Source organism: Euphorbia lathyris, chromosome 9 (genome assembly GCF_963576675.1).
Source record: "Euphorbia lathyris chromosome 9, ddEupLath1.1, whole genome shotgun sequence".
Classification (NCBI taxonomy): Eukaryota; Viridiplantae; Streptophyta; class Magnoliopsida; order Malpighiales; family Euphorbiaceae; genus Euphorbia; species Euphorbia lathyris.
In genome coordinates this window covers 65,534,298-65,606,386 of record NC_088918.1, presented here as the reverse complement: position 1 = coordinate 65,606,386, position 72,089 = coordinate 65,534,298, and the positions used below count along the sequence as shown (strand labels likewise).

Here is a 72,089-nt window from a genome sequence, read left to right as displayed (position 1 = left end):
GTCCGGAGGAAGAAAGTGAGCATGGAATGAAGCCGTCGAGCTTGAGAGAAGATGAGGAGACGAAGAGTAAAGACGAGCTGATACAAAGACCGGCGATCATAAGGAATGGAGACATCAAATAGGAAGCAAGGATGGAGACTAACATGCAAAAATGTAAGAACTGAGGCAAGTATATTGCCCAGAAACTCCTCTTCAATAACGTTTTCGCATCGCATGTCTATTTCCGTTTTCTTGCTATGCTTTGAAGACTATTTTTAGAAACAACATTGCCCAGTTTCCATTTCCATTCAACATACGATGGCAACATAGAAGATAAAGGAAAATAATATAAAAGAATAAGCAACATCATCTTTCGCACTCCCTGCTTTCATTTGCTCAACATAGCTAATGGCTGCTCTGTACAAAACTTGATAGCAAGCTCAACTCCTTGCTAGATGATTAAACAGCCAAATTCATCGATCCGGTCATCGTTCAATGATACTTTCTGCAATGTTACATCCATTTACATTTAAAATTCCACTTGTTTAGTCTAGAAAAATCAACAGATTCCTGATCATAAAATCTATCAATGTTCAGCAAGACAAGGCAACTTATGTATGACGACTCCGGCAAAATTGAAATACCACCAGGTGTAAGCAGCACATAGTAATTTCCACCAAAGTGAGAATGCCTTTCTGATTATGAAAATTTAATTTCTGAATGATGAACTTACAAGCTTCCATGTCTCTATTTTCTCTAGAGACCAGCATTATAACATGGATACCGAATAAGCTTAAAACTGATGGCATTGGTTATGATCTACCATCTTGAAATTGCATAGCCGCTAATTTATAGGTCTGCTGCGCAGCCTCTCGTTTGAATAAAATGGATTTAATCATCATGAAAGCATTCTCTAGCTTCCATATAGTTCTTTTTTTTTCTGTGGGTAAAAGCGGCACCCTGACTATCTGGCACAATGCTGGTAAAGGAAAATCCACAAAAAAAAAGGAAAAGAATTATCTTCAAACATTAATAGATAGACCTTTTGACTCCAAATGTACGAAAGCAAAGAACTCGAAACATTTTAAGCAATCAAACAGCATGCTCTATTAGGCATGTCTAGTTTTAACAGCCACGGTTCATAGGTCAGCGCATTTATGGTGCCTCGTTTTGAAGTATATGCTATGAGTACCAAAAAACTATCATGCTACATGGTATGCATGCAAGTATGAGAAATATTCAGCAAGGAAGTTGAAAATCACATCAAACTTATTAACGTACCACTCAACAACAGACGCGATATATTCACATCATTCTGTCTCTGGTGTCTCTGCAACAATTTCATTGAGATCTAGATCTACCAAAGTCTCTTTTCCAAAGAGTGAAAACAGCACAGTTGCCTGCAATAAGAGAAGTCAATCCTGTATTATATTGTTTTACTAGGATGGGCTTTTGTTTAGAGAAAACAGAGGGAGAGCTGAGTCAGTAGTAATTAGGACATCATACTGAGAGAAACTGAGGTCCTTTCAAACAACAGATAATTTTATTGATGTGATAAAGCTATACCTTTCCTGTCTTGCGACTTATTTTCTTAACCGTCCCCACAAATTCTGCAAAGTTTCCAGACAAAACCCTAACAGTTGAACCTGCAATCAGCCGCTTGCTAGTTCTTTTTTTAGGTGTACCCTTTGCTAGGGGGTCTGTAATTTTTTTGGATCGTCCAACTGGCTTTGTAATATCTTTGGCAGCTGACTTTGAAGAGTTGAGGACTCCCTCGTCTTGCTGCTCTTCATCGGAAGCTTGGTCAAATTTTTCTTGCTCCTCCTTTGCTTCTTGGAAGATCTTTTCCATGTCCTCAACTGATACTGGCCTTGGCCTGTTGATTTGTCTTTTCCTGTGCAAGCAAATTATCTTCGCTGTTAAACAATTTGTTTTAAATGAAAAAGTGAGCGCATCAAAATGCCATAGATGCCCACAAACAAAGCTGCACATTTTGGTCCATGTAAAAAGAGTTTCCATCACACTTCAGAGCAAATAAGAAATGCAATGCATCAAACCCCCCAACCTACCCCCAACCCAAAGAAAATGAACTAAAAGATAGCAACAGGAAAAGTCTGCGCAGTTTCTTAAGCTATCCTGTGAAAAGGCTCAAGTGTTTCTGTTGCACATATGCTGAATGCATTTGGTATTTCACCAATTAAAATTGCAATAGAGTTGTCCTTTCTCTGTTTTGCAGTGTATTACGAGGCATTTAATAATCAGCTTACACTTTAACTAGGACACGGTTCCAAATTCTATTGCAACCTTACCAGGAGCAGTTGAGTTATGGTGCAATGTTGATTTCTTGCTATTAGCACATTCTTATTATGGGCATATGACTGCTTAACGATTGGAACAAATATTCCAGACTCCAGAACAGATTTTCAATCTCCTAGAGGCGAAGGATGGAAATGCCTATTGCATGGCAAATATATTATTAAATACCCTGGCTCTGATGCATTGTTATTTCTTGCAACTGGGAGAAAACAAAATACATTCTCAAGGAATCTAAAATGCTCAGCAACAATGCCTACTCATCATACAACCCTCAACGGAAGTATATATATCGACATAAGAGAAAAATGTATTGACATAACAGGTCTTCTCACAAGAAAATCTTTGATTTTCCTTGCTTTTCCTGTTATTCGAGTCACATATCCTTGAAGCTCAATAGTGATTTGTAAGAGATCATCCAAACTCCCTTAATTCTCATTGACTAAAAATTCATAAGTAACTAGACAAGAATCCTACATACATAAGAATGTTTATTTAGAAAAACTCCTAAATAATAAGGCTCCTAAATAATCAAACTCTCTAAATAATAAAACTCCTGAATAATGAAAATCCTTAAATAAAAATAACTCCTAAACATTAGAATATTAAATAATAAAACTTTCTAAACAAAATACAAACCCTAGTATCTATACATTACTCCCCTCTTAGACTAGAGCTTATCCGCAAGCTCAAACTGAGGAAGGGGTTCATCTTCATCATCCTCTAGGATCCTCTTGTTCTAGCCTATAATATCATAAATGTTCTCTTCTTCCATATGGCATGCAGTTAATTTTACCTTGTCCTTCTCTGTTGTCCATTGGTTGATGAAAAATTGTTCACGTACACGAAACCATTTCAAAGAATCCCTAAATCCATTATAGGAAGGAAATTCCGACATGTTGCATTTAGGATGATTGCAGCTCCATGTACAGCAACTTCAACTTGATAAGTTCCGAATGATTCAGCCTGGACTGGTTGGTGGTTGTCTTGTCTGTGATTACACTCTCTTCAGGTCTCATTTCCAAGTTGTTGTATTTAGGAACAGTTTCTCCTCCATGCGCCTTCACTACATGTTCATCAAATAATTCCAATTGCACTAGTTTGTGATTGATGTTAGTTGCAACCCCTATGATCCTTTTTTTCTGTAATAGCAGAGTGTGACTCTAACCACTGCTCTTGAATATTGTCACCAGCTCTTTGACTCTAAATCATGAATCTTAGCCATCAATTGATTAACATCACCCATGACGCCCGGCTCTGATACCGATTTTTTATTATGGACCACAAAATAGGATCTCGTCAGGGTTCTTTTCACAAGAAAATCCTTGATTCCCTTAATTTTTTCCGTCTTCAAGTCAATCCTTGAAGCTCAATGGTGATTTGCAAGAGATTATCCAAACTCCCTTAGTTCTAATTGATTAAAATTCATGAATTGATTTTACTGAATATGACCTTCCCCTATAAATAGACAAGGATCCTAAAAAAATATTTATAAGAATCCTTATTTTAAAAAATCCTAAAAATAAGACTCGCTATATAATAAAACTGGTAAATAATGAAAATCTCTAAATAATAGAACCTCTAAAAGTATTAAAAAGATTAAAAGAACCAAACTTTCTACTACCTAATATAATTGACCTGAGATTTTCAAGTTGTGGAACAACTTTGACATTTCCATAAAACCATATATGCCAATGAAATCATAAAACCAGGGAACAGCCATTGGACATAGATTTGTGAAGAATGTCTAACAAGTAACAACTCTTTACCATAGTATATCATATAATTCTCGAGCAATGCTAAAATACTCACATGATTTTTGGGAATAAAACAACGGTTACATAAAACATTGGGATAAAAAATATGCCGAAATTTTCTAGTAAATGCAGCAACAGAGTCAAAGGAAGCACTCACGTATTTCCAACTCTTGAACCAACAAAACCACCAACTCCATTGCACTCTCTTATGAAGTCATGTATCTCTCTGTTTAATACGCACCATAGAAAAACACATCCTGGAAATATAGGCTTTGATTTAATTGAGAAAGTACCGTTTTTCAATTTGTTCCTAAACTTGACAGATGGAGCATAGACCTGCAAACAAACACTTCGGTATCAGGAAAGACAAAATAAATTTCGAATTGCAAATTTCATCTTTCACGCCAAACAATCAGAATTTAGGAATCATAGAACAAATAGAAAAATCCACCTTAAATTCCAGGTCAGGATAGTCCCTGGCCAGCAAGCGAGCAATTAGATCGGCGGTGAGATCGCTATTTACTCTAGCGACCTTAACAGCATACCATTGAGGACCCAAATCCGCCAGATTATCAAGGTTGAGCGCTTCACCAGCAGTAACTACAACTTTCTTGGGCTTTTTGATAAGCCTTTCCTCTACTTCTTCTCTCCAATTGTAACCGGCATTGCTTTCTCTTCTCTCGTTCCTTAGTTGCCTTCTCTCTTTAGCAGTTAGCTCCTGTTGCTGGGCATTAGTTGAGGAAATAGCTGCTGCTGTAATTGATGAAAGGGCGTGTTTGGTTATAGGAATTGGGAAGGAAATGAAGGGGATTACAGGGAGAGGGAGAGAACGGAAGCAAGGACTCCATTGAAGAAGAAGCCCTTGCTCCATCTTTGCTTTGATTTGGAGTATGTAGTGATTTTGGTGACGAAGATATCTGAACTTTGCCGGGTAGGATAATGTTTTCTTAGGATAAAGGTCCTATAGTTTTATTTTGTTATTATTCTTGGCTTAATATAATACATCCTAGCCCTTAAAAATGTTTTTTTTTTTTAAGTTTTATAGAACTTTTAAAATGTTTTATTTTAGGTGACGAATTAACTTTCTAAAATAAAAAGATTTAAAAAGTTAAAATGTGTATAAATTAGAAGTTTATTTTAATGAGTGGATTAGTGGCTTTAAACAAATTTAGATAATACAATAACAATAAAGCTTTAGTCTCGAAATGATTTGGGGTTGGCTAACATGAACCATCATATAAAACTGTGAAATCAAGTCGTATCGGCGATATAAATTCTCTCCATCCACTCCCTCCTATCCATTACCATATTTTCCTCAATCCCCACTAAACTCATATCATTTTCTATCACCCCTTTCCAAGTTTGCTTAGGTCTTCCTCTACCCCTCACTATTACATCCCTTTGCCACTCTTAACCGGCGCATCAAGCGCTCTTCGTCTCACATGGCCAAACCACCTTAGTCAGTTTTCCCTCATTTTATTCTCAATAGATGTAACCCCTACTTTTTTTCATAATTATTTCATTACTCACCTCGATCCTTTCTCGTATGACCACACATTCATCTCAACATACGCATCTCCACCACCGACATCTTATGAATGTGACAGGGTTTCACCGCCCAACACTCTGTACCATATAAAAATGCTAGTCTAATTATCGCACGGTAGAATTTTTCCTTCAATCTATCAGGCATGTTGGGGTCACAAAGGAAACCCGTAGCACTCTTCCACTTCGTCCAACCAGATTTAATCCTATGAGCAACATCTCCATCTACTTCTCCATCCGTTTGGATAATAGATCCTAAATACCGGAAGCAATCCGAGACCTAGACAACTCTTTCATCCAGGGTGATTGTCCCCGCCTCCATAGTCCTATCACCGCTAAATTTACACTCCAAATATTATGTCTTACTCCGGCTCAACTTAAAGCCTCTAGATTCCAAAGTTTGTCTCCATAGTTCCAACTTCCTCTCCACGCCTGCTTTCGTCTCACCAACCAACACAATATCATCTGCAAACAACATGCACCATGGTATACAATCTTGAAGTGAACTCGTTAGTTCATCCATAACGGTGATAAAAAGAAATGGGTTAAGTGCGGAACCTTGATACACTCCAATCGTAATAGAGAACTCTTCAGTCTTTCCAACACTTGTACGTACACTCGTGCACGCTCCCTCATACGTGTCCTTTATGATGTCAATATATTTCCGCGAAATGTCTTTTCTTATTAAGGCCCACAAAAGTACTTCCCTTGGTGCCTTATCATATGCCATCTCCAAGTCAATAAAAACCATATGCAAGCCTTTCTTCTTATTTCGATAGTGCTCCATTAATTGTCTCATTAGATGAATGGCTTCCATAGTTGATTTTCCTAACATAAAGTCAAACTGGTTTTCCGAGATCTTCACCGTCCTCCTTAGCCTTTGTTCGATCACTCGCTCCCAAAGTTTTATAGCATTAATTTGATTCCTCGATAGTTGGCACAATCTTGGACATCACCTTTGTTCTTATACAAAGGGATTGGGATGCTTTTCCTCCATTCTGATGACATCTTATTGTTTCTCCAAATTTTGTTAAAGAACGTCGCCAACCATTCGATTCATCTCTCTCCCAAACATCTCCAAATCTCAATAGGGATGTCATCATGTCCTACTGCTTTCTTCAATCTCATCTTATTTAGAGGGTGTTTGTTTTACCTTTTCGGATGAGCGTTTAGCGTTTCACTCCAAACCGCAGAAAATACAACGTTTGGTTAGGTTTATATAACCGCAGCGTTTAGCATTTTCTCTAGAAACTGCATCATTTTTTAGCGTTTCACGAAACGCTCATATTTGGAGCTTTTCCTAAATAGTTGTTTGTAGTTATTTGTTATTGATAAAATTATTATTCTTATTTCCAAAAAATATGTTTATTCTTTAACATTATTTATATTTCTACAACATAATTACCGAAAGAACAAGGTTTTGTTGCATTCAATAAATTTTTTATTTTTTATATAGATTATTTTTATGAATTTGTGTAACACATTTTTATTTTATAATAGGATAAGGTGCAAAAATATCCATAACATTTATAACTATGAGTAATTTTACTTTTAACGTCTAGAATGATGCAGTTATGCTCTTAATGCTGGCAGCCAATATCAATTTTACCCCTAACATTGACAAGTTGTGTCAATTTGAGAAATAATTTATCAAACTACCTTCTTGGTCATGAATATTGTCATCTATACTTCACATGTGTACTATTTTATCATCATTAGGAACAGATCGCAAACATATGATTAGACATGAATTTTTTTAAAGAAAATAAAAAAATATACTGTCTTTTGTACGAGTTTGATAAAAACAATTCAAATATTTCACCAAATTTATAGATATTAATTTTCAATTTTATTATTAAATCACAAAAAAAAATATGAAATCTACTAGTGATGTGTGCAGTTGGTGTAGAATAAGAAATAAAATATCTATATTTTCTAATATTTAAGTAGCATGGCAACCACATTATTTTAAATAAGTTTATGGAAAATAAATTATTTTAAGAAAGTGAATATATCATTTTCAATGAGTAAATTATTTAAAAAAAAAAAAAGCTCAATGAGTAAATAAAATGTTTCTAATCTACAATTAATTTTTTTTGATAAGTAGATATATGTGATGTACTATGAGACGACGTGGTGGCTCTGTTAGGGTTTGATTTGTCGACACCCTTATCTTCTGCACCTCCGCTCTTCATGTCTCGTCGTCGCTCCGATCGGCCCTGTCATCGCTCTCCTGTTCTTGCTGTGGGTGGCGAGGTTCATGGTTTGATCGCTGAGGTTCTCCTTCGCAGATCTGCGACTGCCGCTCGTCTCTGACTGGCGTCTTCCCTTCGTCCGCCGCGGATCTACGACAACTCCACTCGTCTCTGACTGGCGTCGTCTTTTCGTCCGCCGCCGACCCTTGCTTTTCTTCCGCCGTTGTTCCCTGTTTATTCTCTTGCGATCTGCGGCTGTTGCAATGCGTTATTAATTAAAGCTTTTTAAATTTAATAAAATCAATTAATAATAAATCAGGTTATATGAAGTGATTTCCCCTGCGCCCTTACCCTGTGACTAGGGTTTTTGGATGATTTTACCCTAAGTTAGGGTTGAAGCTTTGTATTTTCCATCAATTCCCCTGTAATTCCGATTCAATTCTCTCTGCACCCTTGCTCTTGACAAATTCTGATTACCTTCGTTTGTCATTAATTAACAAATTTGCAGAGTTCTTGGTTGATTAAGCGAACTCGATGGAGGATTTATCGAGAAATTGCCTTCAATTATCCCTCGAAGAGGAGGAAACAGCACCGATTGTCATTCCTGAGTGGGAGACGGCCCTAGTTTATGATTTGTGTTGGAGTTGCGTCAGCAGGTTTGGTACTGAGAAACCAATAAACGTAGAGGGGATGAAGGTAACACTGTCAAAAGTTTGGAAGCCGATGGGAGGCATGGCGATTGTTGAGTTAGAAAGTAACAGATTTCTTTTTCAATTCAATCATATCTTCGATGTGAATGTTGTCTTGAATGGAGGCCCGTGGACCTTTGAAAATAAGCTATTGGTTCTAAGAAGAATGGAGAGGCAGGAAGAGCTTTTCAACATACAGCTCAATGAAACCGCTTTTTGGATATAATTGCACGACCTACCTGGAGGTTTCCGATCAGAAAAGATAGCAGTTGCATGTGGAAAACATTTGGGAGTGGTACTGAAGACAGACCTGCGTGACTATGTGGAAGCCTATGTTGGCTATCTTAGGGTACAGGTGGTTTTGGATGTTCGTAAGGCACTTAAACGCAGAATGAAACTTGGCACCTCTAACTCCAGTTGGGTATGGGTGAACTTTAAATATGAACGGTTACCCCATTTTTGTTTCTATTGTGGACTCTTGGGACATAGTGAACGAGATTGTGCGGCTTACAGGGCTCTCCAAGACCCGGACCATCCTACATTATATGGGGCTTATTTACGAGCTCCTCCCTGACGATTCCAATGAAACACATCTCCTTGGTTACATGATGCACCTATCTTGGTAAATAATGATGGACCGGATAAATCCAGTGAGAATTTGGAAGTACTGAGACTTCAGGCCAAGGATCGCAGTGCAGAAATAGTAAGAATGGAGGAGGAAGGTCAAGTTTTTATAGATCCAAAATGCAAAAGACAAGACAACGAATCAATTCAACATATAGAGATGGAAGGCATTCAGATTGAAACAGAGATATCGGCAGGCTCCATTGAAGGGGCCAGCCGGAAGCCATGATTTGCCTCAGCTGGAACTGTCGGGGAGTGGGCAACCTCGACACAGTTCGAGAGCTCAAGGAGCTCATCCAGGTCCACAAACCTACCATTATTTTCCTAATGGAAACCATGGTGGGGTCGAATGCAATTTTACAGTTACAGAATTCAATTGGTTTTGATAGACATTTTGCAATTAGTAGTGTTAGAGGGGGAGGTGTGTTGAAACACCTTTCCACATAATTTTTATTTGACAAAATTGTTTAAGTATAATTTAAAATACATATTCTAAACACACTAAGTTTGAATGCTTTGATTTATTCTACTAATGTGTTTGTTCAATGTTGAGTTAAAACTGTTATAAGACATAAGAATCAAAAGGCCCAAGCCCAATACGGAAGCCAAGGCCCAAGTCAAACAACTCAGTACAACTCGGCCCGCGTGTGTCAAGACGTTGCCGTTTCGAACAAAACGCAACTCAGCATAAGGAAGGATCTAGAAGACCTTCGGGAACAACTTCAAGATGAAGCTGCGGAGTAGTCTCGACAAAGCGTACAAGACATCAGCTGGCAAAGGAAAACTTCCAGACAAAGTATTTCCCCTTTGGGTAAAGTTCAGACGACACAGTATGCTGTCCAGTTGACTTTACCATAAAAGGAGAGACAGTCTGCTGAGCTGACCGAGGACATAAGATACACAATTCTGATTGGCCGAGAGCTCTGAGCAAGTCAGGATGACAACGACAGGTAGCCGTTTCCCTCCAACGGTTATTTCGAAATTTGAAATCACCGATGCCCAGACGTCTCTATAAATAGTGCCATCAGAAGCTTCACTCTACACAGAACTTGATCAAGCCATTACGCTGACCAAATTTCTACAAGTTCTGCAAGCAAAGAAGCAAAGCAAAATCTTACACTACAATTCTTATATCTGTGTAAAAGTCTAGAGTGATTGTTTCAATCGTCTAAAGTGTCTTAGCAAATCTTTGTATAGGACAAAACACTTATCATTTCTAGAGATAGAAAGGAGAGGCTGAGTACTCGGTTTTAGTACTCAGCGAGAGATTAGGATTGAGTAGAGGTATAAAGGAAGGTACTCTTGTCATACTCAGTTGCTGATATTGTAAAAGGTTTGAGGCTCTACCTTTAAAGAGCTCAGTAGAGGATTCGAAATCTCGGAACGTGTTCCGGGGACAGGACGTAGGCTTAGAAGAAGCCGAACCTGGATAAATTTGCTGAGTGAAGTATTTCTTACTTTTAACTCCTTGTTTATATTGCTTGCTTAAAATAACCAAAAAAACTGACCAAGTAAAGAGGTCAAGTTGAGTTGTGCGCGTTGAACGTCTGAGTTCAGGAATAGACTCTAAGTGCTATCTCCTGACTCAAGCTAAGAAACTGACCTAGTCACTAGTTGACTAAGCCAGTATCTTGCTGTTTACTCAGCGCCGCTGTTAAAACCTTTTTCCTTAGAAAAAGAAGTCTGCCCTAATTGCAAAAAAGTTTAAATAGTTCCTAACCCCCCCCCCTTGGAACTATACTTGCAACCTTACAAGGGACCAACAAGTGGTATCAGAGCTCTAAAAGCTCATTTTAAAAGGTCTAACGACCTTGAGCTGATCCCTACCATGGGCGAAAACAGCACTCGGTTTCTCCCTGGAAACCAAATAACTCAAATACTGCCTGAGGGGCTGTCCATTACTAGGCCTCCCCTATTCTTCGGGTCAAACTATACCTTCTGGAAGAATAGGATGAAAAACTTCATTCAGACTACAAACATGAGTGCCTGGCTATCTATAGTCCAAAGCCCATTTATACCTGTCGAGGTTGTGGCTGGCCAAACAGTTGTAAAAGCTGAGGCCAAATGGACAGAGGATGATCTTAAGAAGCTCCAAAACCATGCTTCGGCTATCAATATGCTTCACTGTGCGCTCGATGTTGCAGAATATAATAAAATCTCAGGTTGTGAGTCGGCACAAGAGATCTGGAGAAAGCTGGAAGTCACCTACGAGGGAACAAATAAAGTAAAGGAGTCCAAGGTCAATCAGCAGATGAGACTGTACGAGCTGTTCGAGATGAACAATGATGAGGGCATTTCAGACATGAATGCAAGGTTTACCAACATCATTAATGAGCTCAAGAGACTTGGGAAAATCTTCACTGAGGAAGAACAAGTCAAAAAGATACTCAGGAGTCTTCCTAAAGATTGGCAAGCAAATAAGACAGCAGTTGAGGAAGCTCAGGATTTAACCACCTACAAATATGACGAACTCATCGGTTCATTGCTGACCCATGAGATATCCATGAAAAACTTTGAGGTGAAGGAAAAATCTGAAGACAAGAAGCAGAAATCCCTTGCCATGAAAGCTGACTCCACTGACGGGAGTTCAACTGACGATGAGGAGATGGCTATGTTCACAAGGAAGCTGAAAAGGCTATTCAGGAAGAGTGACAAATACTCTAAAAAGCCTTACAGAAAGTTTGATAAGTATAAGGCTGACTCAAGTGACAGCAAATACAAAAAGGATAGCTCAAAGCCCATTACATGCTTTGAGTGCCATCAAACTGGCCATATTAAGTCAAACTGCCCCACGCTGAGGAAAGACAAGAAAAGTGGGAAGAAGGCAATGGTGGCTACTTGGAGCGACAGCGATGAGTCTTCATCTACAGAAACTGAGGCCACCGAGTCAGCGAAGATATGCTTCATGGCTGATGAACTTGCTGAGCCATGCGTCTCTGAGCATGCTGACCTATCAGATGATGAGGAGCAATCAAATGAGGTAATTTCTCTTCCCCAGCTCAGAAACAATATGGTTAATGCCCTGAGTGATCTCTATACACTTGTCAAGAAGTGTAATAAGAAAGTTAGAGCACTCAGCAGGCGATGTGACGAAGTGGAAGAGGTCAAACTGAGTGACCTCAGATTCCTTCTTCAGGACAATTCAACTCTGCATGATAACATGAAGATCATGCATGAGTATGTCTCTGAAGTCCAGTCAGTTTCAAAGAAACTGAGAAAGGACGTCACAACTATCCAGAACCAACTGAAGGTTCCAAATAAAAGAAACAGTCCTCTGAGAACTCAGTACCAAGGTACTCATCAGAGATGGAATCCCCAGCGAAAAGTCCAGTGTGACTTTTGTGGGAAGTTAGGACACACCACTAAGGTGTGCTGGCACACTCAGCACTGGGGTGCTGACAAGTCAGTGAAACATCCTAAACAGAAGGTCAGTTGTGACTTCTGTGGAAAGAATGGCCATACTGTCCATGTATGTCGCCATAAAATAAAATATGATGCTATACCTGTTGCACCTAACAAGTCAGGACACGAAAAGAATTGGGTACCTAAAAGTAACTAGTTACAATGCAGGTAAGCCTGAGATGTGCCGAGAAGTCAAAGATGTGGTATATTGACAGCGCATGCTCAAGGCATATGACGGGTGATGAAACTCAGTTCATCACGTTTGAGCGTAAACGAGGAGGGAGCGTAAGTTTTGGAGACAACAAGAAGGGTAAGATAGTAGGGTCAGGAACCATCGGAGGTAATCCTACTATTGAATCTGTCTCCCTAGTCAGCGGACTCACATATAACTTACTCAGCGTAGCTCAGCTATGTGACAATGGGAGAAAAGTTATATTTGATGCTACTGGATGTAAAATATACGAGGGTAAAACAAATGAGTTAATTTTAACTGCCCCTCGGATAGATAATGTCTTTATGCTAGATTTAGAGAAAAAGTTTTCAAAAACTGTGTGCTTAGTATCAAAGGAAGAAAATTCCTGGCTATGGCACAGGAGACTTGGTCATGTAAGCATGGACCTCCTGGCCAAACTAGCAAGAAAGCAATTGGTTGAGGGACTGCCTGAACTTAAATTTCAAAAAGATCAATTATGCCACGCTTGCCAAGCTGGAAAACAAACCAAACAATCTTTTCATAGCAAAAATATCGTCTCAACTAAACGTCCGTTAGAGTTACTACACTTGGATCTCTTCGGTCCAGTCCAACCGCTGAGTCTAGGTGGAAGAAGATTTTCCTTGGTCATTGTAGATGACTTCTCTCGGTATACGTGGGTCATCTTGCTGACCAGCAAGGATGAAACCTTTGAGACATTTTCAAATTTGGTTAGAAAAATTGAAAATGAAAAAGACCTAAAATTAGCTCACATCCGTAGTGATAACGGTGGAGAATTCAAAAACCAAAAGTTTGTTGAATTCTGTGAAGCCAGCGGCATTGACCACAATTTTTCTGCTCCTAGAACACCTTAGCAAAATGGGGTTGTAGAAAGGAAGAACAGAACTCTGGTTGAAATAGCCAGGACAATGCTGGATGAGCATAGGCTTCCAAAGTATTTAACATAGCATGCTATATTCTTAATAGGGCTCTAGTTAGACCTATATTAAAGAAAACCCCCTATGAACTTTGGAAAGGACGAAAGCCCAATATTGGATACTTTCGTGCCTTTAGCTGTAGATGTTTTATTTTAAATACCAAAGATAGCTTAGCAAAGTTTGATTCAAAAGCTGATGAGGCTATCTTTTTGGGCTACTCAACAAACAGCAAAGCATACAGAGTTTTTAATAAGCGAACTCAAGTTTTAGAAGAGTCAGTACATGTAGAGTTCGACGAAACTGACCCTGCAGGTAGATACCAGCCGCTGATCGAAGATGATCCACACTCAGTAACCATCGCTGACCAAGAACCAGCTACTGAGTCATTCACCAAAAGGCTGACCAAGAGTAAGAGTGAACCTAAGATTACTCTTACTGACCCATCTACTTCTGCAGAGATTGTTGAAACAGAAACAGCACAAGACATAAATCTACCCAAAGAAATAAGGATTCCAAGAGGGCACTCAGAAAGTGCAATCCTTGATTCTGCTGGGAATACCCTGATGACGAGGAATCAACTCAGGAAGTACCTCAGCAATGTTGCTTTCGTCTCAGTACAAGAACCAAAGAATTTCGCTGAAGCTGAGTACGATGAATTCTGGATGATCGCAATGCAAGAGGAGCTCGATCAATTTAGAAGAAACGATGTATGGGAGTTAGTACCTCATCCAAAGAGTCAAAATACCATCGGAACAAGATGGGTCTTCAGGAACAAGATGGATGAACAAGGAAACGTAATCAGGAACAAAGCAAGGCTTGTAGCTCAGGGCTACAGTCAGCAAGAAGGTATTGACTACGGTGAGACCTTTGCCTCGGTGGCAAGGCTAGAGGCAATTAGAATTCTATGTGCATATGCATCTTACATGAACTTTAAATTATTCCAAATGGTTGTCAAAAGTGCATTTCTTAATGGAGTTATAAACGAGGAGGTTTATGTAAATCAACCTCCAGGTTTTGAGGACCCTAAGTTCCCAAACCATGTTTACAAACTCAAAAAGGCTCTGTACGGCCTCAAGCAAGCACCACGTGCTTGGTATGAGAGGCTGACCAGTTTCCTGCTGACTAGAAATTACGTCAGGGGCAAAGCTGATACAACCTTATTCATTAAGAGAAAGGGTAAAGATACCCTGCTGGCCCAAATTTATGTTGATGATATAATATTTGGTGCAACTAACGAATCAATGTGCAAGGAGTTTAGCAAACAAATGCAGACTGAGTTTGAAATGTCCATGATGGGAGAACTCAACTTCTTCCTCGGTCTTCAAATTAAACAAGGAAAGAATGGCATCTTCATCAGTCAAGCCAAATATGCTAAGGAGATATTAAAGAAATATGACTTGGAGAATTGCAAGCCAATATCCACTCCTATGGGCACTGACACTGTCCTCTGCACTGACGAGAATGGTAAGTCAGTAGACAGCAAATTATATCGAGGTATGATAGGCTCTCTACTTTACTTAACAGCCAGTAGACCGGACATTCAGTTTTCAGTATGCTACTGTGCTAGATATCAATCTAACCCTAAGGAATCTCATTACATTGCTATAAAAAGAATCCTTAGATATTTGCAAAGCTCAGTGAACGCAGGTCTATGGTATCCAAATACTCATGATTTTACACTCATCAGATACACTGACGCTGACTATGGACGGGATAAGCTAGAACGTAAAAGCACCTCTGGAGGATGTCACTTCTTAGGAAGCTGTCTTGTATCCTGGTTCAGCAAAAAGCAGGCGTCAGTAGCCTTGTCTACCACTGAACCTGAGTACATTGCTGCTGGTCATTGTGTTGCTCAAGTCCTATGGATTAAGCAACAGCTTGAAGACTATGGTGTTCAAACGAAGACAATTGAAGTCAAATGTGACAACAAAAGTGCAATTGATCTTTCAAAGAACCCAATTCAACACAGCAGAATGAAGCATGTCAGCATCAGACATCACTTCATTAGAGACCATGTACTCAAGGGTGAGATCAAGCTGACCTTTGTCCCAATGGATGAACAGTTTGCGGATATCTTCACGAAGCCACTGGCCCATGAGTAGTTCAGCATACTGAGAGAAGCAATTGGTATGTTTAATCCTCTTCAGTAAATTCCTGTGCTAAATGAATATGAATGCTGAGTGAATTACTATGCTGAATGATTGATTGTTTGCTGAGTAACTCATCGAAACTGACTGAACATCAAATACTGAGTAAACTTGCGCACTGAGTAAATTAGTTTAAACTTAAACTTAAAAATCATCCGTAAATGCAATGCTGACCACTCAGAATATCAAACGCTTAGTATTCTACACGCTGAGTGTTAGATCCGTTAGAATGAATGCAATAGCATGCGTATAGCCCTAGGATGACGTATTCGTCGTATGTGTCATAAATGCCAGGATCTTTGTCGGTACATAATCCCGAGGCAAAACTGACACATGGATTTGATTAAATCCGCATCGCTCATTCCATCTATAAATAATGGGCAATTCCCCATTTTTTATTCTTTACGCTTAATCAAATTCTAAGGCAAAGAAACTCCTTCTCTCTCAAAATCCTTCTAAACCTTCCCCATCCTCAAAAATGACTAAGGTATCCTACAACGTCTCCGGTGTCGGCCACCAAAAGACTAGCTCCGATGAACCTACTGGAAATCCTCCTACGCCGAGCAAAGGAAAAGCTGGCCAAACCTATGGTCAGGGAAAACCCGTAAAGGTCAGGACCTACTCCAAAGTTTTTGAGAACGTACGAGAATGGAAAGTTGAGCCCTCAAGATGGGTTTCAGAAAACTTCGTACAGAACGAACAACCTTTCTGCGAATGGATTTCACAAAACGGCTGGACGGAGCTGTTTTTGGTTAGGGATGAAACCTATCCTGACCTGGTGAGGGAGTTTTACCACAACCTCAAATTTGCAAATGACAACACTGACTACTTGTGCACTGAGGTGAAAAACAAAACCATCTTCATCAACCCTCTCTACATAGGAAATCTTCTCAAGCTAAAAACTGAGGGAGCAAGGCTGAGAAGATCGGGAGATCAGGATAAAACTGACTATAAACAAAACTTCTGCAAACCTGAGGGTCACTCAGGAGAAGTCTCAGCTTCATCAATGGGTCAGCACCAGAAGATGGCTCATTATTTGCTGACCTACTTCATCTATCCGAAGATCAACTGCACTACATCAGCAACAAATTTCGAGCAGTGCTTTATATGGCACATGCTGACATACACCCCCATCAACATGCCAGTCTTTCTTGTTGATGGTTTCCTCCGAAGCACTGGCACGATGCGGCTTGGATCACTCATCACCAGAATCCTCATTGACCATAAGATTGATCTTGAAGGTGAGGAGAAAACTCGAGGAACTGAGATCACAGCAGCCTCGCTAAGAGCTTTGAAGTTTGGACATCCTTTGAAGAAAGGTAAAGCTGCTGCTGCTGGCCAAACTGAGGGAACTACTGAGCCTAAGAAAGGGCGAAGGACTAAGGCCCCAGCTTCCCGTAAGAGGAAAACTGCTGAGACTCCTTCCAAAAATGTTGAGTCTCCAGCAAAAAGGCAGAAGTCAGCTGGTAAGTCAGCTGAGAAAAGAAGTAGGCAAGGTGAGCCTGGAACTGAGGAAGCTATAGAGCAACCTCAGAAGAAGCAGAAGTCTTCAACACTGACCCCACTGAACGCCATACCTATAGACTTCGTTGTACCGGGTGACTCTCACTTCACCCAGTGTCAAAGTACAGAAGCTGAGCATGATGAACATGAGGTACAACTAGATGATCACTTCATCTCTCAAGTTGAGGAAGAACTTGACGGTGACAGTACCGAAGAAGAAGAGGAAGAAGCCAGCGGTCAGGATGACGCTGAGGACTCTGAGGAAACAGCTAGTGAGATTAAGGTTGAGCATGCCGATACTGAGTTGGCTGCTGGAGTTGAGCAAGTACTCGACCAACACACTGTTGATCCAGCTGAAGAGCAAGCTGGCCAGCCTCATACTGAGCAACAAGAATCTTCCCCTTCTCACTCAGGAGAACCTGATCATACTGTCACTTTACCTCGTAGAAGGCGAAAGTTGGTCAAGGCCAGTGAGAAGCTAGTCACTGAACCTCCTGTGCAACTACCAACTCTTCCTAATTTGTCGTCTCAAAGACAACTAAGGACCCTTCTGCCGTCAAACTCAAGTTTTTCAAACGCCAATCCACTTCCACTACATCGGCGGCATTAGAAAAACAAGCCTCTGTTTCTTCTCAACAGGAACATGCCGACCCCAATGCTTCTGCAACATCAACCAGTCAGGTTGAGCCGTCTACTGTTCATGCTATTTCCTCTAGCATGGTGCTGACTCCACACACTTCTGCCGTCAGCACAAACAATATTCGCATTACAACTTCTCCTACTCAACTCTCTGCCGATCAATCAACTATCCCCCAAACACAAGTGCAGATTAGTTCATCACTTCCAGTCACTGACCTGGTAACTCCTTTCACTCCTCTTCCTTCCGGTCATACTGATGTCCCTGAAGGTTCACAAAGCCATCTGAATGCCACTGAGTTCGGCAAAAAGATCATTGACTCAGTGCAAGCATTAATCAGAGACCTTCAACATTCCACTTCTCCTGCTGCTGGATCTTCAATTCTTAAGACCACCCAGCTCTCTCAGGTCACTCAGCTTCTCAACAAAGTTAAGGGACTAAAGGATCTGCTGAACGTCATCTTATCCTTCCAAGCACAGCAAGCTAAGCAGGATTCAATTGCCAAGCTGGCTGAGATCCAGCTGACAACCGTGCAACACTTGAACTCTCTCCACCAACAAGTTCAGAAATTGTCAGCTGTGAACACTGACTATGCCACTTCATCTGAAATCAAGATGCTCTTTGCTCAGCTTCATACTGAGCAACTTAAGACCAACGAGCAAATGGTGTCGCACAGTCAGTACTCAGTAGAGCAAATTAGTGAGGCTATAAGGTTGCTTAATCTGAATAAGCAAGAGATGGATACTGACGCAATGAAGCAGAACGAGATGATGACTCTCGCACAACAAACTTTCAACCACATTCGTCATAACAACATTCAAAGTCAGTATTACGACACAGCTCTCTTAAAAACCTTCCACCAAATCTTTGCTGGCCTTACTGAAGCTCTTATCTGGCAAGGCAAAGCTCAAGCATTTAGTGTAAATATGCTCAGTGCTGCTGATCTCAAAGTACCCGATGAGGTATCAGTTGATGGAGTTGCCATTTTTGATGGCGTAAATGAAAGCGCTGAGAAGCTTAAGGAGCTATCCCAATAACTGACTCGTGTTGTATTAACTGATGCTTTCAGACTCCCTGAAGTTGACAAAATGGGGGAGAAAGAACATGCAGCAAGAGCTCAGCATGAGCGAAGTCAGTCATCGCAACACAAGAAAAAGAAATAGATAGGCTAGCCCAGTTTTAGACTGAGTCACTTGTAATCTAATTCTATTTGCCTTATCTATAAAAATTTTGCTGTGTAATTACTGACTTCTATCTATATATCATATTTGCATCTCTTATTCAAATCCTGAGTTATGATATATGTTATTAAGTACTGAGTCATTATGTATCTTCAATTAAATCAGCTATGTTTAATACTTGTAACATTTATTGACTAAATCAAATGCTGATAACATGTTTGACATTGACCTATGTGTTTATAAAACATTCTGATAAGAACTCATTGAACAACAAATTACTCAGCGCGCTCTATATGACTAAACCTTCCGCTTAATACTGAGTAAATAGAATATGTTGATATAGCTGACCTATATCTGAAAACTGACCTTAGACTTACTCATTTAAACCTTTAAATGTTTTGAGTAAAACTAAGTCAGTAGCTCAACCCTTACGGGGGAGTTTGCTAAATTATACTAGGTCAACTATCATGGGGGAGCTCATACTGAGTTCCTCGCTGAATAGTTTTGCCAACATCAAAATGGAGGAGTTTGTTGAAACACCTTTCCACATAATTTTGATTTGACAAAATTGTTTAAGTATAATTTAAAATACATATTCTAAACACACTAAGTTTAAATGCTTTGATTTATTCTACTAATGTGTTTGTTCAATGTTGAGTTAAAACTGTTATAAGACATAAGAATCAAAAGGCCCAAGCCCAATACGGAAGCCAAGGCCCAAGTCAAACAACTCAGTACAACTCGGCCCGCGTGTGTCAAGACGTTGCCGTTTCGAACAAAACGCAACTCAGCATAAGGAAGGATCTAGAAGACCTTCGGGAACAACTTCAAGATGAAGCTGCGGAGTAGTCTCGACAAAGCGTACAAGACATCAGCTGGCAAAGGAAAACTTCCAGACAAAGTATTTCCCCTTTGGGTAAAGTTCAGACGACACAGTATGCTGTCCAGTTGACTTTACCATAAAAGGAGAGACAGTCTGCTGAGCTGACCGAGGACAGAAGATACACAATTCTGATTGGCCGAGAGCTCTAAGCAAGTCAGGATGACAACGACATGTAGCCGTTTCCCTCCAACGGTTATTTCGAAATTCGAAATGACCGATGCCCAGACGTCTCTATAAATAGTGTCATCGGAAGCTTCACTCTACACAGAACTTGATCAAGCCATTACGCTGACCAAATTTCTACAAGTTCTGCAAGCAAAGAAGCAAAGCAAAATCTTACACTACAATTCTTATATCTGTGTAAAAGTCTAGAGTGATTGTTTCAATCGTCTAAAGTGTCTTAGCAAATCTTTGTATAGGACAAAACACTTATCATTTCTAGAGATAGAAAGGAGAGGCTGAGTACTCGGTTTTAGTACTCAGCGAGAGATTAGGATTGAGTAGAGGTATAGAGGAAGGTACTCTTGTCATACTCAGTTGCTGATATTGTAAAAGGTTTGAGGCTCTACCTTTAAAGAGCTCAGTAGAGGATTCGAAATCTCGGAACGTGTTCCGGGGACAGGACGTAGGCTTAGAAGAAGCCGAACCTGGATAAATCTGCTGAGTGAAGTATTTCTTACCTTTAACTCCTTATTTATATTGCTTGCTTAAAATAACCAAAAAAAACTGACCAAGTAAAGAGGTCAAGTTGAGTTGTGCGCGTTGAATGTCCGAGTTCAGGAATAGACTCTAAGTGCTATCTCCTGACTCAAGCTAAGAAACTGACCTAGTCACCAGTTGACTAAGCCAGTATCTTGTTGTTTACTCAGCGCCGCTGTTAAAACCTTTTTCCTTAGAAAAATAAGTCTACCCTAATTGCGAAAAAGTTTAAATAGTTCCTAACCCCCCCTTGGAACTATACTTGCAACCTTACAAGGGACCAACAAGGTGGTTTGGCTTTAATCTGGAAATAAGAGATGACAATCAGTTTAATGAAATATGGAAGCAATTTCATTGATGTGAGAGTTTCGTCTGTCCAAAATGGGGAATGGCGCCTTACGGGGTTTTATGGGTTCCCGGAGAGAGGAAGGCGGGCGCTTTCCTGGCAGTGTATAAAAGATTTGTATAGAATCTCTGACCTTGCGTGGGTTGTAATAGGAGATTTTAACGACATGGCCTTTGTATCTGATAAAAGAGGCGGGCGAAGACATCCTACACAGCTCATTATGGGTTTTAATGGAATTTTGGATCATTGTAGCCTATCTGAGGTGTTTACACAAGGTCATCCGTTTACTTGGTTTAGAAAACGTCAAGGGGAGCAACTAATTGAGGAGAAACTCGACAGAGGGGTGGCTTCCCCCTCTTAGCATGACAAATTTCCTATGGCGTCGATCCTAACAATTTCTACTAGTCGATTGGATCACTCGGCTTTATTATTACGAACGACTGAGACGATGACGGGAGGGCTGTATCAGTTCAGATACGAAAATTCTTGGGGTCTGGAGGAAGATTGTAGAAAGCTAATTTCCACAAGCTGGTCAGATACCAATGAATTATTTTTTTACGGACAGGCTGCAGCAATGCCGTGAAAAGGTTCAGAAGTGGGGAAGAGAGTTTCATACAAGATTTCGGGGCCGTGCGAAGTTCTTACAAGCAAAGTTAGAAATGGCGAGGGGACTAACAGATATGGCGGAATTTAATCAGACCAGTAAGGAACTTGAAAAAGTCTGATTGGAGCAGGAAGTGTATTGGAAACAACGGTCCAAAATTAATTGGTTGCGTGAAGGGGATTGCAACTCTCGTTTTTTTTTTCACTCATCTGTTAGAACTAGAAAAAAGAAAAATGATTTTGGAAGTTTATCAAATGAGGCAGGTGATCACCGAAGTTGGGAGAATGGTCTTGCTGATAATATTCAAAGTCATTTCTATCAGCTTTTTCAATCTCAAGAGGTAACAGGCTTGGAAATCCTTGACACCGTTGCTGCTCGTATTCCGTCTGAAATGCATCAGATGCTTGTGAGAGATTACACAGTTCAAGAGGTTGAACAAGCCGCCCTTGCAATGCATCCTGATAAAGATGCGGGCCCGGACGGACTCAACTCCGGGTTCTTCCAACATCATTGGAAGACGCTAGGGACTGCTGTCTCGTCTTTTTGCGCAACATGTCTAAATTCAGGTTCTATTCCCACTTCTTTGAACTTGGCCAATCTGGTTCTAATCCCAAAGAAGTCACCGCCAACTGCAATATCTGACCTCCGTCCAATTGCTCTTTGCAATGTTATCGTTAAAATAATGACCAAAACTATTGCAAACCGTTTGAAACGAGTTCTTAACCACATTATATCTCCCTCTCAAAGTGCTTTCGTCCCGAAACGAACCATTACAGACAATATTATGATAGCATATGAGGTGGGTCATGCTTTAAAGCTTGGTAAGGGGGGACGAAAAGGCTATGTTGCGCTTAAAATTGATATGTCTAAAGCATACGATAGGGTGGAATGGGTTTTCCTGAAGGCTATTATGATGAAATTGGGTTTCCCTGACCAATTTATTGAGCTAATCATGCAATGTGTAACAACAGTTGAATATCAACTCATTAATAAAAATGCTGCATTCCCAAGTTTTAAACCGTCAAGAGGGCTTCGCCAAGGAGATCCGTTGTCACCATACCTGTTTATTATTTATACGGAGGGTCTCACTGCGCTTATTAATCAGGCTGAGGTGGCTGGGAAAATTCATGGTTGTAAAATAAGCCGAGGGGCACCTATGGTCTCTCAGCTTCTATTTGCCGATGATAGTTATTTCTTTTTCAGGGCAACTCTAGAGGAGTGCAGGACAGTCAAAGAAATTTTTCACAAATATGAGATTGCTTCAGGTCAGAAAATAAACTTCTCTAAATCTAAAATATCTTTTAGCTCCAAAGTTTCTGAAGAAAAGAAAACAGAATTAGCAATGTTCCTGCAAGTTGTACAAGCCGACAGACAGGATAATTATTTGGGTCTTCCTTCAGCCGTGGGAAGAAATAGATCAGCTACCTTTTGGTATGTGGTGGATCGATTACAGAGGAAGATAAGAGGTTGGCATGGGCGCAAAATCTCACAGGGAGGTAAGGAGGTTTTAATCAAAGCCGTTGCACAATCCATTCCTCCTTATATACTTCAAGTTTTTCTGCTCCCAAAATCGATTTGTAACAGACTTGAGGTGCTTTTGAATTCATATTGGTAGGGGCGGGGGATTAAATGGAAGGCGTGGAAGTTACTCTGTCAGCGGAAAGCTTGGGGTGGGTTGAATTTTTGGTTATTCCATGAATTCAACATAGCATTTCTAGCTAAACAAGCATGGAAATTTCTGACCAAGCCTCACTCCCTGGTCAGTCTTTTGTTCAAAGCCCGATATTTTCCTGATACTGATTTTAGAGAGGCGGTGTTAGGATCAAATCCAAGTGCAATATGGGGCAGCATACTCCAATCTCAACAACTAATGCGTAATGAGGTCGGCATGCGGATTGGTAATGGCAATTCCACACGTATATGGGTCGACAAGTGGTTGCCAACGGCTAATGGAGTTCCCATGATATCTGAATCTGAAGTTCATCTGGATTGGATGGTGGACCGTATAATTGCAAACAGACAATGGAATCCTGAGATGTTTGAAGCTTTATTCTCCCCTGAGGATCAGAAGGCTATTTTGGAAATACCTTTACCTATTGGGAGAAGAGAAGATCAACTTTGTTGGCGGAAGGACAAGAAAGGACTTTTTAGTGTTAAAACAGCTTATTATTCTTTAATGAATGACCATCCTGATCCCTCGGAGACTACCCGTAATGCTCCCTAGAATAAGCTATGGCAGATGTCTTGCCCTCCGAAGGTGAAAAATTTCCTATGGCAAGCAGTTTGGAACATAATCCCAACGAAAGTATCCCTGTTCAACCGTCGTGTTGATATTGATGTTCATTGTCCTCTTTGTCAGATTTCGGAGGAGTCAGTTTCGCATCTCCTTCTTCACTGTCCTGTGTCGATTCAAATTTGGAATGCTTCTTCCATCGCTCACCTACGAGGTAATTTCTCTTCCAACTTTAATGAGTGGTGGGTTGAAGCTTTAAATAATAGCAGTTTTGAGGAGGCTGGTAATTGGGCCTCACTATTATGGTACATATGGTATGGAAGGAATCAGTTGGTATGGAACCAGCGTGCAATAATCCCGATTTAGATATCAACTCGTGCAAACCAGTTCCTTGAAGCTTGGAGGGTGGCGAGGAGTTTGAACATGGCGGATTCTGCTGCTGTCAATGTTCGTACAAATGAGAATTGGAGCCCGCCTGTTTCTGGTTTAAAAATAAATTTCGACGCAGCCATGAATCTGCAGGATGGAAGCAGTGGAGTCGGCGCTGTGATTCGGAATGAGATGGGAGAGGTTGTGGCTATCCGATACAGACAGATTGAAGGGCAGAGTTCTCCTACTTTGGCGGAAGCTATTTCATACCGTGAAGCTCTAAGTTGGATCAAGGAGAGAGGAGATGTGGATGTATGTGGTATGTGTAGAGGGAGATTCTCAAGTCGTTATTAATGCGTTATGTCAGGACCAAGAAATGATTTCTCGGGACTTGGACTCGTTTTGGCGGATTGTTATGCAATTGCGAGCTCGATCCCAATGTGTAGTTTTCATTTCGTACATAGACAGTCTAATAAGGTCGCAGACGCTGTGGCTAGATTAGGTTCTTCTGGTACTGTAATAACCAATATTATCCCTGAGTCGATTGTAAGCCTATTGGCATTAGATTTATCTTGAGATATAATATCATTCTTTCATTAAAAAAAAAAAGATATATGTGATGTACTAAGATTTCTTCATTCTTAAGATGTATTCAAACTGTATAGGTTTAAAGTAATTATGTGACCTGTTGTAAAAAAAAAGTAATTATGTGACCTAACGTATAAAAAATATTCGAGCTTACACCCTCACCCTAATTTATGATTTGGTAATATTTTCCTTTTTAACCTAATTAAATTCAATAAAATGTAAATTACATTGAATGAAACTATCAATAAGCCTTAAATGCGAGATTGAGCTTTAGGTGAACATAATGAAAACGAAAACTACAAAACAAGTGGCAAATAGATGCATTTGGGTGTAAATTATCACATATTCGAATTTTATTTGTCACATGTGTATAACTTTTAGTTCCACTTAGGGGTGTCAATATGGGTTCGCGGGTTGTAAACGTGTCGTGTCGACTTACTCAGGTGACCCATTTATTCCAACTTTGACCCAACTCATTTAATAAATGGATCGACTCGGCACAATTCATTTAAGAAGCGGGTTGACCGTGTCAACCTGGCTAACCCATTCAATTTTGCAACTCCATACTAAAAAAAATATTCAACTAAACAAAATGAAAAAGAAAATAAAAACATGCATAATTGCATATGAAAAAATAAAATCCAATACAAACTAATAAAACAAATTCAACAAGATAACATCAAAAGTCTAAAATCCAAAAGTTACAAACAAAATAAAAAAATTCAATTCCAAATAACAAATAAACTAAAGCTAAAACATTCAATTCAACTTAAACAACAACAGAATTATTATCTTATTCATTAGTATTTGATTCAATGCATTCCAACTGAGTCATCAATTTCTTTCAACTCATCCTGAACTATTAAATTTAGAATGTGAGCACAACATTTCATATGAAAAAAATCTCCACGGTTTAATAGACCACACATGTATCATTTGCACTTGCATTATCCAAAGTGAGTGAAAAAATCCTACCATCAATTTTCCAACCACACAACAAATTATCAATTTTTTCACACAGAGCTACACCATTATGTGGAGAGTGCAAATAACAAAAGTTTAAAATTCTCTTTTGGATATTCCAATCTTTATCAATAAAATGTTCGGTCAAACAGATATACCTATCTGTTGTAATAGAAGACCAACAATCAGAAGTTAGACATATCCTATTAGAAGTTGACTCAACAAAAGATTTACTTGTGGCTAGAGACTGAAGCATTCACCGGATGTCAATGAAGAGAGGCAGACAACACAAATTGTTAGGGAAAAAAAGTTAAAAACCTAACGTGTTATGTAATCTACTAATATATACATATATATATATATATATATATATATATATATACACATATATGTATATATTAGAGTTAAAAATTAAAATTACTTTAATATCCATACAACTTTTTTATATTTACAGGATATATGAGTTAGATGGGTTATATGGTTCGGGTTAGATGGGTTCGCGGGTTGGGTTGACACGACCCATAGACTCGTCTAAATTATACGGGTTACAACGAATTCGCGAGTCAACCCGCGACCCGACCCGTTTATTTTATGGGTTAAGCATGTCGACCCATTTATGATCCAAGCCCATATATCTCAATCCTAATTCGTTTAATTTCCGTGTTACGCGAATCGTGTTATCGTGTTGTGACCCATATGATGAACAATGGCAGAGATGTTCAAATCCTTAAATTTATTCGGCATCACAACCAGATTTGTTTCGCCAAATACATTTAACTAGACTAAAGTGAACACTGATGGATCTGCATCTGTGGGTGCATCGGGAACGGGTGGTATTTTTCGTACCTTGCGCGGTTTTTCCCAAGCCAAGATTCGCTAGTTCCATTGGGTAATCATGATGCCCTCTTTTCTGAACTGAAAGCCTTGATATATGCCATCGCATCAGCGATGGAAAGATAATGGTTTCCTCCATGGATCGAATCGGACTCACGGACTGCCGTTAATCTCTTGAAGAAGAAAAGCACAGTGGTCCCCTGCCAACCAATGACAGAATGGCTGCAGTGCCTTCAAGTTATCACCACTAATCATGTTCATATCAATCATATATATAGAAGGAACATCTGTTGCTGACTGCCTCTCCAAAGCCAGGGCGTCGTCAATATCTGCTTGTTGGTAGGATAGTTATCCCGCATTTTGTTCATCTTTTATATTTCATGACTTTAATAGGACATCCTACGTGAGGCATTGCTAGTTTTGTTTTCCTTCTATTCATCACTTTCATTCATTATTCTTGAAATTCTTTATTTACCTTAATAAATTTTTGGGGTGTTGTTGGCTGGGTTGTTGTTCTTGTGCCAATCTAGTTGGGATGAGTTCGACTTTTTTGGTCTTCGGCTTCCTCGTCTTTACTTAAAATGTCCAACTTGGTTTATATTTTATTGATCTTAATAGGTTATAAATAAATATTGAGGAGAGGTTTGAGGTAAAATTATAGGTTTTGGCCACTATAGAAGTTTTGACTAGTCAAACCTTAATTGTGGTGTTTGGTGTGTAAATTTTTAAAAGAACTTTTTGGCTCAAATTTTGAAAAAAACTAGTTTTATGAGTTTTTTAAATTAGCTTATATTGCTCCTATCTCTTTTGAAGGACATTGTTACCCTTAATTACTACCCCTTTACTTAAGCAAGTGTTATTTTATTCATTTATAAAAAAAATAAACTAATAATATTATAAACACTAGTAGAAAACTCGTACGTTACGCAGAATGGATAATATTATTTTTTTTTGGTAGGGAAAAGAAAGTAAAGACAAACAAACAAACACCAAAACAAATTAACCCGGGATTAGCCTAGGAAAGCTAACCCCACAATATCTTCAGAAAGCAAAGATAACAGGAAATCAGGAGGAGAAGAGAAAATAGAGACGCTCAAAGCCCTCTCATGGCCCTCAGCAGCAAGCTGATCTGCCACCCGATTCTGCTCCCTGAAAACATGGCAAAAGTTGATAGAATCGAAAGAGGAGCAAATCCTTCTAATTGCTTTAACTAAATTCTGGCTCCCTAAACACAGAGCCTTTTTTTTTATCAGAAATCATCTTGATTGCTTCGAGATTGTCTGACTCCACTAACAACCTCCTAATCCCCAGATCCTCTGCCACCCTAAGCCCAGAAAAGATATCCCAGAGCTCAGCAATAAAAGAGGAGCCCAAACCCAGATTCTAAGCAAAACCTGACAACCAAACACCTCCTGCATCTCTCAATACACCGCCGATAACAATTCTTTCGTCCTCTTTACGCGACCCATCAGTGTTCAAATTTACCATCCCTTCACATGGTTTATCCCATCCTATCAGATGAACAATCTTCTTTTGGATAGAACCTGCTAAACCATCAACCTTGAAACTCTCAATTATTGAATTAACTTTTCTTAAGAAGAAAGCCAGCAAATTAGGAATGACAACCGCTCCTTCTCCAAATACCTCAACATTCCTCCAATGCCAAATTTGGTGGCAATCCACAGCAAACAGAATTACTCCATGTTCGATCTTAGCCAACAACTTCCCTTCAATACCCTCCCTAAACCAGTCTTATTCTGAATAGGAAAAGAAGGAAGAAAGAAACTGCTCAGGCAGAACTTTCCTCCACACGACCTTACTTCCAGCACAATCTCTAAGAACATGGCAACTCATTTCCGCATGAGCTTGTAGAGTCCACCAAATGTCATCTTTTCCTTTCTACATTCGTTAGAAGCCTATTTTTAGCACAAAGCCAAAGAAAACTCCTAATACGATAAGGAACCTTCAAGGACCAAATACCTTTCCAAAGGATTGAAGGAGGGACATCCAAATTGTGATTAAAGGCCTCAAAAGCAAATTTACAAGAATAAGCACCATTATTAGTAAACGACCAACGACGAGTATCACCATCTTCCTCCATACTGCTAAATTTAACTCCCCGGATTCTCAAGAGCGTTTCGAGACTGAAAAACCGATCAAATTTAGACCAATCCCACTCTCCCTCCTCAGTCACAACATCCGCAATTCTCCAATTTCGGACCTCAAGAGGCGGAGGAAAAGTACAAATCTCTAATAAAGGCCGCTTCCCAAGCTAGGAATCATTCCAAACACTAATCGATCTACCATTGCCAACCGATCAACCAGTACCAATACAAAATTCAGAAAAAACTGCATTAACCCCTTTCCATAAAAAAACAGACCTGGAGTTTTTCTTTTTGCCCCCTAAAAATCCTATCATTCCTATATTTCCCGCACAGGAGCCGAACCCACAGAGCAAACGGAGATTGCCACATCCTCCAAAGGAGTTTCATTAACAACACTTCGTTATTATCCCTAGCCTGTCCAATCCCAAGGCCACCCATACCTTTAGGTTGGCAAACCTCCTTCCAAGAAACAATATGAATTTTCCTTCCCTCCACCGAGTCCCCACACAGGAAGCGCCGATTGATTTTATCTAAATCGTTGATAACAGGTTCAGGAAGACGACAAGCTTGTATAATATGATTGGGCGCTGCACAATTCACTGACTGAATCAAAGTAAGACGACCCGCAAGAGAAAGTGATTTTGCCTTGCAATTATCACTCTTATAATTAATTTTGTCAAAAACATCTTTGAAATACGTCTTAGATACTCTATCACTACGGAGAGGAATTCCCAGATAGTTTCCCAAAGATTTGGTAAGAGGAATGCCCGACAACTCACTCAGCCATTTACAGACACCCTTATCCATATTATTAGAACACAATATCCGTGATTTTTGGATATTAAGTTTTTGTCCAGAGGCAGAGCAAAAGCAATTGAGGATATCCATAATCACCCCAATTTGCTCCTCGCTTCCCTCGACAAACATCATCCGCAAAAAATAAATGCGTCACTGGGGGGCAAAACTTGTTAATGGAAACAGGATGAAATATTATATTATTTTTATAAATTTTCTTATTATTTTTTAATAATAATATTTAGATTATTGCTTATCAAAACATTATTTAACAGTAATAGATAATTTTTAATAGTTATTATGATAGATACGTATATAATCATATATATTATATAGTAAAAATACGTGTAGTATTTATGATTATGTTTCTATTTTATACTTGTAGTAATTGATGTGATATCAATCGTCGAAGTAAGCGATGAGTGAGGCTCTACAGTTGAAGGAGACTCATTACCATATAGGATTATGATTGGTTGAGGAACTATTCCCATCATTTCACGTCCTTCCATGGGTTTTATAAGTTCAATAATATTTTCTCCAAAAATAGTGTATGTACTAACAAGAGCAAGTGCAAGTGCGAAAATGTAGTCTTTTTTTTTTGTAAATTACATTTTCGTAGAACTTCACATCTTTAGATACATAGAATTCTCTTTTTTTAGATCAAATAAACCCAATCCTTCCTTACCGAAAGGATATCTGATAAAAACACATTTATGACTTCGACTGACAAATTTATCTCATTTAGCTCGTTAATTATGAGTTAAAGTCAAACAACAAACTACATGTAAATCATTAAAGCTCATGGGACAACCAAAAAGAATTTCATAAAGAGTCTTGTTATGGAGAACATTATATGGTTTTCGATTTATTAGATGAATAGTAGCTAAAATGGATTCTCCAAAAAAAAAAGGGCAAACCTCATTGGAAACGCAAAGCATGTGCACATTCAAAATGTGCTTAAGTTTCCGTTATACCCTTCCACTTTGTTGAAGAGTACCTACATAAGAGGTTTGGAACAAAATACCATTCGCAGCAAAATATTATTTCATGGAGTGAAACTCTGTTCCATTGTCATTACAAACTATTTTCAACTTTTGATAAAATTGGCGTTCAATAATTGCAATAAAAGACATGAACATCTTAAATACTTATCTTTTATCAATCAACAAATAAACCCACACAACATGTGAATAATCGTCCACTAAAGTTAAAAATAACGAGCACCACAAGATGAGTTTCATCACAAAGACCCTATAAATCACAATGTATCAACTCAAAAATCTGAGTGGATTTATTTTTACTCAAATTGAAACTTGTTCTATAATGTTTAGCACGATGACAAACTTCACATCCTTATCTAAGTTACCCTTATACTCATGAAGAAAAGGTAATAACTTTACAACTTTCTTAGCAGGATGACCAAACGATGATGACACAACTCCGATATCTTCAAATTTGCAATTGAAACATTCTTCACCGTGACTCTTGTCTATAGATAGTAAAGTCCATATATTCTCATCCGTCCCAATCACCTCCCTCTAAAGTTGGTCCTTTATAGCCCACAAGTGAGAGTTAAATTGGACATAACAATTAATATCATCATACAGTTGGGACACTTGAATTAAATTGCTGTGTAATTTAGGAACAAAAATAACGTTAATTATATCTGTAAGTTTCACAACACCCTCATTGGTAACAACCATAATCTAACCATCCAGAAGACCATCTGGACATGGAGATACTTCCTTAACATTCATTAGACAATATTCATCAGTAAAAACATGATGTGAACACCATATATCAATTAGCCACGCATCCAATCCTGACTTACCATGCAATCGGTTAGAGGTAAGAAAGCATTTGACAAAACCCGCCCATTGTTCGATGGTAAAACATGGCAGTGACGATGCTGCGGAAGCGGAACCTGTTGCTACAAAAGAGACATCGTGATTGACATCAGTTGTGGCTGCATTTGCTCGCACACTACTGCGTCCACGACCGACCATGTTTTTTATTGACGAAGCTGTAGACTTATCCTTCAAAATTCCCTTTCCTTTAGTGCCATATTTATCCAAATACCAATATGGTGTACCGTGCAAATCAATCTTCGTTGGCAGCGGTTTGTTATTCCCCCATCAATCATTTCTAGAGAATTTTTTATTTCTAAACCCAACGTAGGACTCTGATACCATGATCGGTTTAAGTATTCTCGCCATTTTTCATTAAAACAAAGCATCATATATATGCGTGAGGGAAACAATCAAAAGCATAAAGGAAAACCTAATTTCCTATATTGTATAAATTATCCATAAATTTCTAATATGAGGAATAAATAAATAACATGCACCAATATCTCAACAAAAAGTTTTTTTTTAGTTACTAAGATCGATTTTAAAAAATTAAAAAATATATATTTTAAATTTGGTTACTTAACATATATAAAAAAGCAAAATAAATTTAATCAATTATTTTATTTATTAGGTCGATTAAGGGTGTTGTTAAACCCAGTCCCAAATTCCCACCCTTAGCCTCGTGAAAGGACGAAAATGCCCTTTCATGGAATTTGGGAGGGGAATTTCTAATTTTTTTTGCCAATCCGACACGCGGGCGTGTGGATATCACGCCTCACCGCGTGGTCGGACGTGATATACACACGCCTCACCACGTGGTCGGACGTGATAGCCCCACGCTTCACCGCAAGATCGGACGTGGGGCTATCACGTCCGACCACGTGGTGAGGCGTGTGTATATCACGTCCACGCGGTGAGGCGTGATATCCACACGCCCGCGTGTCGGATTGGCAAAAAAAAAAGCTTTTTAACCCCGTAAATAGTTCGTTAAACCCGTAAATAGGCCGTGAAACCCGTAAATAGGCCGTTAAGCCCGTAACTACAGAATTGTACGTAACAAATAAAAATAGAAAACTTAAAAATTAAAATAAACATTAATAAACATAAACATTTATAAACGTAAATGGTTAAATATAATATATACAACAAAAAGTGTTAAAATGTATGAATTTTTACAACAAAAATTCAGCTCGCCCGACGCCACGCATCCATAAACTCATCCATCTCCCTCTTAATGCGTGGGACATCCTCGTCAGATCGGTGGGTAGCCGATAGTTGGGTGACACGCCATAACCAGCTAACCCACTGCAAAAAAAATAAAACTTAATAAATAAATAAATATTAACAATTAAACACATATAAACTAATACTAAATAATAATATTAAATAATAATAAACTTACAAATTCGCTGTTGGCGCGAGCATGCTGTACCGGTGCAGCCTGTGGTGCATGAAGGAGATGGGGATGCGAATGTCGCCTATACCAGTCCATATAATCAGGCTCACAGGCAGTGGGATCGTATCCAACGGGTCGGCATCTCCTCCGATCAATGTCCGAGCCGATGGAAATCTCCGCCACGTATCCTCAACCGTGACTAAGGAATGCGTGAGCTTATACGCGATAGATCTCCATGGTCGTACTGCTTTATCAGGTCTAATACGCTCAGCTGGGATAGGCTGAATATATCTGACCTGTCGCAGTGCTCGATCGGGCATATACGGCTCGACGATGTCTCTACACCGTATCCAACCGGCGTAGGACACTCGAAGCCGATCATCATCGGCGACAGGACCATAAGGCAACCACGTCACCTGGAAAAAAGTAATACTCAATAAAAAAATAATAATATACTATAAATAATACTTAAATAAATTCTAAAATTTTATAAAATACCTCTGCCGCCGTCATATGATCCAGCTGTCCGCGAAAGGTATCTAGTCGGGCGGTCGTCTTGCCTGGTACCCTGACCTCCCATCTCAGTGCACGGGCATGGTCAGCTGGGATCAAGTGAGCTCCTCTATGCGGCCGGAACATCGAAAAATACTCGTATATCCATGCATGCAGTAGAGTCAAACATCCGCATATACCTGAACAGTCTCCCTTGCTCGATATCCCCAGCTGCCGGTACAACATGGCTAGTGTAGCAGACCCCCATGATAGTCCAGATGCCCCGCTGACACCGCTGTAAAGCTCAGCAAGATGGGCCGGCCTAATCCTATCTCCACTCTTGTCAACAAACAGAGTGGAGATAGGATTATACAATTACTGCATGTGGAATGAGTTCGTATCAGGCTGCCACCGCTCCACGAACGCAGTCAATAGCGGGATCCGAAGAATCTGCCACACATCATGCAGCTGGATAGTCATCTCCCCGAACGGTATGTGGAAGGAGTTCGTATCAGGCTGCCACCGCTCCACGAACGCAGTCAACAGCGGAGTGTCAATGTTCTTGAACATGGCATGTGGAAGGTGAGACAAACCAATCCTCTCGATCACCTCCCTCAGCTGTAAAATGACACATATACAATTTATACAATTACTGAATGTTTTTTATGTTTATAGTTAAAAATACATATTACAATAAATGTTGACACACTATATTATGCTTACCTCAGGTGACGCATCAGAAAACCACTGACACAAATCTTTGCATGCTGATGATCTATTATAGCATGTCAGAAACGACCGAATCTCCCCTCCCAACATCCGTGAGGCAACATGTCCTAGAAAACTAGGAATCACGGAACCATCAACGGGACCACCATCAACCGGTGCAGTAACTACCCAGCTCTCGTCCTCACTAGCTTTAGGACGTTTGCTTGTCCCTGAAAATTATAAAATTATATTAATATTATACTAAAATTATACTAAAATTATACTAAAGTTATAAATATACTAAAGTTATACTAAAGTTATACTAAAATTATAAATATACTAAAGTTATACTAAAATATACTAAAATTATAAATATACTAAAGTTATACTAAAATATACTAAAATTATAAATATACTAAAGTTATACTAAAATTATAAATATACTAAAATTATACTAAAGTTATACTAAAATTATAAATATATTAAAGTTATACTAAAATATACTAAAATTATACTAAAATTATAAATATACTAAAATTATAAATATACTAAAATTATAAAAAATACCTGTACTCGCAAAACGACCTCCTACGCACTGGGTCGGCTGTCTCCCTGGGGTCGGCTGCTCATCGCTCTCCTCAACCTCGCGATCATGTGCAACTGCAGACTGTCGCACTGCCCGGGCTGCCACATCCAGGTAGTCCTCAAAATCAGTCGCCCCCTCTGATCCATGAATATCGGGCTGATCCGCAATCGGCCCCCTCCTCACCTGCTCCGTCGCAGCCCCTCTCCTCCTACGACCAGATATATCTATACCACACAATCTCGTATGCCGTGGTGTATCATCCTCGTCGTCCATATCTAGACGACGAGCAGATGACATGATGGATTTTCCACCCCTAGTAGGCCGCTACGTCTACAAAAAAAATTACACTAAATTAATAAAATTGTAAACAATGTAAATTATACTAAAATACTACTAAATTAATACAAATGATAATAATAAATTACACTAAATTAATAAAATTATAATAAATTATACTGAAATTGTACTCAATTTATACTAAATTATACTAAAGTTATACTCAATTTATATAAAATTATACTAAAATAATACTAAAATAATACTAATTATAATAATAAATTACACTAAATTAATAAAATTATAATACATTATACTAAAATAAATAAATTACACTAAATTAATAAAATTATAATACATTGTACTAAAATAAATACTACTAAATTAATACTAAAATTTTAAATAATATTTTTTTTATACAAAAACAGCGTGGGGCGTAAGGGAATCACGCCCGAACCACTGGGCGAGCGTATGAGCATCACGCCATATCAGTGGTTCGGACGTATGAGTATCACGCCCTACCACTGGTTTGGGCATGTGGCTATCACGCCCGCACCACTGGTCGGGCGTGATACTCATACGCCCGAACCGCAGATCGGGCGTGATGCTCATACGCCCGACTGCGATTCCGGCGATTTTTTCCAATAAACCAACAGATTCAATTCGAGCTACAAATCAACGAAATAAAGTGGTAAATCTTACCATTTTATCTTTTCCTTTACGAATTCTGTCACCATCCATGATTTGGTTCAGTAATTTGTCCGGATTTGAGCAAAAATCGTATAGGGTTCTTGAGAGGTTTTGAGTTTTTTGAAATTTAGTGCAAAGAGTAGTATGATATATTCCAGGGGCTAGAAGTATAAATTTAGGGCTGAGTTTAGTAACCCACTGATTAATCAGTCCAAAGTTATCTCAATACTTTTTAGTTTCCATTTCTCTATTAAAGTTGACTATTTATATTATGACTCAAAGAATATAAACAACTTGAGACGCTTAATATTCAGTAGAGAATAGATTGACTTAATGAGCTTACACTTGAACATGCTCAATCCAAATCTAACCTAACCCCAATAAATCTAGATGGGTTTGGGCTCAGATTGAGTCCAAACTTGAAAACAAATTTCAAGTTAACCCGCATAAAATTCATCTTTCAAAATTTATTTGTTAATAAATAAAAATTAAAATTTATACTTACAAATAAATATATATAATATATAAAATAAAATATCAACTTTAAACTATTTTTTTTTCATTATATAGAATATCATATTAATAGGAATAGGTGAGTCAGATTGTTTTTTTTTTTTTTAATATCAGATCACAAGTCAAACAAAAAAATAAACGAGTTTAAACGAATCTAGATTGAATTGCCTAATAGCATTTTTTACTATCCAAGCCCGTTTATTGGATACGGGTCTAAGTAGACTGTGCTAATATGCCTTCACATCTAATACTTAATAATACAACCTTAATTTGGTAAATTCCATCTGTTTCTTCTAAAATATAGGTTTCTTAATTGATTTATTTTTTATTTTTTTTGGTAAGCCAAAAAAAAAAAAAACAAAAAAAGGAAAAAGCATAAATTCATTACCGAATTAGAAAAGATTGCATAAATTCCGCGGGATACAGTTTCCCGCGAAAGTGAAATACAAATATAACACTAACCGCTAAAAACCATGTTAGAACATCTCCTTCTCTCTTATTTTCCTGCCAAAATTTTCAAAATCTCCCGCCCCCTTTCACTCTTCTACTTCGCTCCTTTCTTCCCTTCCCCCCCATTAACATAAACTTCTCTTCCCAGTCCAAATCTACAATCTTTCTTTCCTTCCTCATCTGCTACTCCCATTTCCCCCATTTTTCTGCAACTCTATTTTCCACAATGGGGAAGCAAACCAAATCCAAAACCACTCAATCTTTCGGCAAAGGAAAAGTCACGCCGATGCAGATTGCGTTTATTGTTGATCGTTATCTCTCAGATAACAGCTTCAACAACAGTCGATCTGCTTTCAGGACAGAGGCATCTTCTCTAATCTCTAAATCTCCGGTTAATGAGGTACGTACGGACATTAATTTCTGCCTATTGAGCTACGATTTTTCGTTTTTGTTTTTCATGGTTTTAAAATGTTATGTGCGGGGTTATTTTTGGTTTTTAGGCACCCAAGAGTCTGTTAAGTTTGGGGGCGCTGCTGAATGAGTATATAAGCTTGAAGGAGCAGAAGATAATGGTGGATCAGGAAAAGGTTCGTTTGGAGCAAGAGAAAGTTAGGGTTCAAAACCTTCTTCAGGGTATGCAGAGTGTTATGAATGTTTATAATGCTAGTGGAAATGGAAATGCACCGTCGCCTATGATTCAGAATTCTGCAACAAGATCTGTTGCTATGGTTCCTCAACCGGGCCCATCTGCTGGTACTTTTACAACAAACCCATTATATTTCTTCAATTTCATGTTCATGTAATTAGTCTCAGCATTTGAATTTTGAGTATATTATGTAATTGGTTTAATAAATAGTCAGATGTCCTTGGTTAATTTCATTTGGCTCAACTGTTCTTTAGTGTATTCAGCTGATGCAATGTAGTAAATATGCTATTCTTTATTGAACAAATCTCTTGAGTTTCTTATGAAAAAGAGAGCTGAAAGCAATTGGTACCCCTGAGAATAAAAAAGATCAACTTTTTACTTGCATATATCAGAGGACTTGTTCTTATAAACATCATATTGTATTGCATATGACACTTGTAGTTATACTTTTTCTCCAACTTCTGATTGAACCGTGAATGTCTAGTAATTGGGCTAATTGACTAACTTTTTTGGTAAGAATTTTAAAATTTCCTACCAATTAGGATGAACATGTTCCAAAAGAATTTTATTTGTTAGTGTTATCATTTTCAAATGATATGAAGAGAAAAAAACATCTCAAATTCCTGGAAGTGTCATAATCCTTAAACCAACAAGATACAGTAATGTTATACAAAGAAAAGAATGTGAAATTGGATACTGATACCTACGTTTGCCTGACTTTCTTTGTATTAGGGCTGTCAATTTCTTACATGACAGCATTTACAGAAACAATCCACCTGAAACAAGTCTTTTGACACTATTCTCATTTTTCTTGCATTGACATCATTTATAATCACATGGAATGTATGAATTATATGAATCACATAACATGATAACCCATTTTGACACTCTTGCTTTGTATAGGTGGTCCTATATACTCTTCGCAGAATGTTATGCCAGTCTCCATGCCCTCCAATATCACCAAGGAGCAAGGTAGTGTGTCTACATCAGTTACAACTTACCCATTAACAAGAAAAAGAGCAGGTTTCAATGTCGTTGCAGAAGTTCCTTCATCTAATAAGAAATCTCGTGGCAAATTACCATTAAAGAAAATGCCGAATGGTATATTTCTTGAAGTTAGTCTTGTGTCTTGTTTTTGCTTTAACAAGCACACTTTTCTGAGTGTTGAATTGTTTTTTGCTCATTTGCCATGTAGGGACATATAATCTATCTGATAATTCAGCAGCTACTCAAATAACTCAGCCTCAGATAGCAACCAATTCAAGAGGAACTGCCCATCCCTCCGTGCCGCAAAGCCGGTTACTTAATGGTTCAGTAGCACAAGGATCAGTAGCACAAGGATCTAGTGTTGCTAAGAGTTTGTTCAAACAATCTCCGAAAAGTTCAACTGGCCCGACTACACCTCCACAAGAAGTTTCCTTTCTCAATGATCAAACTATAACTCCAGTTGGTACATTCTCAGCTGCTCATTGCAGTAATAGCAGCAATACTCCTGTAGAGACTCCTACAAATTGCACTGTAATTACATCAGAAAGAGTTACCGTGAGCCCTTGTAAACATGTTACATACACCATGGAAAGAAACCAATGCATATCTTCTTCCTCACCAGTCAAGACAACCTTTAAGAGGTTCAGTAAGCGAGAAAATGTAAAGGGTAGGCTAGATTTTGATGGTACTGATGTAACGAACAGCTTTGATGCGCCGATCATTGATGAGATTTCTACCTCGGAGTCTGATAAGGAAGCAGACATTTTTGATCTCGACTTGGATAGTTTTGAAACATTTGGGTCTAGTTTCTCTGAATTGTTAATTGATCTAGATCTTGGTTTTGAAGGATTAGACTGTCCTTGTGAACCAAACTTTGAAATGCCTGCAGACACCTCTTCAGGGTACTCATATCTGAACCAGATCTGATGTATTCTCTCCCTATCTTATTTACTGATATTCTATGATAAATGCCATATGCAGATCCTCACATGAATCAAGAGATGGAGTTCTAGGGATTGATCAAGTAACATCAGATTTTTCCTCTGCTTTGACAGAAGTGATGTCAGGAAAAGATGTTAACATTGAAGGTAATGAATGGATCTCATGAACATAATTTGATTGAAAATTTCAACCAATTTTGTCCATTAAATTTAAAAAACTTGTGTTGTTTGCGTGTTTCAGGTCCTGATACTTTAACTGCAGTGAGATCCGTAACAAAGTGTATAATTTTAAGCCCTTGTAAGTTCATCATACTTTGAAAATCTATCTGCTACATATTCTTTTCTCAGGGTTAAATTAAAGGTGTTACCTTTTTGAATTGCAGCGAAAACCCAGAGAACACAGGAGAACAGTTTGCAAAGAAATACTGAAGTTTGAAGAATGTGGCGACTTCAACTCTTAAGATGACCTAGCTAGTAATGGTATAGAAATCACAGAGGACCTCTGCCATTGTTATTATTAGAAGCAAAAATTCCCAAATCCTCTGATTAATTAAAAGTTTCGGATAACACATGTCCAACTAACATTATAGTGTGATTGTAGTTACATAGATTGGGTAACATGAAATGTAATTTAAAGCACAACCATATCGTTGTGCATTAAGTTTAAATTTCTGTTCTTAATTATTGTTTAGTTTACATATTTGATAGTATGGGGCAAATTTATTTATAAGTTTGCTGAAGTGCCACTGGGAATGGGGTATTCAAATCTTGCTTTAGGAATGGTTTTCTTAGAAAATCAGCCAGTTGATTCTGTCTTCAATGAATTAACTTCACCTCTCCTTGCTTTTGCACCTCTGTTGGAAAATATCACTCTATCCTGAAATATCAGATTATTTGCAATAAAAATTGCAGCTATTATGAACAAGAATGGGTGTGCTATCTTTATGCTCTTTTGAAGAAAAAAAAAAACAATATTTTTTATTAATATATCTTAATTATTTAATTAAGGCTTTTAAATTGTTTTGATTAGTCTACCAATATTGTAATTGTTCGGGAAAACCCTGCAGCGGAACAAAGTATTTAATTTGGGTAAATAAATTGACAACAAAATAAAAGGAGAACAATAAATTAAATGATACAGAGATTTATGTGGTTCGGCAATATACCTACTCCATGGGCGAAAAGAGACCGGAAATTATTCCACTATAAAAGCGAAAATGATACAAAAGATTGGAGAAAATAACACTCAAAATCCCTTAATCCCAATGTACGCTTAAAACCTATGCCAATGCATGATATTTATAAGAAAATTTTGGGTGTGAATGTAAGAACATAAAATAAAAAATTACATGTGAATTAAACAAAAAAAAAGAAAAAAAGAAAAGAGGATTTAAATGCAATGCTCACAAAACTCTAACTTGGAGGTATGTTGACCAGAAAGAAAACCCCATTTACTTAGTATGGACCAGCCTTTTTCACTCATGTGACCAAGCCTCGTGTGCCACAATTTGGTAATGTCTGATTTTGATATGGAAGAGGAAACTGCAACAACGCCCGTGGCTATTGAACCTTGTAACACGAGCTTTCATTACAACTAGAGCACCTTTCAAAACCTTCAAGACTCCACCTCCACCAGAAAATCTACAACCATTGTCGTTTAAAGCAGATAAAGAGATAAGGTTCTTCTTCATGTCTGGAACATGCCGCACATCTATCAAGGTTCTGACAACACCATCATGCATTTTGATTTTAACGGTACCAATACCAACAACTTTATAAGGAGAATCGTTGTCCATCAACACAACTCCTCTGTTTACCGATTCATAAGAGGAGAACCAATCTCTGTGGAGACAAATGTGAAATGAGCAAGCAGAGTCAATGATCCACCCTTGTCCAGATCTAGCACCCTTATCTTCTTTTTAAATCTTTTCTTTATTTTTCATTTGTAGCTTGAAACATTCAGCTTTGATGTACCCTTTCATTTTACAATAATTACATGTCAAATTACCGTGTCTAGATTTTGATTTTGATCTGGATCGATTATTGCTGCTGCTGTTGGGATCTCTTGTAGTATCTCTCTCTAACGACCAGACTTTCTATAGGGCCATTTCTATTACCAGAAAGCTCTTTGTCTATTAAACCTTTTGAAAATAGACACCCTTTAACCCCATCCACAGTTAGAGTGTTTTTACTGTAGATTATGGTCTTCCATTTTTTTTTTGAAAGATGGAGGTAAAGATCGTAACAATATAAGAGCTTTGTCTTCTTCTTCATACTTAATATCTAAATTTTCAGATCCAACAAAATAGAAATGAAATTATCAAGGTGTGACTTGAGGGATGTACTTTCCTCCATATTGAGCATGTGAAGACGATGTTTCACTACAAGCTTGTTGTGAGGTTTTTGGACATGTAGAGACTCAAATTTCTCCCATAAGCCTTTAAGAGTCTTTTCATGGATGAATTTATGCAGGACCTCGTTCGACAAGCATAACCGAATGACAACTAGAGTTTTCTCCTCCAATTCTTGTTTCTTCTCATTTGTTACCGTGAGAGGTAACTCGTCTACTAGCACCTTATGCAATCCGTTCTATGTCAAAATAACTTTCATCTTGACTTGTTTAGGAGGCAAAACTGATAGTACGATCATATTTTTCGATATCAATTTTTTTTTTGCCAGTAAATCCCCAAATATATATTAATTGGCTTTAATATCAATTTGTTAGGGAAACCCCACATAACCAAATATTTAATTTGGGCAAATAAATTGACAACAAAATAAAAGGAAAACAATAAAGTAAATGACGTAGAGATTTACGTGGTTCGACAGTATGCCTACTCTATGGACGAAAGAAGACTAGAAATTATTCCACAATAGGAACGGAAGTGGTAAAAAAGATGGGAGAAAATAACATTCAAAACCCCTTAACCTCAATACACTCAAACCCTCACAATTCTCTCTTGGAGAATATCACTCAAATTAGCAATTTAGTGTCAATTGCTTGGATGCTCAAAACCTACGCCAATGCATGGTATTTATAAGAAAATTTTGGGATGTGAATGGAAGAACTTAAAGTTAAAAATTACACGTGAATAAAAGAAAAAAGAAAAAAAGAAAGGGAACTTAAATAAAAACTCACACTAATTTAAATTTGACTTGGATGGTGGAATTTAAAATCATATTTACAGTAATAGAATGCACTATTCTCTTATGAGAGCAAGTGCAATGGGTGTATTACTTTTGTAAAAGTGATACAAATTGGTGGATTATTGCATTGTAGGTACTTGCATCAATTCAGGAGAGAGAAATGGCACATAAGAAAAGTGATGCGGTGAAGGAGAAAAAGTAATTTAATTTTGTTTGTGTATCACGCATCCACCAACGGCTGCGATCGCGCCTCAGCTGGCGCGTGTGATACACGCGCGCCTGAGGCGCGTTGCAGCCGCAAAAGTGGACTGCACAATATATATTTTTTTTTAAAAAAAGTCTGAAACAGCAGGGGCGGTGCACATGGGTTTGTTTTTAGAGCACCCACAATGGGTGATACAACTTTTTTGTATCATATCCAAAAAAACCCATTTTTTCAAAAAAATCTAATACACTCAACTACCTCTCCATTAAACCAATTTGTATCACTTTTTACGTAGGATCCACTTGTCATAAAACTCTTACACAATCCAAATAAATTATTATTTCTTTCCACCAAACAATTAATCTAATTATTTCATCATTCAATCTAAATAATTCCATTAATATATATATTGGTTAAAAAAATAAATATCATTATTTTGAACCGAAATAGTTAATTAAAAAATATAATTAATTACAAAAATAAAAAATATCACAAACGATAATTTTTTATTCAAATAAAACACGAGAATACGAAACGGAATAAAATACAAGATTTAAAAACGAGAAAATTACATTAAAAACACGAAAAAAGGGACGATAAAAAACAATTACATAAGAACACGCAACATATTAAGCAACTAAACCGCTAGGTCTTTGGTTGAGATCTCTCGTTCCATGACGTCGCCATATATGCTTAACTAGATCATCAGTTAGCACGGTATGTGTCGCTCTATTGCAAATTGCCAACTCCTGTCTAACTAAGTTTTCGAAAACGAAGTTTTCTTTCTTCCCACAGCGTGGCAGGTCCACGAACAATGTTAAAACGGGCCTGAAGTACACCGAAAGCCCGTTCCACATCCTTCCTAGCAGAGTTATGCATTATCGTGAATAGAATTTGTTTCGGATTAATAGCATGTGGAAAGTTTTTCACAAATGTAGCCCATTCTGGATATATGCCATCAACGAGGTAGTACCCCATGTTGTACATCTTACCATTAACCAAGTAATCCTCTGGTGGAGATTTACCTTCTATCTTGTCCTGAAACAAAGGTGATCTGTTAAGGACAGCAAGGTCGTTGTTCGACCCAGCAACACCAAAGAATGCATGCCATATCCAAAGATCCTGTGAAGCAACAGCTTCAAGCATAATTGTAGGCACGCCTTGATCCCCTCGGGTGTATTGTCCTTGCCACCCAATAGGACAATTCTTCCAAGGCCAGTGCATGCAATCAAGACTCCCAAGCATACCTGGAAACCCATGGATATCCTCGTGCATAGAGAATAAGCGTTTAACGTCATCAGCATTTGGCCTACGCATATATACTGGTCCGAAAACCTCAATGATGGCCCGACAGAATTTTGATAGACATTCTAATGCCGTGGTTTCAGCAATCCTGATGTACTCATCTTCACGATCAGCGGCCTCTCCATAAGCTAGCATACGTAACGCTGCAGTGCATTTTTGAATGGGTGTGAATCCCATCCTCCCTAATGCATCAACCCTCTGTGTAAAATAGACTGTATGGTTCTCCAATGATTGGACTATACGCATGAACAATGGTCTACTCATCCGAAACCTTCTTCGAAATATCTGGTCGTTGTAGACTGGTGTATCAGCAAAGTAATCTTTATATAAACGTTTAGCTCCTTCTTCACGATTACGGTTGATATGTCTTCTACGACGAATTGGTGCTGATGGTTCGACAATTGCTTGTGTGATAGCTTGCTCAATAAGAGCATCTCCTTCGTCCCACAAATTTGTAGAAGTTGCTTGTTGTCTCTGATAGAAGTCATCGTAATTGAAATTGGACATTTTATAAGGTGTTTGTTAAGAAATAGATGAGTATTTTTTGTTGTGTAAGGATTTGGGTCAAATGAAAAAATAAAATGAATAGGGTATTTATAATGAAATTTTTAAAAAAATCATGAGTTGTACCGTTTTATATCCGTTATATATATATATATATATATAGTTAATTGTTTTTTTAAAAAACAAAAACCAACAATACAACAGATATATTGTATTGTTTTCAAAATTATAAAGTATTCCCCATGTCTTGAAAACTTATATATTTGTACGCTTTCTCCATTCTTTTCTTTTATATAGAGATACCGAGTCCAACCGAGAAAACATCCTAGAAAAAGTGATAGATTTAATTTTAAACTCGTGCATATGAGAATCCTATTACAATTTCTGAATGAGCTATTTCATTATGCAAGTGATCGACTATTAGTCCGCTTGCACAATTTATAGATAGGGCCACAGATATCTTAAAAAGAGTAATATCGTCCGCGACTCACCCCGGATTTATCAATTTGGTATATTTGTTGTTTTAATTACATTGCTTAGCTGTGTACTAATTTTACTATTCAAATCCACGATTTTTTGACAAAATTAATCCAAAATAACATAAAATACCAAAATTATTCTAAGATAGCATATTTCAACATGAATAATTATGTGTTAACAGTCTTAATTTAATCAAAACATCAATTTCTTCCTTTTTAAGGGACTACTCCTCGTGGTCTCGCTTTTGACGAGCGGCTAGGGTTCTCGCTTTTGACGAGCTTTCAGATTATCTCGATGTTGACGAGCGTGCTGCAGTTTATTTCTCATGGATTCCATCATTGATTTGTGTGCTCAAGTAACATTGGAGGAGGAAGCGACGACGGTGCTTACGATTGAGGATGGGGATATCGCAGAGCTCCCCCCCGAAGGCGATCTTAGTGCAGGCTTTTTACACAGACCGAACGATCAAGATTCCGTTCATGAAAAACACACTTGCTAACTTGTGGAGGCCGTCGAGAGGTTTGCTGATAAACTAGATTGGTTCAAATCGTTTCCTGTTCGAATTTTTTCACCCCCTAGAACATGACTGGGTGATTCAGGAAGGTCCATGGACCTACGACCAGCACCTGCTATTGTTGGCGAAGCTCCCGGATGATGTAAATACTGGGGATGAAGATATCCTTGTGATAACTGAGGCTAAAAGACGTCGTCATAGTTCAGATGGTGTTACAGGAGTCCAGAATTTGGCAACACAAAACCAGGCTACTTTGACGTTTGTAGAAAAGGCAGTACATGAGCCAAAAAACGATGCAGAGATGGGACCTAGATTCCAGGCTCGCCACTTAGAATGAGTACTTTAAGTTGGAACTGTCGGGGCATTAGCAACCCTCGATCAGTTCGTATGCTGCTGAATTTGGTAGCAAAATTTAATGCCGATTTTGTTTTTTTTAATGGAAGTAAAATGTTGTCGCTCTAAAGTTTAATAAGAAGGAAATTGGGTTACGTTGGTTTGTTTTATATTCAGCCTATAAATTGTGGAGGTGGTCTTGCATTACTCTGGCATACTAAAGATACAGTCCAACTCCTTCATTCATCTCACAATTATATTGATGTTCGTGTTACGATGCGGGGTGTTGTTCACTGGTGTCTAACCGACTTCTATGGCTATCCAAAAAGACATGGTCGACAGGAGTCCTGACAACTGTTAAGGTACTTATCTGGCTTGTCTAATCTCCTTTGGATCTTTATTAGGGATTTTAACGATCTCGCTAAGCATACTGAGAAAAGAGGAGGTAATCGACATCCGTCTTCAATGCTTCAAGGCTTTACTGATACACTAACCTCTTGTGGATTGCCTGAAGTAAAGACGTCAGGGTACGAATTCACCTGGGAAAGATGTAGAGGATCACAACACTGTATCAAAGAGAAGCTCGACAGAGCTGTAGCAACTATACCGTGGCATAATATGTACCAATCAGCCGTTGTTCTTAATGAGGATGCCCCGACATCCGATCACTCGGCACTCTTTTTGCAGCTCACTCAGCCACGGTTATTTTGGGTGAAGAAGTTTCGTTTTGAGAACTCATGGGGCCGTGAAGTAGATTGTAAAGAGGTGGTTCAGAGAGGGTGGAATATGGCTTCGGGAATGATCGTACAGGATCGGATACAGGCATGTGGGAAGTTGCTATTTAAATGGGGCGAAGAACTGATAATGAAATTTAAAGGATAGATCGCGGCTTGTCGAACAGAAATCGCACGGTTGAAAAAGTGGACTGATATAGCATCATAGGAACTGTTTGCTCAAGCTAGGGAGCGCCTTAATAATTTACTGGCCTAAAATGAGGCATACTGGAAGTAGAGATCGAAGCAACTCTAGTTGGAAGCAGGCGATATGAACTCAAGCTATTTCCACAAAGCCGCTTCAAGTCGCAAAAAGAAGAATAAGCTCACTCAATTACGGGATACCGATGGTAACTGGAAGGATTGGTCTTCAGGTTTGGATTCTCTACTATCTGACTACTTCTCTTCGATTTTTCAATCCCAAGGCTGTAGAGCTGAAGCTATTCTTCAACATGTGTCTGCGAAAGTGAGTGCTAGTCAGAATGAGGCTCTTATTCAACCATTTGAGGCTTGGGAGATAAAGCGTGCACTGTTTGCAATGCACCCTAATAAAAGCCCATGACCTGGAGACTTTAGTCCTTTCTTCTACCATAAGTATTAGAACATTGTAGGCTCCCAGGTAACTCACTCTTGTCTTAGTTGGCTGAATTCTGGGATGATTCTAGACGATATAAATGACACGACCCTTGTGCTAATTCCCAAGAAATCTATTCCTAGTTCAGCTGCTGACCTCAGGCCGATTGCTCTGTGTAACATCATTTATAAAATTATCTTAAAAACGCTGGCAAACAGGCTGAAACTAGTTCTGCCAGGTATTATCTCTACTGCGCAAAGTGCCTTTATTCCTGGTCGGTTTATTTCAGACAATGTCATGCCAGCTTTCGAGCTAAACCACTATCTCAAGAGGAAGACTCAGGGGAAAACAGTGTATGCGACTCTCAAAATGGATATGGCAAAGGCATACGACCGTGTGGAATGGAAGTTCCTTGAGCAAATGATGGAGAAATTGGGTTTCTGCAGGCAATGGATTGATCCGATTATACAGTGTGTGAGCAAGGAAAAATATCATATTGTAAATGACGGGCATATAGTAGGGCCTATTCTTCCACAACGTGGGTTACGACAGGGTGACCCTATTTCACCATATCTATTTTTTATTTGCGCAGAGGGCCTCTCTGCCTTACTGACACACATGGAAAACAAAGGCCTTATACACGGATGTAAGGTAGCATGTCATGCACCTCTCATTTCTCATCTGTTTTTCACAAATGACAGTTATATGTTCTTTCGTGCCACCAAAGAAGAGGGAGAGGTAATCAAGCAATGCCTGCAACAATACGAAGTCGCCCCCGGTCAGAAGGTTAATTTTACTAAATCCTCCATTGAATTTAGTAGCAATTGTTCAGATACCACTAGGAATCAATTGTGTACTGTATTGGATATTTCCCCTCTAGCTGTCCCTGGGAAGTATCTGGGACTCCCATCTTTAATCGGCAGGAAAAAAATAGAAGTCTTCCATTATGTCGAGGATAAGGTCAGAAACAGAATTAATAATTGGAAGTCTAAACTGTTATCCTGAGCGGGTAAGGAGATCTTCTGAAGTCTATGGTACAAGCTATCCCGTCATAAGCAATGACCCTGTTTTTACTCCTGGAAGCTACTTGTACGACACTGGAACGCCTTATGAATGCATTTTGATGGGGTGCTGCCGATAAAGGAGGAGTGTGTTGGAAAGCCTGGGACAAACTCTATCTTCCCAAGTCCATGGGTGGAATGGGGTTTCGTAAGCTCCACGATTTTAACCTGGCTTTACTCGCTAAACAAGGATGGCGCCTTCTAACGGCTCCGGAATCCCTTGTTGCTCGAGTATACAAGAGTCGATACTTCCCAAGATCAGACTTTCTTAGTGCGGAAATGGGTCAGAACCCGAGCTTTTTATGGCGCAGTATCATGGCAGCTCAGGAACTGGTTCGTAGTGGCGCTAAGCGGGTTGTTGGTGATGGTAACGCTACTCGTGCCTTTTTTGACCCTTGGCTTCCGGATATCACAAATTCACATGTTACCAGCGTCCCTGTAGCAGAAAATTAGGAACTGACAGTAGCGGAACTGAAGGATGAAGGTGGCGGAGGATGGCGGGTTGACAAGCTTCAATCTTTGTTTTATGCTAGAGACATGCTCTTATTTTGCAGGTTCTGTGTCGAAGGCAAGGGAGTAAGGATGGTTGGCAATGACAAGGGGACCACAAAGGGAGATTTACAGTAAGAGGAGCATACAACAAACAGCGAGAAACTCAATATGCTACTGTTGTATCAGATTCTACACTCTGGAATTTGGTATGGAACCTATCAGTCCCTCCGAAAGCCAAAGATCTCTTATGGCGAGCCCTCTCAAATTTACTCCCAACCCTCTCTGTATTGCACAATCGCTTGGGTAAACTACACCAATGGTACCTGAACTTTACATAGTTTACACTTTGGTACCTAGATTACATTTTGTCCCAAAAATATACCTGAAGTAACGATGACCGGACAATTTAGTATATTTTTACCGGTTATGACCGGTCAACACGAGTTTCATGAGTTAATTACATTAATGGTACCCGAACTTTACCATAATTTACACTTCGGTACCTGGATTTTATTTTATCCTAAAAATATAACACAAGTAAAGGTGACTGAAAGGTTTAGTTCATTTGATCAATTAGTGACCGGGTAACATGAACTAAACATTGGGACTCACCATAAACTCAATTAACATAAAATTATAATATTGTCATTTATGAACTAAATGACAGTATTATAATTTTATGTTAATTGAGTGTATGATTGATCTTAATTTTTAATTTTAAATGGTCAAACTCGGGTTGATCAATCACTGATCGGTCAAATATACTAAAATATTGAGTCATCTTTACTTGAAGTGTATTTTTTGGACAAAATGAAATCTAGGTACCAAAATGTGAATTCGGATAAAGTTCAGGTACCATCAGTGTAATTTACTCGTCAAAATCGCATTGACCGACCATTAACCGGTAAAATATACTTAATTATCCGGTCATCGTTACTTCGGGTATATTTTTGAGACAAAATGTAATCTAGGTACCAAAGTGTGAATTAGGATAAAGTTCAGGTACCATTGGTGTAATTTACTTCACAATCGCCATGTTCCAGTCTCGACACAATGCCCGATTTGCTCTTTGGAAGTCGAAGATACTTTGCATGCTTTGGTTCGTTGCACCACAGCTTGGGCGACATGGTCTTTCTCGGCAGTTGGATCACCCGACACTAGCGTGAGGTCCTTTGGAGAATTTTGGGCTGTGCTGCGACAACTTCACAAAGATGTGCAGAGTCAAACAGCGGTAATGTGCTAGCAGATTTGGCAAAACAGGAATGAGTTCGTATGGAAACAAAGCCAGTTCCCAGCTAGTATTGTGTTCGCCTCAGCCACAACGTTTATGTCAAGTTGGAAACAGGCTCGCACAAATAGGCCGCCACAAGACGGAGGCGCTACTGAATTGCCTGTAGTCTGGGCTCCTCCGCCAGCGAATTGGCTCAAATGTAATGTTGACGGCGCCACTTTTCTGCAATCGCAGAAGGCTGGTTTTGGCGCTGTTCTTCGGGATTCATCAGGTCAGCTGATTGCTGCTCGAGCAGATTACTTACAGTGCCCCCTGGATCCCTTACTGGTGGAGAGCATGGGCATTCGTGAAGCATTAAGCTGGCTAAAACGGACAAGCCATAGTAACATCCTCCTCGAAACGGATTCTCAAGTGTTCGTAAAGGCTTTATACAATGATGAACCATCAACTTCGATGTTTGGAATGATTTTATCAGATTGTCGTCTACTTGTAACGGATTTGCTTAATTGCTTTATCCGATTTTGTCCATCAATCAGCGAATCAAACAACACATGCGCTTGCTAGAGCTGTTGATTCCGAGGGGTCTGTCCCACCTCCTATTCTTTATGATTCTTTCTCCTTTAATCAATAAGCAATTCTTTTGGTTTCAAAAAAAAAAAAAATGTGTTAACAAAAGTTACCAACGAGTAACTTTTGGAAGTCTAAATGATAATACATGTAACAATTTTAAATCCATGTAACGTAACTGAACCGGACTCTTACCTAGGTCCATGTGGTCGAGACAAAGGGTAGGAGATTACTGACGCACTCCAAGCTGCTGGAAACCATCCCTACCCAACCTTCCATATTCATTTATGAGATGCTGATTGCAGTCTTAACATATAGAATTGTACATCTTATTTATTTACTTATTTTTGCCTAGCTAAGCCAAAACATTGTCATTTTAAGCCCAGTCCATATGAACTAAGATTACTTTATGTTTTTGCACTCTAAGCAGTCAAACGTTGAGAACAAAATTTTACAATTTCTTACATTAGGGCACATTTGCAATTTCCCAAAAATGGACTTTATACATATAAAATTTCTTTTTTGACAAGAATATAGGAAAGAACATAATCAGGTACAATCTGGGCCTAAACTTTCTGTTAAAGAAAAGGCCCAATATTGAGAACTGAAAGTAGCTAGCTGACCCAAGCAATATGGCACTTGGAATTTTGAGGAATGGTGATCACAAAACTTGTACAGAGACGATGATAAGTGGGACCATATCAACAACCTCACAATGCCTAACAAAATCTTAACACACTCCACTCTAACAAAATATCCAAAACAGCAACTGCTTAGGCAGGAAGAAGAAGGAGAAGAAGATAACAGTGAACATCAGAAGCTATGGTTGCCATATCAACCTCACCAGCATCTTCTCATCTCTACTTGTCTAGCACACGCTCTCTGGCTCGCCTCTCTCCTTTCCACTTATGCGTCTTCGACTCCAAAACACTAGTCTCCTTCCCTACCAACAATACCACTAAGAAAAAACATGCCTTTAAGTGCATGGCTGTTACCACTGCCCCTCAAACTAAGACCACAAGGAATAAATATGAGATTACCACTCTCACAACTTGGTTACTACAGCAGGAACAAGCCGGTGTCATTGATGCTGAACTTACTATTGTGCTCTCTAGTATCTCAATGGCATGTAAGCAGATTGCTTCTTTGGTCCAGAGAGCCAGCATTTCTAACTTGACTGGAATTCAGGGTGCTGTTAATGTTCAAGGCGAGGATCAAAAGAAGCTCGACGTCGTCTCCAATGAGGTCTGCAATTCAAAATTGTTTTCATCATTATAATCTGCACCTGCCTGCTAATACTAATATGATTGCATCAGAGGTAATCTAAGAAATCGGTATTCGGATTTCTAAGTTTGCAGATTTCAAAAGAAGAAAGAACATTACTTTCCGCTCTTAATAGCAGAATGCAGCTCTAGACTTTAGTGGCACCATAGTTTAGATACTTCCTATCATTTCATTAAATCGTTTCGCAATTTTGGTGCTATAAGTAAGTTTGCAATTTACAGGTGTTCTCTAACTGCTTGAGATCAAGTGGAAGGACAGGAATCATTGCATCAGAGGAAGAGGACGTACCAGTGGCAGTGGAAGAGAGTTACTCCGGAAACTATATTGTGGTTTTTGATCCACTTGATGGATCATCCAATATAGATGCTGCAGTATCCACTGGTTCCATCTTTGGAATTTACAGCCCAAATGACGAGTGCCTAGCTGATATTGGTGATGAGGAGGGCACTGTAAGATAACATCCACAGGCAGTTATTAGATTCCATAAACAATTTTATTGAACAAATAAAATAAGACAACAATGTTCAACTGTTTGATAATTTGGCATATTGCAGCTAGACGATCAAAAAGAGAGATGTATTGTGAATGTCTGCCAGCCAGGAAGCAATCTTCTAGCTGCTGGTTACTGCATGTACTCGAGCTCGGTGATTTTTGTCATTACCATTGGAAATGGCGTGTTTGCCTTCACTTTGGATCCAATGTATGGGGAATTTGTGTTAACTCAAGAAAATATCCAGATACCCAAGGCCGGAAAAATCTATTCATTTAATGAAGGAAACTATCAATTATGGGATGACAAGTTGAAGAAATACATTGATGACCTTAAAGACCCTGGTCCTAGTGGCAAGCCCTACTCAGCTCGATATATAGGTAGTTTGGTCGGTGATTTCCACCGGACACTGCTCTATGGTGGAATTTATGGGTACCCTAGGGACAAGAAGAGCAAGAACGGAAAGCTCAGGCTCTTGTATGAGTGTGCACCGATGAGCTTCATAGTGGAACAAGCTGGTGGCAAAGGATCAGATGGCCAACATAGAGTCCTTGATATCCAACCTGTTGAGGTAAGCAGTACATATATCCTTTAGTAAATCCTTTTTCAATGTTCTGTCTTAAATTAACATGTGGAATTTTCTTTATGAGCAGATACATCAGCGTGTTCCACTTTACATCGGAAGCCCAGAGGAGGTGGAGAAAGTAGAGAAATACTTGGCTTGATTGAATTGTAAAACAAAAGAAATAATTTTGCTTTTGAAATAAAATTCCTCTTGAGTAGTTCTGGAACAAATCTGTCACATAATTCTTTATTTTGTAGCTAGAAAGAATCTCAGTTCACAGTCCTTCTGAATCACATCTATGAATCCCAAAGAGCATTTCAATACTATTAGCTTCGTAGCAACTAGAATTACTTGCAATTTATGTACCCAGATAACAAGCAGTTGCACGTTAATTGGTAGCACCAGTCAAATGATACATAGATGTATAATATTTCCACAATGTTTTCGCTAAAAACAGAGAATGCTGGAAATGAAGTAACTCTTTGAAATTGAGAACTGTCATGGAACCAATTGAACTAAAAGCTCGAGCTGATAGTTAAAGGTCCACTTCATATTAATAGCTGACAATAACATAATTTTCATGAAAAAGAAAAAATCAAGTCAAAGTAGCATTTCCGAAATGAAACTTTAAAGCACACATCTCCATAAATGTTTAGGGTTGAATCACTCAGAGGCTTATCATAAATTCCACTCCTAGAGAAGAATAACATGTGGAGAGCTTATGAATTTCTGAAGTGGACCAAATGAGACTCTCAAGGAAGACCTGCTGAGAACATCTCTGATCTCTAGGCCAATTCATGAGTTAAGATAACTAACACATAAGATTTTAAAGATACTGTGTGGCACTTCTAAAAAGTTCAAAGCCAAATAACCCCAGACAAAGTATTGTGAAAGCTTAACGCAATAAAATATCAGGTATATTTCTCTGTGCCCTTTCATCTGAAAGTACATTCCACTTACCGGTAACAAGTTCATTGAGAGGTGGAGTTGGCCAAGTGCTATTCACGCGCTGCACAACATGACTGCAAACAAAAGTATATAAAATGGATACGAGCATATAGCATTATAGCACATTGTAACTAATTAATAGAATCGTATTCATTTGATAGGGATAGAAAGTGGTACATATTGACAAATTTCTAATCTTCATGAATTATATATTAAATTGCTGAAGTGTAATTTATGAGTTATTCTCCACTGAAAATTAAATAGTCTAAATCTACTTGTTTCCTGAAGGATCAACATTGTCTGTAAATATTTTAGAAAGTGTTGTTAAACCACAAGGGGAAGAGAGAGATAAGAAAAAGAATCCAACATGAAATAGAATGACAGGAGCCTAAAGGAATGAACAAATATTTGATAGACAAGAAACACTAATCCATAAAACAACAGAGACGTTGCTAGTGTGATGCTGAGATGCATAATTATAAAATAAAAAACAAACAAACTACACCTTTCTATCTGTGTAATTTTGCTGATAAATAAGCAGGTCATTAGTATTACCTTTTTATTACACATTTTATACAGGAAATAGTGTCTTTGCAAGCCTTTGCAAACAAATATGACAAACACACGCAAAATAAAAAATATAAATAAATGAGATTAAAAAACAATAGTATGCCAATTCTAGGATAGGCTACATTTTTCCAATTTTGACAAGTCAAGGGTGTTCTATGACTATCACAAATGGATTAGGGGAGCACAAAGCTATCATGATTGATATGTAAAATCCAACTTCATTAACCAACATGAATATGCAAAATTTTAAAGCTTGAATAAAAAGAATACTGACCGGAAGTGGAGTCGTGAAAGTTTTTCAATAATCTCTGCAAATAAAATGGCCCAAGCAACATGGTATTGAACAACAAAATTGTCCCATAATGCATCTTCAGTTTTGGCTACCAATGAGCGCCTCTCCGGTTGGTACCCAAAAGCCTGCCAACATATTAATCCTGATGTTTCAAATGCTTTTGCCTTCATTTCCATGAACTGAAATCAATGGACTGAAGTGATATAAGACCAGCATATAAATCTTGTAAATGCTGGTTACACAGCCCAATTCGCCTTCCATTCAAGCTTGGATGTATACAAATTGAAAACCCTGTCATCCAGCCAGGAAATTTCTGTCTTTCCATAACGTGAAGAGCATACACACTGGGTGCTGGAGATGAGCAACCCATAACAAAACAATTGCAAGGTCTAGATTCACTCACCATTCTTGCTAATGATAATAAACATTGGCCACTATAAGAAATCCCATACATCAACGCCTCATCATTTTCAAAAGCAAGAGAGCTGGATTTATCATTTTCTATCTCTTGCTCAATCTCTTCGGTTGAAAGGATTTTGCTTAAATCTGAATCAAACTGTCTTTCCACTTCACTTTCATGAATTCTAAATTTTGCTGCTAAAGTACGAATGCAAGATTGCCAAACTTCAGTCTTGATGAGGAGCTCTATATCAGCAAAGTTATCACAATCGCCATACCACCTCAGCCAACGGCGAACAATACCTGAAAACCAGTCTATAATATGGGTTTTGTCTTGTATAATAAGTCGACGATTCACACATGAGTGCCCTTTAGATGTGATCAATCCATATCGTAGCAAACGTTTCTTAATGACATTAAGAGGAGCAATGATCCCAGTAGTCATCTCAGGGTCGGAGTTGGAATTTGGCAAAAGAGCAAGAGTAGTAGCTGTCTCAGAATTAACATATTCTTTTGCAAGCTTTTGAAATTCATGAAAGGAATCCCTCAATTCTTGTGGAAGGGCTGGTTCTGCAACATACTTAGATAAGATGAATTCCTCAGACTCTGCTGCTTTTGGTTTAATTTCTTGCATCCATATTTTAAGCAAGAACTTATACCAATGATCAGTTTCCATCCCAGCTTTACGTAAACTGGAAATCTGGCTCAAAAGTGAGCTACTATCAGCTAAATGTTTGATCTCTGACTCCTTGACCTTTTTCAAACCATGACCCAGCCATTTTTTCCCAATTCTAATAGTCCCAACATCCCAGGCCTCTTGTTTCTGTAAAGCAAATGCCTGTACTTTTTCTTTCAACTTGTGAACAGCCCTTACTGCAGGACTGTCCTTCTCAGATCTTTTAAACAAAGTGCCCAGAAAACGAATTGCCTGAGATTTTGTAGAAGAAATTATTTCCGTTTCACTAGTAACATCTAAAAACAAATCATTCTTCAAGAAACCAACTATATCAGATCTAAAACCAAGAGCAACATCTTGAGATCCAGAAACTGCAAAAAACAACTCATCCATGAAGCGGCAAGAATACATTCTTGGACCAAAATTTTCCTCAGAGACGTTTCTAAGATCATCACCTTTTATCTGTTTCCTGAACCAGCTGCGCAGCATTGAATTTTGCTGATCTCCATGTACATGAGAACTTGAATTCAGAGCTTCATATTTCATTGAAAGTCTGTAGATTTCATGGTCGAAGACATTTAAGTATATGTTTACTAATATAGGAGACAAAACTCCCTCTTGGGGAAGACCATGACCCTTTGGGTAACCCCCAAACTCTATGTTTAGTACCTGAGCATCATACATGCCTCTAATTATATCATATAAGCGAGGATCTTCAATCTTCTCCTCCATTATTGAGATGAGCTTATCCAGGATACATTTATCCAGCTTTTTGCTTATGATCAATGTAAACCACCAATCAGGATTCTTGATCTCTTTCCTAATATATTTTAGAGCAGAATGGCGTCCCCTTCCACTTCGACAACCATGGGATATCTTAGAAAACTGGGGCTTATAGACAACTTCCAAAGCTATTCTGATGGCCTCTTGAACAACCTTCAACTTCAGTTGAGGAAGGACAAGGATTTCTTTGTTCAGTCCCCTTGTCGAAATAGAGAAAGTATTCGCACTGATATCAAAACTTCCACTAGCAAGTTCTTCTGCCAGATGTTCAGTAGAGAAATTGTCAATATCTGACGCTGTATCAACATTTGCATTTAGCCTAAGACAATTATATGCATCCTGGAGGGTTTCTGGATTTGTAATTACTGATGTCATTAGCCCATGAAACTTCCCATTCATGTATTGCTGCTTCACTCTCTTCTTTATTCTGAGTTCGAGAGCCCTCTTGAGCTCCATTCGACTCTTGGGCCTTATGTCATTAAGATTAGATGATTCATCAAGAAGAGAAGCTAAATTTTTAGCTAATGTAATTTTTGTGGAGGGTCTAGCAGGACTATCATTAACTTCTGCAACAGTAGAATGATTAGCACAGGCTTGCAATCTTTCCATGGGTGTTCCTGTTGTGGACAAACACTACATTGTAATTAAACATAAGATGGTAGCTTTACTGTAGACATGGGATGATAAATTAGAGGTGAACCAATATAAACTAGGCTGAGCATGGTTCGGGCCAACCCGGAAACCTCTCTAACCTACTAGAGTGGGAGATTTCAAAATTGGAGGGACAGGTACTACGGAAACAAATATCTCCATTCCTCAGTGTCACCAAATTTTTTTGAACATTTAGTACAAGTACACCTTAGGGTCTAAAACATTACCAATTAAGACCAAAATCAAGCAAGGAAATCAATTAGATTAAAGTATACTGAGCAGGCAAGGCATTTCCCAAACACTAAACCAAAAAACATAATGTAATCAAAATCAATTGGAGCCAAAAAGCCAACCAAAATCACAATTAAACAGACCTGGATTGGAATGGAAACGGTTGATAACGACATAAAGTATGGCCGGAGTAGGTGGTCGGTTCTGCTGAAGACAGCGAGAGAGAAAGAAAAAAGGAATAGCCATCTCCGTTGATTGCTTTGAACAGTGGAAGGGCATCAACGATAGAGAAAGTGCGGGCTTTAAAGCTAGTCCATGAGCCCCGTGAAAGTGAAGGCCGAATGACAGACGTCGCCGAGGCAGAGAGTGATAATAGTGGAGAAGCAAAGTAGTTTTGAACAGCTAGTTTGTTTTGAGAGAAGCGGCTTCGGACCTACTTTGCGATACTCCGATTACTCTCCATTCTAGTTGATACTGTGCTTAAGCCTTTATTTGCGAGTTGGGAGGTTAGCTGAGGTGGAGTTAACGGTGGTAATGGAAAGGATCTCACAGATGGTATCAGAATGATAATGTACTGAAGGTTTTTCTACTGTGCGCAGGATCACCGACATTGCAGGAAACATTTTTAAATGAAATTTAACATCCATACTATATTAAAGCTTTACATTTAACTAAGTATAACAAATTAATTTAATTAGAACAAGAGTTATAGAGAAACTCTAGTATACCTTTCAAAGCAATCCTCAGTGGAGACTTCTGAACTCTGCCTGACACCCTTTCTTTATCATCATGGGTTAGGGCTATGTTCCAGCATCTCTACACACCTCTTGGAGTCGTCTGAAGGATAACTATTGTTGCTGTATAACTCTGAATCTTTTCAAACTAATATGCTATACGGACGTACGTAAATATTTAACAACTATGAATGTGAAAAGGGGAGTTTAGAAAGCCATGGAAGGAGGGAAAGAAAGAGTTTATTACTCAAAGCAAGTTATGTCTCATACATCATATGTCTTCTCCTTATATAGGTAGAAGATCAAAGGTGAAATTACCAAAAAGGAGATTACATCATTACAAAAGTTAAAAGTACAAACTTTTAGGTTACACGTGTCGAATGCTTCTTATTTTACTCTTCCACCTCAAGTTTTACATCTTGCCACTAAGCTCTAATGTTTCCACCTCATGCTTCTTCTTTGGACACATGTCTCTTCATATCTTCATGTCTTGCCACGTGTTGATCTTATTGCCACCTTTTCTTTAGGTATTGACACCTCGTTCTTATATTTCTTATTTTTCTTATACATATTTATCTCATTTTCTAAACAAATGGATCCTCCTCTTTTCCTGGATGGGCTTCTTCTTTGGGCCTTATGGAGTCAATATTCATGGGCTCAGGTCTTATGGGCTCAATTCTAATTAAACATGATTTTCTTGGGCCATATATGGATTCATAATGGGCCAATGTCTCGGAACTATGTTTATATTTCTTATCCATCAATTTCGTATGCATTTCTATCAAAATTTGTTGACTCGTTTCATCACCCATTTCCATTAAATAGTTGATAGTTATCATTTCTTCCACTTCTCCATGATTCGATCTGGCTATTATAGCCACTTTTTTATTTCTAATATAGTCTTCGAGTCTACATTTGATCGTATGGATTCCATGTGCTCGTTTTTCTCCTAACCAAGATTTAAAATTTTCTAATTTGCATGGAATGTCCCATTGATGGTCGGAATTATCTACATCAATCTTAGTGTTTCTACCAGTCTTAAAGATCTGAGCAATTATTATTGGTTTCCCTTCTAAGTCCATAGCAGCATCAAAAATTTGAACACAAAATATTCCTCTTCCAAATCTTAATCCAAGTTCGTCAATGGATCTGGGTATGATAGATGGTAGTTTTGAAACACTATTAAGGCTCTCATCAGTCATGACTTTGTCCAGAAATCCATATCGAAATAGTTTCTGAACAACATCTGGACTGCAGTCTTCTGAGCATATATACCTAGGGTATTTGGTCATCTTAATGGTTCTATATACGGTTTGACTCTTCTTATATGTAAAAAATTTCATGATATTCTTATATGCTTCTGTCATTTCTGGAGGGAATTGTATAACATGGGAGGTTGTGATTTCTGATGAGTTCTGATTAATCAGCTTAGAATGGTTTAAGGTGGTGGCTCCTGAGAGTCCACTCGATGAAGTTGGCATCTCAATTGGCTTCATTTAAAAATGTTTACTTCAGCGGTCTTTTGTCTTCCTACCCTTTTTAGGATCATAAGAGCGATCCTGCACCACATAAAAATGGTATCAGAGCTTTAAAAGGATCTCACAAATAGTTAGAACTTTTTGAAATCACTATGTCATCTTCATATACAAGTATGTTTGCATCACAGCTTAATATTCATAGGAAAGCAGTTGACCAAATTACAAGCGGCATAATTGAATTAGATTTAAGCAATAGTTTAGAAATTTCTATTCTATTAGGCAAATTAATTATATTATTAGAATATTACCAACATCTCCTTAATATAGGAACTAATGATTTAAATAGGCATATAATGTTAACACGAAAAGTAGTAATGATTAAAAGCCTAATTAATTTCACAATCGTGATTTTTCAGGATTATACACACTAGATAATGGATATACCAGTTGAAAGTCTTAGGATTATTGCTGAAAAACCATTAATTTATAATCAGGATATTAATCAACATATTATAAGTTGTAGAAGAGCATTACAAATTATGGAATTAAAAGATAGACAATTAGAATTAGCACAAGGTGCTTTAGATGCTAAGCGTATTGAAAAGATAAAATTACAAAAAAGAGTTTTTGACTTAGAAGATGAAGTAAAACGATTAGAAGAAAAACATAGAGAGCAAGAAGAGACAATAGAAATTCAAAAACAAATAATTACTGAAAGTTACAGACATATTCAAGCTTTAACAAATGGAATATTTTTTCCATATTGAAAAGATAAAATTATCTGAACTATCTGAACTATCACTACTACTATTACTAATGTGACTATTTTTTCCTTTCACTTTTTTCACCATTGTTCTTAAGACGTTTACTTCTTCCTTTAATTCTTTTAATTCGTCTTTAATGTGGATTAATTCTGATTTTGTGTGTTTTAATTCTAATTTGGTTTCCTTTAATTCTTTTTTAGTGTTTTTAAACTTATGCTTATATTTTTTATATTTGTCTACCCATTCTGTATTAGAATTTATGACTAATTTAATATCAAATCCAAGAAATGATAACACAGGAATTAACAAAACTATGGAATACATCGGAAATACCCACTTTTAAGATAATTTTAGAAAAATTAAACATGTTAGTAGCAAATATTGATAAAAGAAAAAAACCCTTAGAAGAAGAAAGCTCTAGCATTACTTTAGGAGAAAACTTAACACAAACTAAAACCCCAGAACTAGTACCCATAGATGCATGGAGACGAAGTAAAGAACCAATAATGATGGATATAAGTGAAATAAAACCTAAACTCTCTGAAAAGGTGAATAAAACTTTAGATCTTTTAACTGTATTACATAAAAAAGGAAAATTCTAATGGTAGAACAAGAACATAGTGTAATAATATTTCTTAAGAATTACGCCCAAGAAATTATTGAAAAAGAACGATACAAGTATGAACCGCTAAAAAATAGAAAACATAAAGAAAATGATGTAAAAACATCCAATATAGACATAAGCACCGAAGTAGAATATCTTCAATTAAAGGTAGAAAAACAAAATCAAGAATTAAAAGACCTGCAAAAAGAAAATATTAAATTAGTCATAAATTCTAATACAGAATGGGTAGACAAATATAAAAAATATAAGCATAAGTTTAAAAACACTAAAAAAGAATTAAAGGAAACCAAATTAGAATTAAAACACACAAAATCAGAATTAATCCACATTAAAGACGAATTAAAAGAATTAAAGGAAGAAGTAAACGTCTTAAGAACAATGGTGAAAAAAGTGAAAGGAAAAAATAGTCACATTAGTAATAGTAGTAGTGATAGTTCAGATAGTTCAGATAATTTTGTCCCTTTCAATATGGAAAAAATATTCCATTTGTTAAAGCTTGAATATGTCTGTAACTTTCAGTAATTATTTGTTTTTGAATTTCTATTGTCTCTTCTTGCTCTCTATGTTTTTCTTCTAATCGTTTTACTTCATCTTCTAAGTCAAAAACTCTTTTTTGTAATTTTATCTTTTCAATACGCTTAGCATCTAAAGCACCTTGTGCTAATTCTAATTGTCTATCTTTTAATTCCATAATTTGTAATGCTCTTCTACAACTTATAATATGTTGATTAATATCCTGATTATAAATTAATGGTTTTTCAGCAATAATCCTAAGACTTTCAACTGGTATATCCATTATCTAGTGTGTATAATCCTGAAAAATCACGATTGTGAAATTAATTAGGCTTTTAATCATTACTACTTTTCGTGTTAACATTATATGCCTATTTAAATCATTAGTTCCTATATTAAGGAGATGTTGGTAATATTCTAATAATATAATTAATTTGCCTAATAGAATAGAAATTTCTAAACTATTGCTTAAATCTAATTCAATTATGCCGCTTGTAATTTGGTCAACTGCTTTCCTATGAATATTAAGCTGTGATGCAAACATACTGGTATATGAAGATGACATAGTGATTTCAAAAAGTTCTAACTATTTGTGAGATCCTTTTAAAGCTCTGATACCATTTTTATGTGGTGCAGGATCGCTCTTATGACCCTAAAAAGGGTAGGAAGACAAAAGACCGCTGAAGTAAACATTTTTAAATGAAGCCAATTGAGATGCCAACTTCATCGAGTGGACTCTCAGGAGCCACCACCTTAAACCATTCTAAGCTGATTAATCAGAACTCACCAGAAATCACAACCTCCCAGGTTATACAATTCCCTCCAGAAATGACAGAAGCATATAAGAATATCATGAAATTTTTTACATATAAGAAGAGTCAAACCGTATATAGAACCATTAAGATGACCAAATACCCTAGGTATATATGCTCAGAAGATTGCAGTCCAGATGTTGTTCAGAAACTATTTCGATATGGATTTCTGGACAAAGTCATGACTGATGAGAGCCTTAATAGTGTTTCAAAACTACCATCTATCATACCCAGATCCATTGACGAACTTGGATTAAGATTTGGAAGAGGAATATTTTGTGTTCAAATTTTTGATGCTGCTATGGACTTAGAAGGGAAACCAATAATAATTGCGCAGATCTTTAAGACTGGTAGAAACACTAAGATTGATGTAGATAATTCCGACCATCAATGGGACATTCCATGCAAATTAGAAAATTTTAAATCTTGGTTAGGAGAAAAACGAGCACATGGAATCCATACGATCAAATGTATACTCGAAGACAATATTAGAAATAAAAAAGTGGCTATAATAGCCAGATCGAATCATGGAGAAGTGGAAGAAATGATAACTATCAACTATTTAATGGAAATGGGTGATGAAACGAGTCAACAAATTTTGATAGAAATGCATACGAAATTGATGGATAAGAAATATAAACATAGTTCCGAGACATTGGCCCATTATGAATCCATATATGGCCCAAGAAAATCATGTTTAATTAGAATTGAGCCCATAAGACCTAAGACCATGAATATTGACTCCATAAGGCCCAAAGAAGAAGCCCATCCAGAGGAGGATCCATTTGTTTAGAAAATGAGATAAATATGTATAAGAAATATAAGAAATATAAGAACGAGGTGTCAATACCTAAAGAAAAGGTGGCAATAAGATCAACACGTGGCAAGACATGAAGATATGAAGTGACATGTGTCCAAAGAAGAAGCATGAGGTGGAAACATTAGAGCTTAGTGGCAAGATGTAAAGCTTGAGGTGGAAGAGTAAAATAAGAAGCATTCGACACGTGTAACCTAAAAGTTTGTACTTTTAACTTTTGTAATGATGTAATCTCCTTTTTGGTAATTTCACCTTTGATCTTCTACCTATATAAGGAGAAGACATATGATGTATGAGACATAACTTGCTTTGAGTAATAAACTCTTTCTTTCTCTCCTTCCATGGCTTTCTAAGCTCCCCCTTTTAACATTCATAGTTGTTAAATATTTACGTTTAACGTCCGTATAGCATATTAGTTTGAAAAGATTTAGAGTTATACAGCAACAATAGTTATCCTTCAGACGACTCCAAGAGGTGTGTAGAGATGCTGGAACATAGCCCTAACCCATGATGATAAAGAACGGGTGTCAGGCAGAGTTCAGAAGTCTCCACTGAGGATTGCTTTGAAAGGTATACTGGAGTTTCTCTATAACTCTTGTTCTAATTAAATTAATTTGTTATACTTAGTTAAATGTAAAGCTTTAATATATTATGGATGTTAAATTTCATTTAAAAATGTTTCCTTCAATGTCCGTTTGTCTTCCTACCCTTTTTAGGGTCATAAGAGCGATCCTGCACACAGTAGAAAAACCTTCAGTACATAAATCAGTACATAAATGGTATCAGAGCTTTAAAAGGATCTCACAAATAGTTAGAACCTTTTAAAATCACTATGTCATCATCATATACCAGTATGTTTGCATCACAGCTTAATATTCATAGGAAACCAGTTGACAAAATTACAAGCGGCATAATTGAATTAGACTTAAGTAATAGTTTAGAAATTTCTATTCTCTTAGGCAAATTAATTATATTATTAGAATATTACCAACATCTCCTTAATATAGGAACTAGTGATCTAAATAGGCATATAATGTTAATAAGAAAAGTAGAAATGATTAAATGCCTAATTAATTTCACAATCATGATTTTTCAGGATTATACACACTAGATAATGGATATATCAGTTGAAAGTCTTAGGATTATTGCTGAAAAACCATTAATTTATAATCAGGATATTAATCAACATATTATAAGTTGTAGAAGAGCATTACAAATTATGGAATTAAAAGATAGACAATTAGAATTAGCACAAGGTGCTTTAGACGCTAAGCGTATTGAAAAGATAAAACTACAGAAAAGAGTTTTCGACTTAGAAGATGAAGTAAAAAGATTAGAAGAAAAACGTAGAGAGCAAGAAGAGACAATAGAAATTCAAAAACAAATAATCACTGAAAGTTACAGACATATTCAAGCTTTAATCAATGGAAGAGAATAAAGAAATAACAGAACAAACTCATACAGAAAATACTAATATCTACTATCAAATGGATACTTATGAAGGTGGTATAACTCAAACTTTAAGTTTTAAACCAGATATTTATCAGAAAATACAAGATGAAACTGAAGAGCTATCTGTAAATAAGATATTTAAAACAAAATGGTTTGAGAGAAATAAAAATATACGATATATTGTTCAGAAGCATGAGAATATTATAGATACAACTACTATAAATGGTAGAGCAAGGATAAATTTAATAACAGATGACGTAATAAAAAGAGAATTATCCAAATTATCACATAAAGAATCAAAGAAATATAGGAATATTTACTTTGGAGGAATAGAATTCACTATAAAAGCATATTTTCAGAAAAATATCGATACTCCTATTCAAATATATGTATTAGATGATAGAATATTAGATAATATCCAAGATGCCTTAATAGCAGTAGTAAGAGGAAACTTAATTTATCAGAAACTTAAATTCACAATTCAACCAGATTTTAGTGTCTCATTAGAAGATAAACATAAAGATCTAGCTTTAACACTCTATTATAAATTAGAAGGAATAAGAATGCCCCCAGGAAGTAAAGTAATTAGTATAGAAACAAAAATGATATATGCCCTTACAGGTAATCATCATATCAGAAAACAAAATGATAGGGATATATTAGTACCAAAATTATATCAGGAAATATTAGAACCACTAGAACATAAGGAAAACTCCATAATAACAATACCAGACGAAATATGTATAGATTTTAATTCTAGAAAACTACAACCAATCCAGAAATTATTACCTAGGATAGAAGGAGGAAGGTTAAGTTTTAAGAAAGAAATAATAAGACAACCAAGAACCTTAGATTTATTACATACATATTATGAAGATAAGTTACGAATAAAAGTAATATTATTTAATGAGCTACGAGCAACTGACTGTATAGCTGAAATTAATACAGGAACCAAAAGTTTAGTACATATTAGCCAAATAAATGAGAATAAATGTGAACTAATCGAACCACAAACTTATAACTGTCCAAATAGTACTAGAGAAATAATCATAACTAAAAGCATAAGAATTAGATTTAAAATTCAAGATCTAGAATATGAGATAATTGTAGGAGTAACAGAATATGATAGTACATATGCACTATTATTAGGATACGACTTTTTAAATAAAATAAAATAAAATATAAGATAAATAATGAAGGAATTACGATAGAGGACCAAAACAAAATACGGTATATAAATAAAATATGAACATACGACAACAACTTGATAAAAAAGAGAGAAAATTACAAGCAATAAAAACTATTATGGCGGAGACAATCATAGAATCTCAGATAAAATATTTAGCAATTGAATCTAAACAACAAAGATTAGAATGTGAAATCAAACAATTAAAATCTTTATTAGAAACACCTAAGAAAGAATGGATCAAACTTGAAGACGGATGGATAAAAAGAATCTACAAAGATGAGTGATCCTAACCAAAAATTGGACCAAATATGGATAGAGATTGTAGCAAAAGAACAATTAAAGAATACTCTTAGTTTAATACAAGAAAATCATATTCAAATCCAAGAAATGATAACACAGGAATTAACAAAACTGTGGAATACATCGGAAATACCAACGTTTAAGATAATTTTGGAAAAATTAAACATGTTAGTAGCTAATATAGACAAAAGAAAAAGACTCATAGAAGAAAGCTGTAGCATTACCTCAGGAGAAAATCTAAACATTACTATAACACAAACTAACACTCCAGAAATAGTACCCATAGATGCTTGGAGACGAAGCAAGGAACCAATAATGATGGATATAAGTGAAATAAAACCTAAAATCCCTACAACCGTAAATAAAACCTTAGATCTGTTAACAGATTTACACAAAAAAGGACAATTCTAATCTAATGGCAGAACAAGAACATAGTGTAATAACATTTCTTAAAAATCACGCCCAAGAAATTATTGAAAAGGAAAAATACAAATATGAACCGCTAAAAAACAGAAAACTCAAAGACAATGATGCTAAAACATCCAATGTAGACGTAAGCACCGAAGCCGAATACCTTCAACTAAAAATCGAAAAACAACATAAAGAAATCAAAGACCTGCAAAAAGAAAACATAAAATTAGTCATAAATTCGAATACAGAATGGGTCGAAAAATATAAAAAATATAAACACAAATTTAAAAATACTAAAAAAGAATTAAAAGAAACAAAGCTAGACTTAAAACAAACAAAAACAGAGCTAATCCACATTACAGATGAATTAAAAGAATTAAAGGAAGAAGTAAGAGTTTTAAGAACAATGGTTAAAGAAGTAAAAGGGAAAACTATTCACATCAGTAACAGTAGTAGTGATAGTTCAGATACGCAAAGTGAAAATAAACTAAAAATCATTGGGTATATAGAAGAAGAAAATAAAGATGAAACAAAATTAATAGAAGAAAATCATCAAATAATGAAAGCATTAGAACAAATGAAGAACATTAATGCAATAATAGAAGAAGAACCAGAAAGTGATATAGAAAACAACGAATACAACAACAAATACAATAGGTATGAAGAATCAGATATAGGATCAGAAAATATAGTAAACGAAGATGCCGATAATTATCCAGAAGAAGAAATGATAGACCCCAATTTAGACGTAGTAACTAAAAAAGTACCTACAATTCCACGACATATACCTATAGGCCAACAAGGAGACTTTAAAGAATTTATAGGATCTATGTCTCAAGGATTAAATCCAAATGGATATTTTTTAGACTTAGATAATGTCTATGATGAACAAGAAATAAGTAGACGAATAAATGATTGGAATTTAGGAATGTACATAGCCTTAATGAATTCATCTCACACTGAAAATTTAGATTATATGTATGACCTAATCTCTAAAACAATGATAGGAAAAGTAGGATTTTGGATGGAATCTATAACTCATCAGTTAAGACCACAAATAGAAGCTTGTGCTCATGATTGGAAATCAATGTTATTATTATTCGATATGGTATTAAAAAGAGAATTCTTAGGAGAAAGATGGTTAGTGGTTAGAGAAACAGTATTTGCTGAAAGAAAAGCTGAAATAATAATGAATTTGAATAACATGAAATGTTGTAAAATTAGTAAATTACCAGAATATACTATCAGTTTTACTAAGTTCTTTTATGAAGCTAGATTTTTACCACAAGAAGGATTGATATACCAACAACTATATTATGACCACTTACCAAACCCATACAACGTAGAAGTTTCAAAAGAATATACTCAATTAGAACCAAAAGAAAATACATTAGGAGAAAGAATTAGAGTACTACGAGCTTATCTTATGCGAAAATATGAAGAATATAGAATTCAACAAAAGGTTAAAAAGGATAAGAAACTCGGATTACGAGAAATATGTGGATTCACGGAGAAACGGTTAGTTTTTGGTTGTGATAATAAAGTTAGGAGAAAATATAGACGATATACTCCTAATCGCACTTATAGACATAATCCTATATATAAGAAGTCTTATACTAACAAGTATGATAATGGACGATTTCGACGAAAACGATTTAGACGATATAAAAATAATCCAGAAAATAGGAACAGATTTAGATATAAACGAAAATTTAGGAAAAGACGAGAAAGACCACTAAGGGATAAAAATACTAAACTTGCAGAATGTAAATGTTGGAATTGTAATGAGAAAGGACATTATGCTAATAATTGCCATAAATTAAAACAAAAAGGTGTCAAATATATAGGAACAACATCATTTATAATGAGTCTAGAACAAATAAGAGCCAGCGATGATAAATGGCATACAGAAGATGAATTTTATATTACTGAAACAGAAGGTGAGAACTCAGAAGAATTAGAACCAATAGAATATGAAGATAGTGACACTGATAACTAATGGTAGCCATATATGTAGAAGCACCGGTAGAATATAAACCTAATAAGATTATAAAACGTCGCATATTTATAGATAGTGGAGCTGATATATGTTAGCGAAGCAAGATGTACTAGTTCCCCATAAATGGAAAAGATCTAAAGGACATAAGGTCAGAGTTACAGGATTTAATGAACAAATGAAAGAATTAGATATTATAGCCGAAAATATGCGATTAATACTTAACAAGACAATCTTTCGATTACCCATAATTTATCAAGAAAATAATATGAAACAACATATATTATTAGGAAATAATTTCCTTGATTTCTTTAAAGTCTAGCTAATCAAACCTGAAACCATAAGTCTTTTAACTCCTTGTAATAAATGGATTATCCTTCAGCGAGTCCTACCTTTATATCCACTCACAATACATAATATCAAAACAAACAGAGATAATAATTTAGAACTTTTAAAACAGAAATATTTAGACCATTTAAAAATCAACTTTGGAGAAAACCCTATAACGTTGTGGGAAAAAGAAAAGATATATACTAAGATAGAACTCATAAACCCTAATGATGTTATTCGCACTAGACCAATACGATATAGTCCTGATGATCAAAAGGAATTTGAAATACAAATAAAAGAATTATTAGACTTAAAATTAATTCAAGAAAGTAAAAGCCCTCATAGTAGCCCGACATTCTTAGTAAGAAAACATAGTGATAACTTGCCGGATCCGATTTGATATTCCCTGCCGGAGTTACCTGCAAAACAGAACCGGAGACAGGATCTCCGGGAAAACTCTCCGACGATCAAGTCAGTTTTTGTAAGAGGGTTGGTAATTTGGCAATAATATTGTAGGGCAAAAAATGTGAACGTACCTTTTTCCCTTGTTCTTAAGGCTTTTTATAGGTGTTTTTTAGGTAACCGCCGAGGGCGGTTACTCCTTAGTGGGCCACGTTCTAAGGGCGGTTCCCCCTTTTTAGGCCATGTCCCTTTCGTGGCTTTCATGGCAACGAACGTGGTTCTGAGTGGGAGTCTTGATGCTCCGTTTAGGAATTCGGGGCGGTTACTCGCTTCACCCGTTTCCGCTTATTCGGGTCCCATTCGGGGCGGTTACTCGCTGCGCCCGCTTCCTTTATTCGGGTCCCATCCGATCTTAGACCATGGGTCTAAGTATGGGCTGGGCCTGCGAAATGAATATGACCCGGTTTAGCCTCGCGGGTCATCACATGCCTCCCCTTTAGTTTGATACAAGAGCCCTTTAGGGTCTGTTCATAGGGGACGCTTCGTTTTTGCTTGTCTATTCAAAATTCAAAAACTTGTGAATTTTTCCTCTTTCGTTATTTCTTTTCCGGCGTCATCTTTTCCGGCGTTGACCTCTTATTTCCGTCACTTCTCTGTGTTGTCTTTCCCATGTAAGTTTTCCTCTTCATAACTTGTACCTTGTTCGGCTTTTTACTTCTGTTTATTTCTTTTCATCAACATGTCGAACCCCGACCTCGACTTCGCACCGTTCGATGAGAACTACGTCCGCGAGGTTTCTCATGAAGTTGATGAGATGGTTGATGAAGTTTCAACCAGTTCTCATGGGTCTGATTCCCACCCCGCTGACTTCCTCCATCTGGCGAATACAACCGACGAGGGTCTAGATTTTGACCCTAAGAAGTTGATTCCGCCACCTGTCCCAACCCCCCGTTTATTACCAAAGAGGGATAGGTCGGGAAGCCTAGTTTGTCGCGAGACCATTGAGGATTTGCGGGTGCAATATCCTTGGCTCCAAGGTCTCGAGACCATCATTCCCGGGGAGGATAGAGGACCGGGCGATTACCCAAAGGGGTATTTCACCATTTTCGTCGCCCAAATTATCTGCGGCTTCACTTATCCGCTGGCGGATGAGATTGCTTCCGTCCTCGGCGGTTACGGAATCGCACCCGGGCAGTTACATCCAAATGGATGGGCCGACTTGACCCTGGATAAATTTCTGGCGGATTGTTTGGAGGTTCCTTTCTCGCTCAAAATTTTCTCCAAGCTTCATCATTTCAAGAGTTCGGCGGGATATTTCACTTTCATCCGCCAGAGCGGATACTATGGTTTTGACGAGAAGCTGAACAAGATCCGCGAGTGGGATCGCTCTTACTTTTTTATCAAGTTTAATGAGGGAAATCTGAACTTCCTTCGCCGTTGGGACCGGCCCAATGTGAAGAGTTTGAACTTCGATTACCCCAGCAAGGAAGAATCCGCTGTCATCGAGTTCCTGAAGAGTACCCCTCCTTTTGTATGGACATATGATCAGGCCTTCCATATTCTAAGGAGCCGAGTAGCGATTGCCTACCGCGAGGGGGATCGCGTGGTCTATATCCCTTATCGCGTTTTTGTACAAGGTACTTTTTATTTCCAAGTTGATGATTTCTTTTAACCCTTTGCAGGGGTGATCCTTTATCTCAAATCGCTGCAGATCGGGAGGCTAAAGCCCTAGCGAGAAGGAAGAAGCGGATGGCGGGAACCGCTTCCGTTGTAGGGGCGGATTCTTCTAGAGGAACGATTCCTTCCAATGAGGCGGCTTCTCCTGTAAGGGCCTCCGTTTCACAAGGTCCCGCTTCTGCCTCCGAGGATCTTCTTTTGACGAGGAAGCGGAAGATAAGTGCGGATACAGAGTCTTCTCATCCCAAGAAGAAGAACACCTCCGCGTCCCTTATTGTTGGCGGTACACCCGTATCCGCCTCATCCAAAGGAAAGAGCAGTACCCCAATTCACGAGGTATCTTGATCTATTCCCTCTTTCTATATTGCTACTTTTTTCCTCATGAGCTATCTGCTGTTCTCTTGATATTTTTCTTTACGCCTTTGCAGCCAATTCCCGACATCAGCGGATGGTGGACTAGGACCTTTGGCATGGCCGTGAGTTTTTCTTGCAAGAACATTGTCTCTTCCATATGCAATGTCCTCGGGCGGCATCCCTCTGCTTCCCGTGTGCGCGAACAAGTACCGCTCCCTACCGCTGTGGAGGGGATCGAGAAGCGTTCTGTAGAGGTATATTGTTGCTTGTCATTCTCTTTCAAGGATCTTACGTCCATTGTAACCGCCTATTTCTATTCGCCCTTTTTTATTCGTGAGCCATCTTATATGAAGATTATCAATTTCGCTGAGGGCATTCTCCGAAGGGATGCCGAGCGAGCCAAGGAGTTGGAAGGTCTTGGTACTGAATTGGCGACTCAGAAGTCGCTTTATGATGATGTCCAAGGGAAGGTGAAGGTCCTAGAAGGCGCCCTTCAGAAGGCTGTGAGCGAGAAGGAGGAGGCTCTTAAATCTCTTCAGGCTAAGTCCGATGAGCTGCGAAAGGCCCTCGATGATCTAGCTGATTCCAAGGAGACACAAAAGAAGAGGGCTGAGGAAATTCTGGCTGAAGACGGTGCCCGTATCTACTGGTATGGGGAGCGGATTCATGCCGCTTATGAGCATGGACATCAGGGTCTCGTACTTAACCGCCCCAAGGTTCCCATCCCTGAAAAGGATTTAACTGAGAAGTGGGACAAGCTGGAAACCGAGGATGCTGATATGGATGAGGTGCTCCTCTTAGATTGGAAGAGTTTTCAGGAATCTCCAATTATCGGTGAGATCCCTACCCGGAATGCGGAAGAAGGGGCACCGCAGGACATCTCTCAGCCTGAGCAAGAGGTACCGCCCTCTGAAGCAGTTATTGATTCGAGGGTTGAGGATTCGCTTGAAGTAGATCCGCCCACTGGAGGAGATGAGGGAGTCGCTGGAGGCGAGGAAAGCAATAGGGGTGAAGGAGAGGAAGCTGTAGCATAGTTTAATTTATATTTGGACTTTTTGTATGTAACAAACTGCCCGTATATATTAATTTTCTTTCACTTGCCGCTT

At 37.7% G+C, this 72,089-nt stretch overlaps 4 protein-coding genes across 6 annotated transcripts in view; 2 read left to right on the top strand and 2 right to left on the bottom strand.

Annotated features, from left to right (window-relative positions):
* The window catches only part of LOC136206484 (uncharacterized), a 5,110-nt gene extending 108 nt beyond the window's left edge, over window positions 1-5,002 (bottom strand). Inside the window, exons 1-5 of one of the 2 annotated variants that reach the window (XM_065997549.1) lie at window positions 4,501-5,002; window positions 4,207-4,385; window positions 1,546-1,873; window positions 1,261-1,379; window positions 1-958 (exon numbers count right to left, since the gene is read on the bottom strand). The exon at window positions 1-958 is cut by the window's left edge and continues 108 nt beyond it. In XM_065997549.1, coding sequence (XP_065853621.1) covers window positions 1,290-1,379; window positions 1,546-1,873; window positions 4,207-4,385; window positions 4,501-4,920 — 1,017 coding nt within the window. In that variant the 5' untranslated portion in view covers window positions 4,921-5,002 and the 3' untranslated portion in view covers window positions 1-958; window positions 1,261-1,289. The remainder of the gene's footprint in view (window positions 959-1,260; window positions 1,380-1,545; window positions 1,874-4,206; window positions 4,386-4,500) is intronic. The other variant, XM_065997550.1, reaches the window with a different exon arrangement.
* A 31,575-nt stretch (window positions 5,003-36,577) lies between these two features.
* LOC136206434 (uncharacterized) lies at window positions 36,578-39,919 on the top strand. Its single transcript, XM_065997488.1, has 7 exons — window positions 36,578-36,880; window positions 36,981-37,233; window positions 38,030-38,227; window positions 38,322-39,015; window positions 39,095-39,201; window positions 39,296-39,352; window positions 39,438-39,919. Exons 1-7 carry the CDS (start codon window positions 36,707-36,709, stop codon window positions 39,488-39,490), a joined length of 1,536 nt encoding a protein of 511 aa, XP_065853560.1. The 5' UTR covers window positions 36,578-36,706; the 3' UTR covers window positions 39,491-39,919.
* An 11,047-nt stretch (window positions 39,920-50,966) lies between these two features.
* Window positions 50,967-52,872, top strand: LOC136205685 (fructose-1,6-bisphosphatase, chloroplastic). The gene is made up of 4 exons (XM_065996393.1): window positions 50,967-51,485; window positions 51,746-51,973; window positions 52,079-52,585; window positions 52,668-52,872. Exons 1-4 carry the CDS (start codon window positions 51,063-51,065, stop codon window positions 52,737-52,739), a joined length of 1,230 nt encoding a protein of 409 aa, XP_065852465.1. The 5' UTR covers window positions 50,967-51,062; the 3' UTR covers window positions 52,740-52,872.
* LOC136205684 (nuclear intron maturase 4, mitochondrial) lies at window positions 52,285-57,870 on the bottom strand. Of its 2 annotated transcripts, none has more exons than XM_065996392.1 (3): window positions 57,273-57,870; window positions 54,372-56,880; window positions 52,285-53,601 (listed from the first exon to the last, which is right to left on the bottom strand). In XM_065996392.1, the coding sequence occupies exons 1-2, from the start codon at window positions 57,303-57,305 to the stop codon at window positions 54,556-54,558; spliced, it is 2,358 nt and encodes a 785-aa protein (XP_065852464.1). In that variant the 5' UTR covers window positions 57,306-57,870; the 3' UTR covers window positions 52,285-53,601; window positions 54,372-54,555. The 2 variants fall into 2 exon arrangements, with proteins under 2 accessions (XP_065852464.1, XP_065852462.1); XM_065996390.1 differs by having other exon boundaries at window positions 54,372-56,864.
* Between the last annotated feature and the right edge of the window lie 14,219 nt (window positions 57,871-72,089).

Coding starts and splice junctions, on each gene's coding strand:
- LOC136205685 (XM_065996393.1), top strand. CDS start 51,063: ATGGTTGCCATATCAACCTCACCAGCATCTTCTCATCTCTACTTGTCT. Junction 51,974..52,078: donor TTGGTGATGAGGAGGGCACT/GTAAGATAACAT, acceptor GGCATATTGCAG/CTAGACGATCAAAAAGAGAG. Junction 52,586..52,667: donor TTGATATCCAACCTGTTGAG/GTAAGCAGTACA, acceptor CTTTATGAGCAG/ATACATCAGCGTGTTCCACT.
- LOC136206434 (XM_065997488.1), top strand. CDS start 36,707: ATGGGGAAGCAAACCAAATCCAAAACCACTCAATCTTTCGGCAAAGGA. Junction 37,234..38,029: donor TCAACCGGGCCCATCTGCTG/GTACTTTTACAA, acceptor TGCTTTGTATAG/GTGGTCCTATATACTCTTCG. Junction 39,353..39,437: donor GTGTATAATTTTAAGCCCTT/GTAAGTTCATCA, acceptor TTTGAATTGCAG/CGAAAACCCAGAGAACACAG.
- LOC136205684 (XM_065996390.1), bottom strand. CDS start 57,408: ATGCCCTTCCACTGTTCAAAGCAATCAACGGAGATGGCTATTCCTTTT. Junction 56,865..57,272: donor CCGTTTCCATTCCAATCCAG/GTCTGTTTAATT, acceptor TGTCCACAACAG/GAACACCCATGGAAAGATTG.